This window comes from Primulina eburnea, chromosome 1, assembly GCF_022965805.1.
Source record: "Primulina eburnea isolate SZY01 chromosome 1, ASM2296580v1, whole genome shotgun sequence".
NCBI classification, from domain to species: domain Eukaryota; kingdom Viridiplantae; phylum Streptophyta; class Magnoliopsida; order Lamiales; family Gesneriaceae; genus Primulina; species Primulina eburnea.
Window position 1 is genome coordinate 1,792,710 of NC_133101.1, and position 63,241 is coordinate 1,855,950.

General features: G+C 34.6%; 8 protein-coding genes and 2 long non-coding RNA genes across 21 annotated transcripts; 6 read left to right on the forward strand and 4 right to left on the reverse strand.

Annotated features, from left to right (window-relative positions):
- The first annotated feature begins 9,199 nt into the window (after positions 1-9,199).
- Positions 9,200-10,885, forward strand: LOC140842939 (uncharacterized). Its single transcript, XM_073211171.1, is given in 3 exon segments — positions 9,200-9,466; positions 9,793-9,971; positions 9,973-10,885. Coding segments are annotated over 3 exon segments (948 nt in total). The 5' UTR covers positions 9,200-9,312; the 3' UTR covers positions 10,588-10,885.
- Positions 10,886-14,131: 3,246 nt separating this feature from the next.
- On the reverse strand, positions 14,132-16,996 carry LOC140802816 (E3 ubiquitin-protein ligase SINA-like 10). Its single transcript, XM_073158454.1, has 5 exons — positions 16,643-16,996; positions 16,368-16,511; positions 16,170-16,298; positions 15,411-15,452; positions 14,132-14,904 (listed from the first exon to the last, which is right to left on the reverse strand). The coding sequence occupies exons 1-5, from the start codon at positions 16,760-16,762 to the stop codon at positions 14,293-14,295; spliced, it is 1,047 nt and encodes a 348-aa protein (XP_073014555.1). The 5' UTR covers positions 16,763-16,996; the 3' UTR covers positions 14,132-14,292.
- Positions 16,997-21,004: 4,008 nt separating this feature from the next.
- LOC140802866 (ATP-dependent Clp protease proteolytic subunit 3, chloroplastic) lies at positions 21,005-24,614 on the forward strand. The gene is made up of 5 exons (XM_073158502.1): positions 21,005-21,435; positions 21,915-22,029; positions 22,860-23,035; positions 23,687-23,782; positions 24,133-24,614. Exons 1-5 carry the CDS (start codon positions 21,094-21,096, stop codon positions 24,421-24,423), a joined length of 1,020 nt encoding a protein of 339 aa, XP_073014603.1. The 5' UTR covers positions 21,005-21,093; the 3' UTR covers positions 24,424-24,614.
- Positions 24,615-25,293: 679 nt separating this feature from the next.
- LOC140802922 (uncharacterized) lies at positions 25,294-27,613 on the forward strand. 3 transcript variants are annotated; one of them, XM_073158631.1, is made up of 3 exons: positions 25,294-25,591; positions 26,281-26,468; positions 27,334-27,613. In XM_073158631.1, exons 1-2 carry the CDS (start codon positions 25,360-25,362, stop codon positions 26,433-26,435), a joined length of 387 nt encoding a protein of 128 aa, XP_073014732.1. In that variant the 5' UTR covers positions 25,294-25,359; the 3' UTR covers positions 26,436-26,468; positions 27,334-27,613. The 3 variants fall into 3 exon arrangements, with proteins under 3 accessions (XP_073014732.1, XP_073014809.1, XP_073014649.1); XM_073158708.1 differs by having other exon boundaries at positions 27,344-27,613; XM_073158548.1 differs by lacking the exon at positions 27,334-27,613 and having other exon boundaries at positions 25,295-25,591; positions 26,281-26,726.
- Positions 27,614-28,996: 1,383 nt separating this feature from the next.
- Positions 28,997-29,482, forward strand: LOC140814719 (uncharacterized). Its single transcript, XM_073173796.1, has one exon. It carries the CDS (start codon positions 28,997-28,999, stop codon positions 29,480-29,482), a length of 486 nt encoding a protein of 161 aa, XP_073029897.1.
- Positions 29,483-30,401: 919 nt separating this feature from the next.
- On the forward strand, positions 30,402-31,479 carry LOC140810147 (uncharacterized). The gene is made up of 2 exons (XR_012113246.1): positions 30,402-30,763; positions 31,037-31,479. It is a non-coding gene; the product is annotated as an uncharacterized lncRNA (long non-coding RNA).
- Positions 31,480-39,305: 7,826 nt separating this feature from the next.
- On the reverse strand, positions 39,306-40,131 carry LOC140810149 (uncharacterized). The gene has a single exon (XM_073167996.1). It carries the CDS (start codon positions 39,968-39,970, stop codon positions 39,419-39,421), a length of 552 nt encoding a protein of 183 aa, XP_073024097.1. The 5' UTR covers positions 39,971-40,131; the 3' UTR covers positions 39,306-39,418.
- A 1,800-nt stretch (positions 40,132-41,931) lies between these two features.
- On the reverse strand, positions 41,932-49,615 carry LOC140803079 (uncharacterized). 7 transcript variants are annotated; one of them, XM_073158808.1, is made up of 7 exons: positions 49,522-49,615; positions 48,827-49,017; positions 44,130-44,180; positions 42,859-43,099; positions 42,408-42,530; positions 42,258-42,320; positions 41,932-42,166 (listed from the first exon to the last, which is right to left on the reverse strand). In XM_073158808.1, exons 2-4 carry the CDS (start codon positions 48,999-49,001, stop codon positions 42,945-42,947), a joined length of 381 nt encoding a protein of 126 aa, XP_073014909.1. In that variant the 5' UTR covers positions 49,002-49,017; positions 49,522-49,615; the 3' UTR covers positions 41,932-42,166; positions 42,258-42,320; positions 42,408-42,530; positions 42,859-42,944. The 7 variants fall into 7 exon arrangements, with proteins under 7 accessions (XP_073014909.1, XP_073015198.1, XP_073015046.1 ...); XM_073159097.1 differs by having other exon boundaries at positions 42,258-42,323; XM_073158945.1 differs by having other exon boundaries at positions 49,484-49,551.
- Positions 49,616-51,492: 1,877 nt separating this feature from the next.
- On the forward strand, positions 51,493-54,725 carry LOC140803430 (2-hydroxyacyl-CoA lyase-like). Its single transcript, XM_073159340.1, has 2 exons — positions 51,493-53,078; positions 54,202-54,725. The coding sequence occupies exons 1-2, from the start codon at positions 51,666-51,668 to the stop codon at positions 54,514-54,516; spliced, it is 1,728 nt and encodes a 575-aa protein (XP_073015441.1). The 5' UTR covers positions 51,493-51,665; the 3' UTR covers positions 54,517-54,725.
- A 1,834-nt stretch (positions 54,726-56,559) lies between these two features.
- LOC140803597 (uncharacterized) lies at positions 56,560-59,990 on the reverse strand. 4 transcript variants are annotated; one of them, XR_012111917.1, is made up of 4 exons: positions 59,709-59,979; positions 58,813-58,975; positions 57,567-57,692; positions 56,560-57,020 (listed from the first exon to the last, which is right to left on the reverse strand). It is a non-coding gene; the product is annotated as an uncharacterized lncRNA (long non-coding RNA). The 4 variants fall into 4 exon arrangements; XR_012111912.1 differs by having other exon boundaries at positions 57,605-58,975; positions 59,709-59,990; XR_012111910.1 differs by having other exon boundaries at positions 57,567-58,975; positions 59,709-59,990.
- Positions 59,991-63,241: the final 3,251 nt, after the last annotated feature.

Below are 63,241 nucleotides of genomic sequence, written 5' to 3' on the forward strand. Positions count from 1 at the left end.
TTGTATGCAATAAAAATTAGCTAGACTCTTTACCGATTGCCAAGGAGTGCGTAGAGCCTAATAATCAGGTCTTCTTCATCTTCACCGAAGTAATTCCCTTGCTTAATACTTGTCCTTAGGTGGTTCATCCAACGCAGTCTGCAGCATTTGCCACATCGATGCAGCCCTATATATGAATCAATTGTTGTACATTTTCGTCATCATCCTACTCCGTCGTATTAAACTCATCAATTTAAAGCAACGAAGTTTATATATATGCTGTATATTTTGTTTGTATTTCGCAGTTAAAAAGATAAAAAAAATTAAAATTAATAATGTTATTTATATAATATCAAAAACTTTTTTTTTTCATTTCATTTTCCATCTAATTATTAGCCTTTCTCGAATTTAGGGTTAATTAAGAAAACATAAAATGATTATAGAAATCAAGGATTCTAAGTTCTACTTGTACTATGTCCTAAATAATGATCATATTTTATTTTCACTAACTCATTTTTTATGTTTCGGTACAATTAAAAATCAATCCAAAATTTAAAAATTAAAGTTCCCCCAATCCCATGCACTCTAGTTCTTGGCTCCATCTCCCTATGGAAGTATGAAAACAGTCGAGGTTCATAACTTTATTCATCTAAATACACCAAATGCTGCCCCAACATCAAGATTACAAGCAGCCACCATATTAATGCATGCATTTGATCTACTATAGTAAGAAAATATGGTAATGAAAATGCGTCATGACTTTTTTCCAACACACGGGTCGACTAATTAAATTACAAAACATATTGAATTTTTCTTCACTCTTGAATAATTTAAAGTCTCAGATAAAATCATAAAGAAGAAGATCGAAAAAAGGATGAGTAACAAAAACCTGCCGACTTGGGGACTTTTCCCCAACGCCCTTCGCCGTGAACGTTGATGTAATCGGTCAACTTACGATCTTCTTGCTCGCTCCACGAGGGCTCTTTCTCTTCGTTTTTCTTACTGCTACAACATCTCCTCATCCTTTGAATGGATTAGCGAAGCTGTTACGGCACAATTATGGTGAATACAAAGTTTATTATTCAAGAACCAAGAAAATTTAGAGTACTTCTAAATTTATATAAATGTGTTGGGTGGGGCAAACCCTAGTTGGATAGCATTGTATTTATATACAAAGAAGAGGGCGGTGGATATGGATAAAGTTACGAGTGGAATGGAGGCTGACTCGTTGACTGGTGGATGCCCCAGGTTTTGGTGGGTTGAAATTGGAGTGTTGATTGCCCAATAATAGTGAACCAAATCTCTTGTGCACTCACCAACCATTTCCACACATCAAGATCAAACTCATGATATTCTTGGGAAAATAAATTCGTTATATTTATCTAGTCAATTCATCTCATCTTGTTTTTGTCGTCAATCAATTCAAATATAAAAAATAACTACTTCATTAATTTGTCTTATTTTGAGTTTTAATTCACTAATTTGTCGAAATTTGGTTTAATTTTGATATACTAAATTTAATCTTCGATTATTTGATTTAATTTTTTTTACGTAAATTATGATTAAGTGCAAAAATTGCCTTTAAGTGTTTAAACATATAAAATAAGGAAAATATTATATATACAAATTGGATTATAAATTAGGCTACAAAATACATTTAACTACAAAGTATCTTTCCACTTTATTTGGAAAAAAACTTTTCAAAAATGTATTTAAGATAGTTTTATAATTTCAAAACACTTTGTAACATATATATATATAATATTGTGTAACCTAAATATAACATAATCCATAAAATAAATATGTAATACTGAGAATATAGAGTATAAATATGTAATACTGAGAATATAGAGTTCTTTTTCCTATAGTAAAAATCTCATTAAAAAATCTTGTTTTCTTGGAATAGTTTATACACTATAAAAAAAAAATATTGTGCTTTTGGAGACTTCTAAAATTTTGTCACAATTTTCTATGTTGAAAATTGAAATGGGTAGTTTGAAAATAAAATAATTTAATTTTGTAATTTTGAACGTGTATGCTTGTTTGTTGAGGATTTCTTCACATCTCTATTAGATATCTGTTTTCGAATTTCATTTAAATCCATTATTTTTGTATTTTTTCTTTATAATTTTAGTCATTTTTATATGTGACACTAACTAATATAGAGTTGATGTGTATTGCCATGTGTTATGTTACAACATGACTTTTTTCGAAACAAAGGACATACAGATTGAAAAAAAATACTAAAATTGCCATAAATTAAATGAATAAGACACTATGAGTGAATTTTTACAACATTAAGTACTAAAATAAAAAAAAACAAATGAACAAGATAAAAAAAACTATATTTTTCCATCAATTAACATTCATTAACTCATCATTTTTATTTAACTATCCAGTCGTATCTATCTCTGTGTCCACTACTGAGGTGACATTTAATGAGATTAACCAGTAGAGTAGGTCTATCCCTAGTGATCGTCTTGGTTTTTCCTTCTTATTTTCATATTCCAGAAAAGTCACAGTTTTTAACTTTAGGTCTTTGATAGAATTTTAGAATATGAAACACATATATTGCGATTACTGAAATCGAAATAGTTAGATAAATTTAATCGAGAACCGATTAGGGATCAAGAAATTAATGAGAAATAAAAACGTCATGGACCTAAACCCTCATATAACAACTACTTTTTTATCCATCAACGTGTTCCGAAAGTACTTTACCCAAATTAATTACTATAGTAGTAAATTTTAACATTTTATTAATCTATTTAAATACTCCTCATAATCCAATTTGAGATAAAATCACCACCTCTCATTCAGAACGTAACGTCCTCGTCGTAGTTTGACCACACTCAATCCACCATCCGAAATCTAGATGTGATTTCTACAAATTTAAGAAGTATGCAACACTTTGCACCCCAAGTCGGTTCATTATGGTTCTAACACAACATTTACTCTGCATAATACTTATTTTCCCAAATATTTCCCATTTCTTGCAACACCCAAAACAAAACTAATAAATATGCTCGCATACTTTTCTAGCTATATTCCACTTGATTAGATTCATTTGCCTTCTGATAACACAATCATACCCGACATCTGTCCTTATCTCGTTTGCCAAGTTGAAACCACGTACGTCGTCTTAAGAGAAGAGCGGGTGAGTACTTTTCAGCTCTTGCGTTTAATATCAGTATAATTTCGTGAGTTAATAAGATCCTAATGGGCATTGTCTTCGTTGCAGATCAAATGATCATGACTGGTTTAAATATGTAACGTTTATACTAAAAAAATTAATGTAATAATGATAATTAGATTTACCATGAAGATAATACTACAAGGATAGCTAGGTTGAACTAAACCGACTTTTCATCCACTGCAAGTAAAAATTCGGCAGTTGAGGGAATGGAAAGTAGCTAACGAGATCATACAAAGTACTTAAATTATCCGATATTTGCACAAAAAATCTAAAATGTTTAAGAAGAATAAGTTACGTACAGTATGTACTTGTTACTTCTCTGATCTCTCAAGTTTTTCGTGCATCAACTATGGATAATTCGACGCTTTTACGTATGATGCCATATCGGATATATGTGGCGTATAACCCATATGATCCTTCAAAATAATCGACCTCCTTATTATTGGAAAACATTTAGGTTTTTCCCACGCATGGTATTCATGATGGGTTGATTTGGGTTCAGAACTTGACATATTTTTAATATAATAACTAGAAAAAAAGAAGCGTGTTGCACTTGAGAGATGTTCTTTTATAAGGATAACTTGTTATATGATCAAAGTTACCTAGTGTGTTTGGTTGAGTGGATTAGATAAGGATAGATTAATAGTCAAATATTTATCGTCAAAATTTTAAGATGTTTTAATAATCATTTTGACCCGGTTTAAGATTCAATTCTATGAAAATGATACATAATTAGTTTCATATTCTTGGGAGAGACCATGCTCCAACTGCGAGAATGTATCAAGTTTCAGATATCCATGTTTATTTTCAGTTTTACTTCTATTTATTTTATTTTGATGGTGTTAGTTTATTAATGATATCTACATTTTTCTCCATATTCTTTCGCGAACTTCTCTCTATTTTATCTGGAAACTTTCATGTTTCTCTCTCTTATATATATAATTTTTACTACCTTCAAATAATTAAATTATGTGAGCACGTGAAAACCACATAGGATGGTTACCAGAAGCGGATTTACAGTAGGGCACTAAGGGCCACGGCCCCCCCAAATTTTTTAAAATTTTTTAGTGATATTAATATTTTATAACTTGAATATATAAATATAAATGGCCCACCTCAGCAAATTAAAGACCATGTATCTCCATGGCAAGTCTAAGGTTTCTATACCAAAAAACCCAAGGATCGAATCCTATGTTTGTCTTTCTTTTTTTTTATAATTGATTTACTTTTAATTTTTTAATATTATATTATTTCTAAATTTATCATCTATGAAAGAGTTTGCTGACTCTTCTAGTTTTTCTCTCGTATGTATTGATGATATTTATTTAAAGAGAAATTGCTTAAAATATTTGTATAGATGTTATTACTTGAAGAGTTTGAAAATTTTAAGGAACATCGAATTGTTTTTATTTATAATTTTTTTTAAAGGTATTATTTATATTTAGTTGAATATAACCAATGAAATTTTTATCTTTAATCTTTTAATATTTTGTCCGTATTTTATAAGCGACTCTCACAGAGTTGAAATTCTAGATCCGCCCCTGATGGTTACCAATAACTTGGATTTTGTCTTGGTTTGACCATTTTTCTCCAAAAATCTCTAAATCCAATAAATTTATTTACCTAACACTAATTCTCTCTTATTTGACTCATGAAACAATAATACAACATATATTAAAATTTACCTAAGTAAAATGAAAAGTTTTTTCCTCCTATTTTGAAATATCGGGTGTTGTTTTTGTTTATTTTTTGTTTTTCTTTTTTTGTTTAGATATATTTTAATTTGTGTAAAACGAGCTTTATTTGCATCATATGAGACACGTGAGAGTGAATCAATGTTCAATGAACAATTTTCTTTGGATATAGTGCTTTCGGAAAAAGAAAAAAAAACCAAAAAAATCCGAGTTACTAAATGAAAACCAAATTTCAATAATTTAAAAGATTAAATCCATAGCAAATCAATTTACTCAAATGACCAAAATCCTAATTTTCTCAATGTAGTATAAACTCGGGTCTAACGATATTGGGTGATTATTAATTAATTTAGCCTACCAAACCATATAACCCATATTGATGTGTGTAATATCCCTCATATTGGAAAGTACGTACTTTCCATATGCCTGTTCACGTGGTAGGGATTCAAAGGTTAAGCTCCACCGAAGTATTTTTATTTTTTCCAAATATCCAGAAGGAGAAAAAAGATATGTACAATATGTATTGGGTAAACCCTTTGACTGATGTAGTAGCCTGCAAATCACGTTATTCAGATAAACAAAACTAGGCAGTACATATGTGAAAAGTTTATACGAAAAAGTTGGCAGCGAGAATTGAACTCATACGTACAACTAAACAAACGCTCTATAGCGAGAATTGAACTCAATGAACAACTGGACAAACGCGCTCTAGAAAAAATTTACTATAGTTTTCAAATTAATATTCTGTCCGAAAAATGTTCAACTATTTCGTACGGATCATTAGATCAGTGTAATATCACAATCTCAATAACCTCGAGAGGAAAATTTTTCAAAATATTTTTGAAAAATAGTCAAAAAATTTACAAGAACTTGATCGAAACGAGAGCATACGGTCCATGATGTTAGTGCAAGTCAACATCAAGAATTGAAAACTCTAGTCGTAGAGGGGTCATACAAATTAAATTAAGGTTTTAACAGATGAATTTAACTGGCCAATTTTCCTGTTGCAGGTTGATATAATATTTTATTGAATGCCTATCCTCAACAAAATACCAAAAAAAAAAAAAGAATGGTGGTTGAACACAAGCATCGAATATATATATATTTTAAAGTTAAATGTAACAAACTACTCTCTACCAAATTTTCCTAGCATGCACGTAATTTTTAGAAGATAGTGGTGACGGAGGAGGTGGGGAAATGCGCCAAATAATTGTCAATTGTATGATGAAGGGAAGGAAAAGTAAGGATTTTGGGTTATTAGGGGTTTAAGCCCAAATGGTTAATATTAGTGATAGAGGTGTCAATCGGATCGGGTGAAATGACTCACAATCCGCCAAAATCCATTGTTTGGACGGATTGCAAATTTGCCGACCCAATTTGTCAATTTTTTTTTATTATATTTAGCGGGTTGGGGCCAGTGGTTACTAAATCAAATTCTCTCTCGATACATTCCTCAAAAAATCCGATTCGTGCGGATTCTTCCCCCAACTAACGAAGGGATCTTGACAGAATTGATGAAATATGATACGTAAATTTATCAACCCAACTAATTTATTTGGCGAGGCGGGGTACGTAGCTCAATTCGGGGTCGCAACCCGGCAATTGACGAGACGGGATGGGTTAGAAATTTGTCAATTCAACCTAACTATTTGGCGTAGGGAACCAACTCGGCAAGGAGAATTCATATAAGTCAATAATCTGATATAATTTTCATTGAACTCGATCACTATATCTATAAGAGACAATATAATAAACAAATCTTTACATATATTATCTTGTCGTATTTTTATTGATTACAAATCTATTATCATCTATACCAAAGAAATTATTTTATAAGAGTTTTATTTCAAATTGACCCGTAAATATCATCTCCTATTTTTTTATCTTCTCCAAATACAAATATATATTATATCCAGAATATAATTTTTTTAAAAATATATTTAATATTATTTCCGATATCTTTAATAGAATCATTAACTTTAATTTTTAATTGATTCAATTATTCGTGAACATTCTATAAAAATACTATATTTCTTAAATTAATATTTTGTTCTAAAATTTTAAAATAATATGTTAGTATAATAATTGTGCATGTTGCGTAAAGCAATTGAAACATGACGTCCGTTCTATTGTACAATTTAAAAATATTTGAGTTACACTATTGCCACAAGTTATAATTTTTGGTAAAACGATAGACAACTAATCCTACAATTGATATGAGGGTCAAAGTAATCAATTCGATTATCATTGATTGTAAGAAGTGCCATGATTGCGAGAGAGATTGTTGAGATGCGATAATTGTCTTCGCTGGATAAAGCAATATAAACGTGACACTTGTGTTGTTATATATATATATATATATATATATATATATATATATATATTTCCGGGCATGTCAAAATCAACCATGGACAAGTCTAGTCGTGAGTCGTCATATTCATATATCCTACTTGTGAGTACTTTAAGGCTACGTTTGGTTGGAAGGATAGGATAAACTAATGATTAGTATGTAAATGATAAAGAAAATGATTGTGGTAGGATGATAATATATGGTGTAAAATAATATTATGTTTAGTACGATTTTTAAGTGTAGGATAATTTTGAATTTTTTGATGAAAAGACAAAATTTCCCTTTCCCTTCGCCGCCGCGGCGACGACCGGCCGGCCGGCCGGAAACGGCTGACGGGGGGCGGCGGCCTGAAACGGCCGGCCGGAAAAATCGGCCGGCGCAGGCGGTCGGTCGGCGGTCGGACGGTGGTCGGACGGCGGCGGTCGGTGACGGAAAGTGATGGTGAGTTTGAATATAAGAGAAGAGTAAAATTGGAAAAATAGGACGTATTAAGAGTGTGATAAATAATCCTAGGAGGTGAGGATGTATTATTTTAACCTACCTAATATAACCTAATCATTCATATGAGGGATTGACTTGGTTTAATAAAAATCGAACCAAACGAGTGATTAGGTGGGTTTAAAAAAAATAAACCCACCTAATCAAGCAAACCAAACACTCCCTAAGAAGCTTAAATTATAATATTATCTTATCCTCAACACAATAATAATTAATAATAATAATAATAATAATGGTGGTTGAACATACACATTGTTATCTACCGACGAAGCACTTACCAGGCCAAGTAACTTTGAACATAACTTTTTCTAATTACCGATGTCATTTTATAACAATTTGATACAAATATGTTTTAAAATGGAATATAGGTGGATAGGGGTGGCATGGGTTGGGTCGGATTCGGGTGGTTATAATTTGGTATCCAACATATCGAGTAGGGAAAAAAATAAATGTGATTCATAGAATATTGGGTACCTGATAGACAATAAACTCATTATTTTAAAAAAATATTTTAATAGAATAATTTATATAAAAAAAAATTTATTAAATAGAGATATCTTCAAAATATATAGTATAGATTATCTATTAGCTACATTAGTTCAAATGATTAGTGAGAAAGTATTTGATATTAAAAAGTGTGATTATATTTAATTTTGGATCCAAAATTTGAGGACATGAGAAAGTTAAGTTGGTAGAACTTTTGAAATAATATATGAGAATTTGGATCGTTTTAAAGGCATTTCGGATGTGTTATTCGAAGATTACTTAATTTACGAGCTACTAGAGGTAACTTTACAACATTTGATCATATTTATACTAATATCCTAACATTTGGAGCCGGGAGGATACTCATATTACATTTTTTTTTTCGACATCACGTTAACACTCTAGTTTGGTTGAGCCGAGACGGCCTAAAAGAGATGGAGGGATACCGACTCCCAATCATTGTCCGCGGGACTACAACGCCGCCACGGTCATGAATATATTTTTTGAGATGGAAAACTGTTTTTATGGGATGATTTTGCCCTTCAACATACAATACTCGTGCTATGGCTCAAACTATTTATTAGACCACATATTTAGCTTGATGTTTAATTAATAATTTGATTGAATCCCTTGAGAAATTAGTTTTAAGTTGTTTTCATCAACGAGATTAATAGCCATATAGGTTGAACAACTACTCTATCACTACTTATGTCCTTTAAATAATTAAATTTCAGTTTCCATATCTTCGTTTATTGAGTGAGTCTCATGTGAGACCGTCTCACGGATCTTAATCTGTAAGACGGGTCAATCCTACCCATATTAACAATAAAAATTTATACTATTAGCATAAAAAGTAATATTTTTTCATGGATGACCCAAATAAGAGATCCGTCTCATGAATACGATCCGTGAGACCGTCTCACATAAGTTTTTGTCTTGTTTATTTGCCAACAAATTTATAATCAACAAAAAAAAAAAAAAATAGAAGTAGGAGTTCCATTTTGTGAGTTGGTTGGTGTAGGTACGAGAAACCACCTTCAAAGTATAGAAGTAAAACACATGACATCCCAAATACCATTCTTCGTCAACGGAAGTTGTTGACAAGAGAAATGGCAAGGAGGTTGTGTTCCCGCCTTCCCTCTTTCCTAGGTAACTCAAAAACCCAAATCCAAACCCCCTTTTCGACACCCAAATTTTCCTATTTTACAGATATTACCTCGAGACATTCACAATCCGTAGGGAGCTCTTGTGCGATGTATCAAGGTGGGTCACTCTTCGCTACTGTCGAATTACGCAGTTTGTGATAAATACCCGGTGAAGATATTAATGTCTTAACTATGCAGGAAATCTGTTCGTGATTAATACTCAGTGAAGATATTAATGTTTTCCTGATTACTGAGTGGTTTATGATCATAAATTGAACAGCTAATGGAAGCATGGAACATTTTTTTCTAACGTTTTGTTAGTTTACTATCATTATTTGGATTAATCAATGGAGCAAATTCTGGTATTTTCTACCATTTACTGTTCTGTGTAGTTTCGTAATGATCGTTTTTTGCGTTTATGTTATCTGTTATCTTCATTTTCAGTGTTTCGTTCATACGCTCGTGACCGGCGTTCAAGTTATGATCTTTTTGGAGGTAAAATTCCGGGAGCAAAGGAGTTCAGGAAGGAGTGGGCAAAGCAATTAGAGAACGAAGAGGATCATCTCTGGACAGGAAGTGAAAATGAAACTGATACCGAAAGGGATGGCCATAGCCGGCTCGAGGAAAGATATAAAAAAGGCCAAGAAACGGGCCAAGTTCGGCTCTGATAATATTGATGCCGATGACAGTGACGAACTGCATGGCTTGTGGCCGGAAAGTGACGAGGAGAAGACCCTTTGGACTGGGGATGAAGGAGATGACAATGATGAACCTACGGAGGCCTTCCCAAATGAGAAAAGTGATGAATATATTGATAAATTATTCGAGTTTGAGGAGAAACCAAAGTATAGAACCCTTGCAGATGCAATGAAAGATGAGGAGGAGCCAGAAGAGTTGTCCCCTGGAAAGCAAGCTCGAAATCTTGCTGTGCAGAATGCTCTGAAGAAACTTAAGAAGGGTCCTGATGGTCGGTATACTAATGTTTGGGAGGTGATGAGTGATTTGGATATTTTGATAGGAGCCTTTGAGGATATTATTTCTGGACCAGAATATGAAGAGCTTCGGCAAGGTGGTCCAAAGAAATTGAATCTTCAGTTTTTTAAGGACATTCAAGCTCGCATGAGGGATCCAAACTATAAGTTCTCACCCGAGTTGAAGTTTAAACCGAAAAACAAGCTAGTTCCCAGAAAGAAATGGCAGAAAGCAGAATCAAGAAGGAGAAAGGCACAAAAGAGATAAAACAGATGTACTGTTTCTGTCCGCTGTTATTCGTAATATCTGGTCTTTTCGTAATTGCACTTTACATGACCCAAAGGTTTTCTTGGAGTGGTTATCATATTTATCTTCTTTGAACAATGACCATGTATTGTCGCTCACTATTGTAACAGTTTTAATCAGTTCATCATATAGGTTAGATAATAAAATATATAGATTTTCTACCAATACAGAGTTATGTAGGGTGCCAATAGAGGTTCTATCTTTACAATGTGTACCCAGCTGCCAGACGGGTACATAGTCATAGACTTGTAGCTTTATTATTTTATTCCGAGTAAGACCTATGAATGTTGATGGAGTTATATAGCTTTAAATGGCAAATGCTGGCATTTCATATTTAAATGGGGACATAATAAATACCTGTACAACTATAGTTTCAAAGTTGTAATAACACCGGTTAGAGTTTTTAAGTATCATCGTCCCAATACTGGTCATGATGAAGTGAGTTGAACGCTTGCATCTTCCTCAACTAATGAACATAGTTATTCTCCATCCTGTTGCTCACGGGATGAGTAGTCTGTAAGCTATTGCACATCATGATATTGATGGCTGTGCCATGACACCAGCATCTTTCAGCATGTGCGATTGGTAATTATAACCACGAGAAAACCGTTTGGTCAAACTTTTAGGCCCAGGAAATCCTCCTGGAACACTGGATATTGTGTAATTCTCAATACTGGTATCCATGGTGCCGATGCCATTGATGTTCCAGATGAAACAACCATCATCCATATACATTTTTTCGTTGTGACTGCCGTTTAGGTACCTTTCAGATCCGCATTCAACAATATCTTCATCAGATTGAAGAGCTGGAAGAGGCTGGTGGTCTTTAGAGGTATTGAGACTATATATCAAACTCTGCATTTGGTTCAAGTACGCATCTTCTTCAAACCAATTATTTGTTTTTTGTGTATAAATAGCGGCATGCTTACCAGATTTGACCAATGATTTGATCAATGTTTCATCTATGTTTCCTAACACTGTTACCTTCTATTCTTCAGCATCTATTTTCACTTCGTACACGCCTAAAAGATCAATACCAAGTAGCTAACTACAAGTGAGATTGAAAATAATTTCTTGGACTAAAAAATCAGATGCTAGAAAACTTAACAGCTACAGATTGAAAGACAGCAGAAAATGGAAAACTAAGTCATCATACCTTCAATTTTTCGAAGTAATTTCTTCACTTTCTGCATGCAACCTTGACAATGGATATGGACCTTCAAAACATTTGCATGTAAAGTAATGATTGGAAAACATATTATACTTTGACCTTTATCCATTCAAGCTCGATGTTCTTTTCTTGATCATGAGACATTTTCTGGAGTGTGATCGGTTACTTTGTGTAAATTTAGGAATGCTATATATGCTACTGAAATTTTTTGCCTTCTTTATGCTTTCTCTGCTTCAACTGAGAAGGGGCTAAAAGTATTGTTTGCAGAACGAACTGCAGAGAATATCTCCGTGAATCTTTGTTTATACGACATAACAAACACTGCTGCTTCTTGGGACACACAAGTATAATGAGAGAGTAAATGCATTCTCGGCTCATACATACATAAGAGGAACTAATAACTAAACACACTTTGCGTGAGTCTAAATCTATCAAACAAAAAGGTTCATTGTGAAATTAAATTTGAATAATTGATAATTTAAAAGATTTGCAGACATAATATTAAAATTTACAAACTCAACTCTCAGGTGAAGATTTAGATATATTAAATTTATGCTTTAAAGTTATGTTGTGTATACAACATATAAAGTTTGAACCTAACAGAGACAAATAATGTCATGTTGAATTTTTTCAATCCCAAAATACCTTCTTTTTTTTTTCTTGCATGACAAATTAACTTTATTAAAATATTTTTAAATTTGTTTTATTAAAAATCAGAAAATTTTAAATATGATTTTTAATTTTTCAAATTTAATTTCTAGTTTTGTTAACAAGAGTATTTAATTGATTAATGGGGAACAATCCATTAGTTATGAACTTATCAATCGATTAATTAATTATTTAATTGATTAATGGGGAAATGGATGCAAGAAGATAAAGGGCGTAGGAGGACATTGTCTAATACACTAATACGTTGGTTTCGGAAGATTATATTATTGAAAGATAAGTACATAAACAATAATAAAAAAGAATGGTTGATGTAGAAATGTAAATAGTATCACGTTTAATATAATATTTTTTTGTCAATAAGATAAATAATAATTTTTCAAATAAATGATCCTTCAAATATATTAAAATTACTACCCTAATTTATTTTCCCTCGACTACTCTTTTACCAAACGAAACAGCAACTGCTCCCCAAAAAACTCAATCGGCTCCCCAAAAAGATGCAGCAGATATCCTAAACTTTAGCCCCCCTCTTCCTCTTCTTCCATCCTCCATTTCTTCTCTTCATATATCCACATTTCTTTCTTCTTTTCAAAGTCTAATCTTTCGTTTCTCTTTCTCTCTCTTGCTGCTTCTGGTGAGTAGCACTTGTACGAGGAATACTCCGGTTTCTGATGTTTTCGCACTTGTCTGATTAAAAAAGGGATTGTTAGTACAAGGGGTTGGAGATGGGTTTAGTAAATCTCACCTTGTCCTTTGGATATTGGATTATATTATTAAAAAAAAGGCGAATAAACTGGAAATAAAGAGGGGAGGATAAGAGAGGTGTGATTTGATCTTCGATTCCTTGCAGAAAGTAGCATTCTTCATGTGATTATGGCCTCCTGTCGCTTGATTCTTTGTGAAGACATCTATTTTTACAATTTCGCAGGTACTGGACTATAGCTCATTTGGTAAAAACAATATTTATCAATTTTTTTTTTTAAAAAAAAGTTGCTAGCACAAAAGGTGCGAGAATTCTATATCTAATTAGTTCTCGAGAGAAATGAGGAGATTGTTATGATATAATTTATAACGAAATCAGTTTGATCGTTTTCGATAAATAAACTTGAACGATCTCTACGGGTTTCATCTAGGGATCAAATTTTTTTATTAATCACCTTAACTAATTGCACCACAATATTTTTTACCATCATTAAAAATAACAATAATAAATCACTATGGTGCTTAAACCACTTGTCATATTATTTGACTTAAGATTCTAATAATTTATAAACAATATAATCAATTAAATAAATTGGTATTTACTATTTCTCAATTATCGTTCAAACTATATATGACAATTTGGTTTGATTTTTTTTTTTTAATAAAAAAAGACGCAAAACCTCACTTAGATCACCCAAAACCTCACTTAGATCACCCCTTCAATCTAAGTAGAATCTCGCTTGCTCAAATCTCACCTCGTCGGCCAATAAGTGCAGTTAGCATCCCAGGCCAATAGTTCAAATGCTGGTACAAGTACAATGCAAAAACTAGTCTCTGTAAAACAGCATTCATCCATATGTGAGCCCTAGAGAAGATGTAATTGTTCTACTTTCAATTCCAGTAACAATATGTGCCCGGAATTGAACTTTAAAGATAACCAAGCAGAAAGAAAAGAAAGCAATCTGAAGAAAATCCCCTACTTTGCATGATTTGATTCAGCATGCTTCGTTTTAACTGGATGGATGTACAGAAAACCATGCTAAAACAATGCCTAATCCAAAGCCGCTACATACATTTTTGGAGGGGCAGATGAATAAAAGATTACTATTTTACATCAACGAATATCAACCAGCTCCAATATCCATCGAGTTCCATATACACATCTCTAGCTCTAATGCCCCATTTGGATTTAGAAAGCCAAATGGAACTAGCAAGAAATCTGTGGGGGGAGATCCTTCAATTCTACCCGGAAAATTGTTTGTGTATGACTTTAGTCTGAGACAGCTATTCCCTCTTTCTGCCACAATATCGTATAAATATTGTTCCCTTGATGAGCTTGGGCTTATGCAAGTAATTAAAACTGTATGACCGATGCTTTCGATTCCCTTTTTGAGAAGAAAGAGGATACCGTCTTTTTCTGCTTGTAGAACAATGAATGCTTCGTTCTTGTTTAGGGTGACTGGTAGAGGGCTGTTATACTGGAAACGTCTTCCTGAATCCCAGTGCTTGCTGCTGAAATGTCCTGATAACTGATTGGACGAGCCAATGTAATGGCATTTTTGAATAGGGCAAGCACAAGGAGAGCAAACACAGAAATCTTCATGCTCTTTTCTCTTTGTATAATCCACGATTTCTACACAACCATATTGGGCATTTCGGCAGGGTGCTTTGACTGGATCGGTAATTTCAATATCCATACAGATAGTGTTACCCTCGTCATTGATGGGCATATATTCCTGAAGAAACATGGCAACTAACTCTTCATTCCACGAGGAACACATCATAAAACAATTCACCAATATAATTATGCTAGTTTTTAAAGTTTGCACAAATCAGTCAAAATAAAGCTTTTAAAATCGACGAGTCATCAACACATCCTTCAGGGAGATTGTATTTTTCACAACTTTTACGATAAAAACTCAAGTACTTTGAGTTCACAGTAGCTGGGAGGTTACAGAGCTAATCTTTCATAAATGACATTAGACGAGAATGGGAAGTAAAAGGGGTATGGAAATGGCATAAGTAAACTTTCGCCATTTTCAACAGGTTTATATTTGGCATCTAGCCTTTCATGGCTAAAACCAATATTGCTTTATAAATTACATCACTGATACGAACAAGGGAACAACAATTTTATAGTTCCATCAAGAAATCACAATCATCAACTACAAAAGAAACTGTTATTGACAAGGGAAATATGAATTTACAATAATTTATGAACATAATGGAAATCATTAATTACCTCTGCTGTAATCATTCCCCCGTTAACATGATCTTCCCCATCCTGCATAGTGAAAAAAATCAACCAACAGGGTTTAATTAAAAATAGAGATAAATAAAAGCAATTGCCAATGGAAATTTGATGCTTTACAACAATGTCCAACAGCACAAAATAAAGCCACAGCCCACAAGCAACTTGAAGAAAATTGAAGGGTAATGCATACAAATGGATTTTGGGACATTTGGCAATTCAGATATATCCCTTATTTGAAGCAAGATTACTGTCCACCAATTATCTGAGCAGAAAATTTAGAAAATGATTTGCAGCAAATACAAGTCCAATGATATTAATGAGATCAAATCAGTCAAATAATTGTGTAAAGGCCATATCCAAAAAGCATATCATGAGAAGTGCGTGCATAGAAAAGGGGATATGGACTAGTAGTAAGCCACTAAAAAGATTGCAAGGGACATCTCGTAGCAGTCAATATTGTATGGGAATGGTACAACATATTCCAAAATATAGTAAAGGACGAAATCTAATTAAAATATCAGACAATGGAAAAGGAAAAGAGATCTTGTAGTGACCGGAACTGGACATGGTAACAGGAACATATTTTTGTCCTTTTGATACTCGGGCACAAACAATACTAGCCTTTTAGTACATTCCGAAATCAAACATAAAGAAGACAAAAATCCAGACTTCTATGATCCTTGTGAATAATCAACTAAGAAACCTATGGAATACCAGGGAAAGAAACAAACTTCTGGCATAATTTACCTGATATTCATCCTGTTCAAGTAGAGGGAAATGCTCGACCTCTTGTGACATCATAGCCAATGGAATGCTGTCATCTTGGTTCCTATACCCAAGAATTCCCGTTCCAAGACCTCTTTCCTTGCAAACAACCTGCAAGAATTGGATGAAGTTGGTTATCCAATTGAATGCCAAGTGCATCATACCATATATATAATATACCTCTCCAAAGCCATAACCACCAAGCTCTCGCTCATGCTTCTCCCTCTCGCTAATTTCTTCCTCGCCCCAGGAGGCTAAGCATGGAAAGATTGCAGGGGACAGTTCAGATGGTTCCCCAACAGCAATGCTCTCATAGTAAAAGAGCTGTAAACAAAAAAAAGATCATACAAGCACATAATCGTTATGATTAGTTATAATATATTATTATTGTACTTGATACTGTCTAATGCAAGATCACTAGGGGATGACTTAGCCAAACATTTGTTAGGTCTCACCTGAAGAAATAAAAGACAACCACCAACAGCACGCTGCTTCCCTTGCCGATAACGTGCTACCTCTCGGACTAGCCGATCAAGTAAGAATTTACCCCAGTTATATTGATGGATGGCATCCATGTTCGTCAAAAAGTGGAGAAATGACGGGCTAACATCCTAGCCTCGCTGTGGGGCACAGAAGAGTGCCTAATACATAAAGGAGAAAAGATCTCTTAAAATCCTCTCCAGCTTCTGGAGCTGCCAAACGCTCCTCTAAGAGTCGAACAGAAATTCCACGATTTGTGGCATTGTATTTCTTGCGTAACTCAGCAATTAAGTCATCTGGTCCAGAGTTAACCACATCTTTCCCACTTGATGCCAACCCCATCACAAGCTCAACATCCCGAGGAGTTAATGGAATGCGCTCACCGCAAATCTCCAAGCTGCGTCGGACAGTGTTGAACCGCTCCAATAACCAAAGACAGAGACTGCGGCGCAAAGTTCGGCATCTGAGATTAAGGATACTACCAAACCGCATTCCATTTACAGCAGCCTTCTGTTCAGGAGTGAGCCGCTGCAACACATTTAACAATCGACCAGGAGAACACCTAGTGACAAGTTTGGTCTGCATGATACAGATCATAAATTCTATCACATAGAGGATTCCAGGGCGAGGATACGATAAATTTTTGCATATACAAATGCCTGAAAAAATAAAAGATGTAAATACTTGTCTTCTAGGCTTGGGAACACGGGCAGGTGTCGTGTTCAGGTATTTATCCCAAACTTCACGAGCACGGCTAGTGTATTTTGCTTTTTCTTCAGGAGTCATCAATTTCCATGCATCTGATGCAGCTTTTGTGGCCTGAAACAATCGTCAGTTACCACAACAATTTCAAACATTCTTCCTATATAATAAAGAAAAAGATTAAAAAATATAAGATTAATAAATATGATTACTGCTTTCAACCCTGAAGATTCGGGATGGGAAGCGGTGTACTCCTTAATAAATTCACGGCTGAAAGATGACATTGGATTATTAGTTTGACTGGGAAAAAATAAAATGAAAATAACTGGACACAAGATACCAGCTCAACTAAATTGAGTGCAATAATACCTAAAATGAACCCAAGAGCATGCTGGCCGAGGTGTTCCATCTTGCTTTTTCTTCCTTTTCCTACCCACGTCTGACTCCGTATTCCCTTTTTCCTTTCTCATTACCGACATCATATCATCTTCACTAGGTACCTTAATTTCAAAAGGCAGGTCATCATACGAGCACTTTTCAGAGAAGCATGAAACAGTAAGAATATGAAACCCACATGATCAACAGTTTATAGAACCTTAGTTGTCAAAAACGAAAAAAACACAGTGAAGCGCACAGTTTGCGCTTCAGTGCACTTCAAAGAGCACGGCTTCCATGAAGCGTGGACGCATCATAGAAAAAACAGTTTTTTATTTAAAAAATCCGACAGATGAGAAATCGGCCACTAAAAATATGATTTCTCTATTTATTAAAAAAATAGAGCAAGGAATACCCAAATATCTTGTTGTCTATGCCCCATGTCACCTCTGCCCTACGTCGCCTTTGCCTTTTGTCCTCACGTTTTAATATTTGATGCTCGAAAGATAAAAATGATGATGATTTAATATTTGATATCTCATGTTTCATATTTTTTAAAATAAATTGATTTTTTTATCTTTTTAGAATATTTTATTTATTGCGTTTTAAATTCCGTGAAGCTTGCGCTTCACTTTGCACTTTAAGCTCGAGGACATCTGAGCGCTTTAACACGCCTTGCACTTTTGACAAATATGTATAGAACAAAACAGATAAAAAACAATCTGAAACAAAAAAAAAAAAATTAAATGCACATCATTCAAGTAAGGAACTTAGAGTCCCCATATGGACTAAGAACACCTTAATCTGTCCATATCTTTCGTTGAGTTGATGGAAGTTTTCAATTATGCAAAAGAAGTAATGAGTTAGGGGAGAATCCAGTATTCAAGAAAACATAAACCCATGAGACACTAAAAATTGATTTCCGATAACCAACTAACAGAAGCCAAGATATATTGGTTGCAATTTCCAACTTCTCTAGTTTCTATTTCAAAATTCATGAAATTACATTGTTCCTCAAGGATCAGAAAGAGGAAGTGAAAAGGCTTAATCCCATCACAACATAGCATGCACTTATCGATGACCATGTTTTCCTGCCCTGGAACGACTGATTTTTTTTTTTTTTTTTTTTGGGGGGGGGGGGGGTGGGGGGTGTGTGTGTGTGTTTGGGGGAACACAAGCAAGTTTGTATACAATTGACTCCACTATCAATAGTTTCACATCAATTATGTTTTTGCAAAAATGATTCACTGTTAGAAAAACCCATTATAAATAACTCCATTCAAAATTTTATATTCCCCCCCCCCCCACAACATTCCCATACGGCATAGGGTACTACAATGTTTATAATGCAAACTGATGATGATTCTTCACATGAAAGCAACCGACTCTTGCTACACATAGTGGATAACAGCTTTGATCGAGTGCAATTCAATCTCCGCCAATATAATTTCATTTCAAAAATAGCACGAATGTACAAGAGCAGGCCTTAGAAACTTAATGACAGGGGCGGCTTAGGTTATGAGAAAGCCGAAACTTACAATCTTCCCTCTACGAGCAGCCGCACCTGAGTCCGCCACATCGAATTCTAAGTTTCTAACGCATGCAACCACCAAGTAGTAATTAAATCATAAAACGAATATTAATAACAGCAAATTTATCAATGTCCAAGCCGCTTACCTGTTGTATGTCATATACATAACAAAAATTAGCCATAAAACAATCAACTTGCCAAAATCAAACAAAACTTCACTCCAGTAAATTAAGTGCAAGTGGTATCAGGTATGAAAATGAAAAAAAAAAAACACGAAGGTTTGAAAAAGAGTTACCATAGTAGTCATCGGATTTTGAGGATGAGATCAACGTCCAGATAAAAGACGGCAAATCCCCGACCTCAGAGGTTTTCTCCTAGGAATTCCAACATTAATCGGAAAAATTTTCCGCGCTCTTTGGTATTCACGGCTGGGCTTTTGATTTTGTGCATTCTAGGGTTGTACCTTTGGGATTTTGTTCTTTCGCCTCGGGAAGCGGTTCCAATCCACTGGTTTAGCCGGTTGCCACCCTTTTTCACGTGATCATCTGACACGTGTCAAATCTCAGTAATTTTTTGTGAAAATACAAATTGGAGTTTTGGGAAAAATAAAATAGGGTAAGTTACTAAATTGTCCAGGAGGTAATTTTCGAGTCCGATGCCAAAGGGGTTACTGAAGCACTGAAATCAGATAGAGACGACGACTCAGAGTTCGGAGCGATTATATTAGAGTGTCGTGAATTATTTCGTCAAAGACCATCATTCAGGGTCTGTTTCACTCGTAGACAAGCAAACAAGGTTGCCCACAGTCTTGCTAGGGAATCTTGCTTTCATGCTCGTCCTTCTATCTGGAACTCCCTTCCAGATTTTTTTTTAGAAGCGTTGAATGAAGATTGTAATTTGACTTATTCCTAATAATATATTTTCTCTTAAAAAAAAATAAAGACATTTTTAAAAATGGCCTCCATGCAAATCATATTATCAAATTTTGAATTTGATTTAATTTATTTTTTCTAATTAGACTCTTGTCTTTTTCACTTGCTCAGCGTTAAATATACGATGAGAAAAAAAAGAGAAGGGATTAGAAATAATAAGGTTTTGAGTTTGGATGAATATTGAAATATGTTTTTGTTTTTAGTAGATCAGAAGTCGAAGCCGAAAATTGGAAAATTTTAACTTCTAAAATGTAATTTTAAATATTTTAAAAAAACAACTTTTATAACAAAACCATAATTTTTTTTTTAAAAGAAAATCAATTTTTTGGGAAAAAAATGATTTTATTATGTTGGTTTCTCCAATCCAACTCATTCTAAATGAGTGTAGATAAACTCAAAATTTGAGCTTAAAACATTAGCCTTCTACAAAAATTTTAAAAGCGGTTTGGTTTATTAAGTTATTCTATGACTTAGTCATTATCATTATTTTGTCTCATACCAAAGATATTATTATCAAATAGATACTTAAAATATATTTTTCAGTTTAAAAAATTACTAAAAATTTAACATTTACAGTGAATTAATTATCTATAAAAGACATGTATGTCTCAAATAAAATACCAAACTGTTTTGGATTTTTTTATTTCGCGAGACTTTTATATAGAAATTGCCAAATAGCCAACTTATTACTTATATAAGAGATGCCAAAATAATAATATCTCACAACTACAAGGGGTTTTCCATTATTTTTTATTCCAATAAATAATTTTGAACTTTTTTAGGACAAAAACGACGTAGTTTAAGAAACTCTTTCCGGCTAACACCCCAATCTTGTTTCTGATCAATATTGAATTTCAGACGAACAAGAAACGTTGGTAGAGGAGAAATGGAGGTGGGATTTTTAACGTTCACCGCAGCCGCATCGGCTCTTCCGAGACCCGCCGCGTTGGCTGTCTCCCACTGCCGCGGTGCATCCACTATTTGTCAATCCAATCACCAGCTATCCCCGATTAGAACTGCTACCAGCTACAGTGATACTAGTCAAATTACAAGCAGTACTACTAGTAGAAGCAGAGGAAACATGATTGTGAATGCGACAAATCAGAGGTTTTCCACTAGGAATTGGGATGTGTCGAACTATGCAGCTCCTTCTTGGTTGCCGAGATTCGAAGAGCTTGACACCACGAATATGCTTCTTCGCCAGAGGATTATCTTCTTGGGCACCCAGGTTTACTCTTTTCTTTTTCCTGGTAGAATTTAGTGTTTAAATGTGTTTAAACTGTATTAATTTTGCGAGATGTGCATAGTTCTTCATGTTTTGATTTATCCCTTTTCTTGTTATAATGATTTGACTATGAAGTAATCGAATTAATCATTTCCATTTGCTAGCTGTTGTTATATTCTGGTTACTTGGAATCTGAAATCAGCAGTTGCGTACAGATTCGTGTGTCTGCTCAAAATTGATTCTTCCAGTCGGTTATTATGTGTCTGCATCCAATAATAATGTCAAAATGCCTACATTAAGCATATGATTGCTAAAGTCCTGTTATCTGTGACAGGTTTTGTCTTAGCCAGACCTGTGCTTGGGGGGATTTATTTTATTTAGATTAATGTGTTGCATTAAGTGATTAATTCAATTCCTTTACAAGAAATGGTTGAAGTGGGTCATAACTTCTTCTGTCTGGAAACTTATTTGGTGATGAACAGATAGACGACATGACCGCCGATTTCGTCATTAGTCAGCTACTATTGCTTGATGCAGAAGACCAGCAAAAAGACATCAAATTGTTCATCAATTCACCTGGTGGCTCTGTCACTGCTGGTGAGTCCATAGTGTTGAGCTGAAATGCTAACCTAATGTGGTTTGTCTCGAAGGTTTTGTTTTATGAAATTAATTTTTCAAGTGTCTTGTGATGTATTACTCCCTACAGAGAACTGGTTTTAGATATGATAGTACCTATTTATTTTTCACATTCCTATTTAGGGATGTCACAAACATTGGGCATCACAACCCCTTGAAAGGATGAATATGATAACGAACTCCGTTGATAAATTACTCAATACTGTGTAGATGTCGGTATCTTTCTTCTTGGGTCTAGGGATCTTGAATGCCAAATCTTAAAAACCACATTCTTAGGCATTTGTAAACAGCCATCTAAGTTCTAACAACTGTTATTTCTTCCAATTGCGACAATATTATTTTTTAATGACATTCTTTTAGTTTATCATTCCTATCGGTGTTATTCTTTTAGTTTATGTGCTTACTCTATAATTGTCAGCAACCTCATCTCCTCATAGCAACCACAGTACTTTACACGAACACTGTGACATCATAATTGATTATCTGCATTCATCAATTAATAATATTGTATAATGTGTGAGGTTGTTATCTTCTCTTCTGTATGGAAAACCCAAATCAATCTTTAACATACAGGCTTTTCATTTTGTTTGCATTGCAGCAAAGTTAATTTTATAGGATCTTTATAATCCTTTTCGAATTCTTTTATCCACAGTTAAGTTGTACTCATTTGCACTTCAAAATTTAGTTATGATTTAAAACTTATATTATTTATTTTATTTTAGTAATTTAATCTCCATTCTCTGGCATTAGTGTCCAAATTTTTAATCTATCCTTTAAATTGAATCAAGTAGGGATGGGTATATATGATGCCATGAAATTGTGCAAGGCCGATGTATCTACCATCAATATGGGGCTTGCGGCATCCATGGGTGCCTTTCTCCTTGCCTCTGGTACAAAAGGGAAGAGGTTTTGCATGCCAAATGCAAGGGTAATGATCCATCAGCCACTAGGAACAGCTGGAGGCAAAGTATGTTCTTATTTCATCCTGTATGAGGCTTATAAAACCTTTCCTATTTTACTTTGTTTTAGTCATGGTTTCTTCACAAATGTGAACTGAAGTTTTCTACTCAGTTCCGATTTCTCGATTATCAGTATCCCTATGTCACCGAGTCTTTCATGATCACTGGCTTCATTATCGTATATAGAAGTTAATTTTTAACTTTACTCTTTCTATGTTTGACTTATATGAACTACACACCCCTACTGGTTTTGAAAGTTCTATATGTTTTTCAAGTTTGCTTTGCGTATTTGTGACTGAATCACGATTGGTGATTATAATTTTATATTTCCATTCCATCTTATTTGTATGTGTTTCAAGTCCCATGAAGGATTTCTGCTCAAAAAAAATTATGATTGGTGTGTAATGGCTAAACTCGATTAAAAATTTCATGAGTCTATGACTGTACATGAGCTTTGAAAAGTTTTAAGAATTTCTATCATGAACTTCCCGAATGAGCGTCTTGTCTCACTATGTAATATTTCTATTTGTACTAGGAGTAGAGCTATGTAGCGTCTTATAACTAGGTGTCACATCGGGGCGTTGAGCTTTCTTGTAATATCAGTTACTTTTTCACGAAGAACCATGAAGGCGATTTTTTTTACTTTTTTATTAATCTAGGCGACGGAGATGAGCATACGCATCAGAGAGATGGCGTACCACAAAATTAAGCTGAACAAGATACTATCAAGAGCAACAGGGAAGCCTGAACAACAGGTTGGCTTATTCATATTACACCATCCTCTCTTTCTTTTTGTTTCTTGGTCAAATTTTTGTCTGGTTGTCCATGGATTGATGGATTTGATTTGGAAGATTTGGGGATCTATTTGAATGGTGTATTTCAAATTACACACTACCACAGTTACTATTGAAATTGCATATCTTGAAATTGAATAGATTTTAAATTCAATTCAATTTTGTCCTTCCAAGAAATGAAGGAATTTGAACTCAATGGATTTGAAATACATCATCTCAACTTCATCAATCCAAGCACAACCTCATGGAAACTTCGTCAGATTCTTTTCTATGAGGCTTACCCTTTTTATCCTCCCTTTTCTGGGCTTTAGATTGAACTAGATACAGATCGTGACAATTTTATGAATGCCTGGGAAGCAAAAGATTATGGGTTGATTGATGAAGTGATCGATGATGGCAAGCCTGGACTAATTGCCCCCATTGCTGATGCTTCACCTCCTCCAAAAACCCGGGTGTGGGGTCCTTGGAAAATTGAAGGTAGCAGGAAAGGCAAGAAGAATTTACCCTCGGAGGAAAATCTTTTCAAAAATGGATACGTGGGTAGACAAAGCAATGAAGATGGAGGCACAGAACAGAAAAAGGAAGAACCTACACCTATATGATGCATGCTGCAAATAATCTATTGCTTGTATACGCCTAGACTCGTGCAATTTTCTTGGTGTTGTAATCTGATCTTTGTCGGTTTTTTAGCAATATATGAAAGCTAACCATCTATGGTTATTTTTGGAGTACCAGAAATTTTTCTTCTAAATTTAATTAGATGGAATGAATGGAAAATCTTTTCATCTATCAAGTAATTTGGTCGATAGGCTTGAGGCACTGTCTTCTTCTTGCTGGCACAATTTGCTGATTATGTAATCGCAGTAAAGGAAAAGGAAATAGAAACGAATGAAAGATATTTAATCATCGTTAGTATTGCTGATGCACGCCATTTTTACTGTACATTTACACTACTAAACCCTCAACAACCTGGAACTCGTATTCACGCTTTATAATTATCGTTTACATTCTGTTGATTTTAATAACTGCATATTTCTTTATTCTATATAAAATAATAATGTGTCAAATTGTATATAAATTTAAATTAACATAAATAAAATTTTAACAGAATTAAAATTATTGTACAAGTACGTAAATATGTATATCGAACCACCTTATTATTATTAATTACACTACTATATGTATATTTTCCGATAACAAGTTATGTTAAGTTGTTTTGCAAACACATTTTATTTCTATAAATAAAAATATTAGTTCGAATGTTATTTTCAGTAATTTTTAAGTTTAAAATTTGTGTGAGATGGTCTCACAGGTCATATTTTGTGATACGGATTTCTCCTCATCTATAAAAAATATTATTTTTATGATAAAAATATTACTTTTTATTGTGAATATCGGTAAGGTTGACCAAGAGACTTCCAAGAGATCTACTCAAATTTTAATATGATTTTGAATAGTTGGGAAAATTAACGATACTATGGGATAAATGGTACATTTTATAGAATTTCTACCTTCCCAAATTGGGAGGAAGAGCCCTAATGGCACAAATGCTAAGTCCAAATTCATATATCTCAACCTTACAATTCTCTCTTTTCTGCCCACCGCCCCCGGTAAATTTGGTGGTAAAGCTTCTTCCGCTGAGGAAATCGTCTCTCCGGTGTTCGGGAAGCCAAATTCAGAGGCTAAGAACTTGCAAGAATTGCAAAACCCAGTTCGATCCATTGCTTAATCACCACCGGGCATGCCGTTATCATTCTGCTCATTTTGGCGGTACCAATTTTCAACTTTGATTTTTTCCCATTTCGGATGAGCTTCCATTCTCTCGCTATCTGTTGTTAATTAGAGTGTACGCTGATTTTTTTTCTCTGTAATGATATAGCTTTAAAAAAAAATTGATGAACTGTTACGATTGACTTCATTCCATTGATGTAGCAAATGCTCTCATTTTCGGAAAATTCAATGCTGGTTCGCATACTGAGATTCCATTGAATCTTTATTAGTGATTTGGAGATCATCGAGTCTTTAATTTCGAATAGATTATCGAAATTATTAATCTGTTTCTTCCCTCAATATGTGCTGTCATTTATATGTATGTCCCAGATCAGATTGAAGTAATAAAATTTTGTAGTTTAACTTGACTAGCCCACTGATAATGATAAACCCTGGTATAGACCTCGGCTTTAAGAATTTTGCCGTTTTTGGTCTTCTAGTTTTCTCAATCCACCCCCACATCCGAAAAACAAACGGCTCAATCAATAAGCTGTTTCGTTTACTTGTTCTTTTATGAAATTTTCCTTGTAGTCGATGCGAACTAATCGATTCCTTTTATTGGTGCAAAGTTTTCATTTGTTTATGTGGAGAGAGGGTTTCACCACCTTATGCTGAAAAATCCGTTAGTTGCTTACTTTTGCCCCCTAAATCAAAATCCTGACTCCTCTCCACATTCCGCTACTTCGCAGGAGAAACAAAAAGAAAGTTTGAGAGTGTGTATACTGGCGGGACAATGGACAGCCCCGAATCTGGTAAAATCTTCCAATACTGGCATTGCTGTGGATCTGAAGATCCCTTTGATCCTGGATGTACAGCAGCACCTCATGCTTCTTACGATGATTGATGCGACCAGAAAACATTGAATCCTATATATTTGGTGATTCCTTGTTTCCCCTGCTGCAACTAAAACTACTTGCATATGTTACTGTAAACTGTGTAACTCTGCAAAGTGGAAAGTATAAAAGCATTTTTAAGCTACCTTCACACTGTTTGGGGTTTTCTCCATTTTTCGTTCTGGAATCCAGAGCGAGCACGGTTTGGTAGATTATTTACCAACGGTGAGTTTCACTGTTGATATAAAAAAATCTGAAATTTCTACTTGGTTAATATTATATGGGAAAAGTGCATTTTTGGTTTTGTAATTTTGTCGTTTTGCAATTTTGGTCATCTATGTTATCAAATTTATGTTATGCTCTTATATTTTTTGAGTTTTGGCAATTTTAGCGTCTTTTTTTATTGAAAATGTTGATGTGACACTATACATGTCAGCGCCACATTAGCAGTCTTTGTGTCATGTTATTGTCAAGTCCGGAAAAGAACTGAAATTACCAAAAAAACAAATATAGCGAACTAAAATTGAAAGTTGAAAACATAAAGAAATAAAATTGTAAATACGAGAACAAAAAACAATATTCCCCTATTATATTTTTTGTTGCTAGAAGCTCATAACAAAGGTGCCAATGAGTTTCCAAGACATTAGATTCATGGTGATTGGTGAAGAGTCTTATTAAAAAAAAATCATGGTGAAGAGTTGATCATTTAGAAGAAAATGCTCGGCAGCAGAAATGTGAAATGCAACATGGGTTTGTGCGTAAGAACGATGAAAATCTTGAACAGACACTTGATGCTTCAGTAGTATTTTTCGATACCCATTCATTGGAACAAAAAATAGTAATAATAACAAAGGTTGTCAGTCTCAAAGGTATTTTTTCGATACTCATTCTTTATGGCCTCTCCACGAGCTATTCTCAGGGCATTTTGCAATCATTATGGAGGAAACTATGAGGATTACTGCAATTGCTACAAGAGTATATCAGATATGGAACATGCGTAACAGAGTCGTGTTTGAGGATGCTAAGCCGATGGTGGATGATATAATTATGAAGATTCAGATTCACGTCTTCCGATCCATACCGATTTCAAACGATATGGTGCATGTCTTGTTACAGCACATGTATTGTTGTAATTCTAATTAAGTTCTTGTTTTTGATTTGTTTTGTTATTTGTCAGTCTCCTGGAGATGTCCAGTGTAATTATAACGTATACTTTTTATTTTTTTTTTTAATGAAAGTAATTTTTGTAAAAAAAAAAAAGAATGAACACTGTTACAAATAAAGGAAAAGCGTAATTCGTGTCACAGATGACAACATTCAGAGTACTATGAAACGCCTCTGCCAGCCTACCGGGGCGAGGTTAATGAGAAGATATTTTTCAGTATTATCAGATGTATATTTAGATTGGCAAATAAGATGTTATTTTTCTTTTACATGAGTAATAGAAAATAAAAATAAAAGGATATAATTGGATTCAATAACATTTTTGTAATTTTATCATGCAAAATATAAATCTACCTATAATTTTAAATGTACATCCAACATTTTTCTTATTTTAATATTGCATCCATCCATATTCATTTTTATGCGTGGAGCCACAGAAAAATTTACTGAGCTCGCATGTTAGAATAAATTTGGACCGTTGGATGTAGCATTAATGTATTATCTTAGTGTTGTATCAAGGAATAATAGCCAAAATGATTATGTAAGTTTGTCTATTTTGTATTTTAGTTATGTAAATATTAAATTTTGGGTTTTAGTTTTATAACTAATGCTATGTTTTGGTTTTTAATTTTTTTTATTGAATGTTGATGTGACATTGAACATGTCAGTATTTTTAGATGTCACATCAACATTCATCGATATCATATCAACACTCCATGAAAAAATATTAAAAATCAAAACATAACATGACTTAAATAACCAAAACCCAAAATTGGATATTTAAATTATCAAAACACAAAATGATGATTTACATAATGTCAAAGCAGTTTTTACACGTGGTTTCACATGTTGTGGCCCTTATGGAAAAAAATATTTGGCTCGTCATGGATTCTTGGATCAACAATTAGGGTAGTACTCCCACTCTAGGATGAAATAAATCACATCCAATGGACCTTTTCATAATTCTTACAAGCCAATTATCTAAATGCTTCACGCAAATTCCTTGCTGATGCTTAGGGTTTGATCCTACCTTTTTCCTCTCTTGTTACATATGCAAAACTTGCTTCAAAGCAACTTCACTCGAAGCCCCATACTTTCTATAACGTAATAAAAAATATTAAATACCTCGATAAAATAAAATAAAATAAAAATCCAATTATCCGAGTATAAAATTCAGTAATTCACTTATGATGTACAATAAAAAAAATTAGAAAAAAAATAATAAGTTTTTTTCCGTCCAAGAACGAAACTCAGAACACACACTTGCTTTATGCCTACGTATTTAATATGCAAAATTATTATATAAATAAGTACATACACCTCTCTTTATCATGAAGAAAACATAGCCAAAGAAAACAAATTAAATCTCTAAATTCCATAGAATTCAAGGTGGAAAATTATCGTGAAAATGGAGTCTACTTTCATATCATCTTCCCTAAAATTACCCCACAAATTGCAATCCCTTTTCTTTTATCCCTCCAACCAAAGAACAAAAAGACTCGTCCCAAAAAAATGTGTCAGTGCAAAGCAATATGAAAACGAGGATAACGATGCGGGGAAATCATCCGTAGATGAAAATATGATCGTTCTCCGAATGCGGATCAAGAAAATGAAGGCCTTGGAGGTCGCTAGTAAAGAAAGTGTGACACCATCTTCAGAGGATTCAAAAGAATGGGAGAAGAAATTGTTCGCGCTTTGCCATGAAAACGTTTATGAAACAACAGAAAATTTGCAGTCATATTTGATGAAAACCAATCCAAGTGTAGCTTTGGGAATGCTAGCCCTGTTTGTGATGTGTGTTCCTCTGTCGAGCCCGGTTGCCGTGGATAATGTGTTGAAGGTTGTAAAAGGGTTGCTTGCCGGCTGTCATGTGTGTATAGATATTCATTTTTAGAGTATTTGATCGATGTGCTTAACTGAATTTTAGGCTATATTATGTATGACTAAGGGGACCTTAAATTCGGTGGGATTATAGGTTTTGTAAAGAAGATAAAGGGTTATCTATGCACCTCGAAACATGGTGAAAACCAAAGAAGGTATTATTTGATCAAGTGAAATACAAAAGGATTGGCATAGGGAATGTGAAGAGAAGTTTTATTATTTCATGAAAAGGGCTAATGATTATGTGATTATGTATTTGAAAGTCATCCATCCAAATGCGACGTAAATGTACCAAGAGTAGGTCTCTTGTGAGATGGTCCCACGAATCTTCATCTGTGAGCTGGGTCAACCATACCGATATTCACAATAAAAAGTAATACTCTTAGCAAAAAAAATAATATTTTTCATGGATGACCCAAATAAGAGATCATTCTCACAAAATACGACTCGTGAGACCGTCTCACACAAGTTTTTATCATGTACCAATACAATTACAAATACAAAAGAAGGAAATAATAAAAAAAAATTATATGGCAAAAACTTGTGTGAGACAGTCTCACGAGTCGTATTTTGTTGACGTGCTTCACAGATAAAGATTCATGAGACCATCTTGACCTACTCCATTTATATTGGACCATCCAATTCTCGTGTACTTCTTTACCCAGTCAACAAAAAATTAATAAATCCTCATAATTTTCACATAGTTTTGCTTGCCTAATTCGATATAATAAGGGTCAAATTTATCATGTAGTAATTCACGGAATAACGCGGTTGTCGCTATTTAAAATGCGAAAATCAAGAAATTTAAAAGCATATAATGAGTGGGGCCGGCACTATCGTCGATAAATCCAATAACTAAAAATCAAAAACATTTTTTAGACTAAAAAACATTTTAAATTTTCTTAACAAACGTGTGTTACCCTTTTATTTAATCCGTCCATATGCATGCTGCCGTCGCACCTCAAGCACCGCTCCAATTCGACTCACGTCTATAAAAAACATTACATTTTCAAAACAAAGTTTCCAAACAGAAATAAAGAGCCATTGATTTTTCACCCGAATTGTTCAGAAAACTTTGTTATAGGAAACCCCTTTTGATCAACCATTTAAAGCGGTTAAATTGTTTATTAAAGAATCCAAGATTTGATTTGTAAACTTACGATATCGATATATAGCTAGCTAAAAATGGCTTCTTCTTCTTCACAAGCTTTTCTTTGTTCCACGATTCTGCCCTGTAAGAAGTCAAGATCTTGCCAATCCTTTCAAGTGAGAGCCCAAAGCTATAGAGATGAAGGTATGTTATGCATTCCACACCCACACATATGTAAACCAGGTTCTAGCTATGGAATCTACTAAAAATTTCGATTTATTCGTGATATTTTTTTACAATAAATTATATATCAACACAACGATGATATTCATACTCATGTCCATTACTCGAATTTTAATAGAAGTTGCCGTTCAAACTCCTCTAAATTCGATAAACGGAAAAACCTCGGCTTTCACATATATTTGTCATATTTCAACGCTTGTTTATTCATGTATTGTTGTTGTTGTCTCTGGGCAGGCAGATCGAGCAGCATCGTGGATGCGAATTTACGCATATTAAGAGAAAGAATACAAGAAGTTAATCTGAAAGAGAGGATTGAAAGGTGCTATGTTGCTGAAATGGGATGGAATTATGCACCAGCCAGCAACTTCAAATCCAAAAGAGAGCAAGAAATGCTGAAGTTTCTCGAGTTCATGGGCATGATTGGTGGCACTTTTGGGTTCACAATTCTCAGTTGCACCTTTTGCCTCTACTTCATTTCCCTGTTAGTCCGACTGAATCAATAAAAGCTAGCTACTCTCACCATTGATGGAGACGTATCCCAGAATAAATTTGAATATTCATTCTTTTTTATTAATTATTTCACATTCTATTATATATTCTTGTATTTGTTGATTTTAAGAGATTTATTCTTTTGACAGATGTTATTAACAGCCGAATGAATTATATTATTTGGTATTTGTTGATTTATTGTATCCTAGTCAGTATTATTATTTAGTTTCGTAGGCCATTCATTTGTTCTATTTTGGTGGGTTGTTTAGAGTAGTACTAGTTTATAGGAATAGTTGTTATTGTTCCTAGGTTTTAGCTCTTTCTGTTTCTCAGCTATCTTTATATATTCTTTGTAATCTGCATTTAAAATTAATGAGAATATTGATATTTGTTCTCAAATTCTTCATGGTATCAGAGCCTCCTCTGACCTAAAATTAATCAATCAAGTTTATTCATCTTCAACCACGTCGCAATGGTGAAATACGGTGGCATGGCAGCTGATAAGACTGACTCTGCATCGTCGACCATCATCTCATCAGAAGGGACTTCTCTCGTGGTTACTGGTCATAAACTGAATGGCCGTAACTTTCTCCAGTGGTCTCAATCGGTGATGATGTTTATCTGCGGCAAAGGAAAAGATGAATACCTCACGGGCTCCATCACACAGCCCAAGTCTGATGATCCGAAATTCAAGGCTTGGAAGACAGAAAATAACATGGTTATGTCTTGGTTAATCAACTCAATGACTAATGAAATTGGGGAGAACTTTCTGTTATATGGCACAGCTCAGGAAATTTGGGAAGCTGCTAAGGAGACATACTCAAACAATGAGAATACCTCAGAATTGTTTGAGATTGAAACTATCCTCCATGATCTGCGACAAGACGACCTGAATGTCACTCAGTACTACAACACCCTCAATCGTCACTGGCAACATCTGGATCTATTCGAGGCTAATGAGTGGAAGTGTGCAGAAGACGAAGCCCGATACAAGGACATCTCATCAGCAAGAAGAGAGTCTTTAAGTTCCTGCTTGGGCTGAATAAGAACCTCGATGAGGTAAGAGGACGTATGCTAGCTATAAAACCATTGCCAACCATTCGAGAAGTTTTTTCTGAGGTGCGACGAGAGGAGAGTAGGAGGAAAGTCATGCTGGGATCAACTACCAGTAGCCTCACAACTGAAATATCAGCTATGGTATCGCACGGAAGTCAAAACAACTCGAGCGATGGCCAATATCGGAAAGCTAGACCGTGGTGTGATCATTGCAAGAGAACGGGACATACCAGAGAATCGTGTTGGAAGATTCATGGGAAACCAGCTGATTGGAAGCCAAAAAGTCATGCTAACACATCGTCCACAACCGATGACAATAACTCAACAGTCAATATGAGTCCATTTACTAAAGACCAGTTGGAGGCACTAAAACTGATGATGATTCAGGTCTCAAACCCGAAGAACACCAGCACTCAAATGGCAACTAGCTCCCTAGCTCAGTCAGGTAACATGTCTAGTGCCCTCACATCTAATAAGAAATCGTCCGGGGAATGGATCATTGACTCTGGCGCTTCCGACCACATGACTGGTAATCTCTCACTACTCCAAAAGTATATCCCATGTACTCAAGACAGCAAACATTGGGTAACAATTGCAGATGGCTCACGATCATGTGTGGCAGGGACAGGCATAGTCACTGTGACAAAGAATTTGTGTTTAAATTCTGTACTATATGTTCCTACCTTGGATTGTAATCTAGTTTCTATTAGTAAATTGTCTCAGGATGCTAATTGTGTTGCCAAATTCTTTCCATCTGTGTGTGAATTTCAGGACTTGGACTCGGGGAAGGTGATTGGCAGTGCTAGGATGGGTTCAGGGCTGTATCTCCTCAACACCACTCCCGAAGAAATAACTCAGCCACAATGCTACAGTTCATCCATAAGTCAGTCAGTTGACGAGCCTTTGAATTTTATTAATAGTGATGGTGAAATTATGCGTTTACATTATCGTCTTGGTCATCCCAATTTCTTGTATTTGGAAAAACTTTTCCCTCATTTATTTATCAATAAAAACGCGAAGTTTTTTCATTGTGAAATATGTCAATTGGCCAAACACACTCGCACTATCTTTCCCAGTGTCACTTATAAGCCTTCAAAACCATTTTCACTTGTACATAGCGATATTTGGGGACCCTCTCGGGTGGAAAATATAACTGGTACTAGATGGTTTATTTCTTTCATTGATGACCATACAAGACTCACGTGGATATTCCTTATGAAGTCAAAATCTTAAACCGGAAAAATTTTCAAGCAATTCAATACCATGGTTCAAACTCAATTTGATACAAAAATTCAAGTTGTTAGGACCGACAATGGTAGAGAATACTTTGAATTCATTCTGGGAAGTTACCTGCTAGAACAAGGTATTATACACCATAGCTCTTGTGTTATCACACCTCAACAAAATGGGGTTGTGGAACGCAAGAATCGTCACATATTAGAGGTTGCTCGTGCCCTTATGTTTTCCACAAATGTACCAAAATATTTATGGGGGGAAGCCGTTCTTACAGCCACGTATCTCATTAACAGAATGCCATCTAGGCCTCTCAAATTCAAGACACCATGTCAAACTCTTCAAAATTGGTACCCTTGCACCCGGGTTATTAGTTCTATTCCTATGAAGATTTTTGGTTGTTCAGTTTTTGTGCATAACCATCACAGTGGTAAACTCGACCCAAAGGCAATCAAGTGTGTGTTTGTCGGGTATTCAAATGTCCAGAAAGGTTATAAATGTTTTTCACCATCGAATAGAAAATTTTACATATCTGCTGATGTAACCTTCTTCGAGCATCAATCATATTTCCCCAAATCTGATATTCAGGGGGAGAGTTCTAATGAATATCAGTTCTGGGACACAGAAACTGAACCCACCACCATACCTGATACTCCATCAGAGCCGATTCTATACACTGATGATCAAGGAGAATCTGTCACGACAAGTCCTGCTCAACAAACAACTGAACCCACACCTATGCCTGCTTATGAGATCGAACCAACTCCTGAACCAAGTCCTCACACGAGTTCACCAGGTAATATTACTCCTGAGATAATTACCACTAATGATCTAGACTTACCCATTGCTTCCAGGAAACCAGTCAGATCGTGTACCTTACATCCCTGGCACAAGTACATGTCATACTCGGTGTTATCTCCACAGTACCGATGCTTTGTAACTACTCTCGACAAGGTTCAGATTCCCAACTCGGTCTATGAAGCACTGAATACTCCTGAATGGAAAGCTGCAGTAAATGAAGAGATTCAAGCCTTGGTAAAGAATCGAACATGGGAGATATCTGAATTACCAGAAGGGAAAAATGATGTCGGATGCAGGTGGCTATTTACGATCAAACATAAGGCAGATGGAAGTGTTGATCGGTTTAAAGCAAGACTTGTTGCAAGAGGCTTTACTCAATCATACGGCATCGACTACCAAGAGACATTTGCTCCTGTAGCGAAGTTGAACACAATTCGAGTACTTCTGTCCTTTGCTGCAAATCTGAATTGGCCACTTCATCAACTAGATATTAAAAACGCTTTCCTCAATGGAGATCTAGCGGAAGAGGTATACATGATGGTTCCACCGGGAATAGAATCCCGTGACAACACAAACAAAGTCCTTCGGTTAAAAAAGGCGCTTTATGGCCTCAAGCAGTCTCCGAGAGCTTGGTTTGATCGTTTTACCAAGTCTGTTGTCAAGCTAGAGTACAAACAATCTCAGGCAGACCACACTATGTTCGTCAAACACTCATCGGATGGTAAAATAGCCATACTGATTGTCTATGTTGATGATATCATCTTAACAGGTGATTATGAAGAAGAGCTGGTTCGGTTGAAGAAACAATTGGCTGTGGAGTTTGAAGTCAAGGATTTGGGGCAATTAAAATATTTTCTTGGAATGGAAATTGCTAGGTCCAACCAAGGAATTTTTATTTACCAGCGTAAATACATTTTTGATTTGCTTCAAGAAACAGGCATGACAGGATGTAGACCTGCAAAGACTCCAATGGACTCGACTAAAAAGCTTGATAAGGCTGAAAGTGATACACCAGTGGACAGGGGGAGATACCAACGGCTTGTAGGGAAACTTATCTACCTATCACATACTCGTCCGGATATTGGGTTCTCTGTAAGTGTAGTAAGTCAGTTCATGAATGACCCTCGTGAAGAACACATGGAAGCAGTGAATCGGATTCTCAGGTATTTGAAGCTATCCTCCGGAAAGGGCATTCTCTTCAAACAGTCCACCAACCGAAGTATTGAAGTATATACTGATGCAGACTGGGCTGGAGATATAATGGATCGAAGATCAACATCAGGTTATAGTACTTTCGTTTGGGGGAACCTTGTTACTTGGAGAAGTAAAAAACAATCTGTAGTTGCGCGTAGTAGTGCAGAAGCAGAATTCAGATCTCTAGCTCTTGGAATCTACGAAGGGATATGGCTCAAACGAGTGATGCACGATCTCAACATGAAGACAGATGGTTCAATCTCGATGTACTGTGATAATCAAGCAGCTTTGTGTATTGCGAAAAATCCTGTCCATCATGACCGAACAAAGCACATTGAGATAGACAAGCATTTTATATCAGAGAAGATTGAGAGTGGAATCATCAAGCTGAAATGTGTCTCAACAAGCTCACAAGTTGCTGATATGTTCACTAAAGCTCTTCCTAGAATCATATTTGATAACTTAAGTAGCAAGCTTGGTATGCAGAATATCTACAACCAAGCTTGAGGGGGAGTGTTGATTTATTGTATCCTAGTCAGTATTATTATTTAGTTTCGTAGGCCATTCATTTGTTCTATTTTGGTGGGTTGTTTAGAGTAGTACTGGTTTATAGGAATAGTTGTTATTGTTCCTAGGTTTTAGCTCCTTCTGTTTCTCAGCTATCTTTATATATTCTTTGTAATCTGCATTTAAAATTAATGAGAATATTGATATTTGTTCTCAAATTCTTCAGTATTATATGCGTACGTGCCCGGTTTGTACCTAATTAGTATCCGTTGGTGGGTGCAAACCGTGTTAGCAAAGCCGTTCTTTTGGTCGACATAGTGTCAGCAATATCTGGCATTATGCCAAGTACTTAAAAAAGAATTGAATAAAATGTACAAAAAATTAAACTTAAATTTTGCCAAGATCAAACGAGATGATATTTTTACCAAATATGGTTAAAAGAGGATACTAAAAAAATTTCAATTAAGTACAAAAATTTAATTCAAGATCAGACGAGATGATATTTTTTACCAAATAGTGTCAGCAATATCCGTTTCATATCGTTTTTTATATGCCACTACTCTCGATTTTTTTTAATATTATTGGAAAAAAAAGTACAAAAAAGTGGAGTTATTGCACTAACATATAATTTTATCCAATTGGAAAATCAAAAGTCTATACATGAGATTTTTATTTTAACTAAATATGGGTAATAAAGGATGTTAAAGATAATTTTGATTCAAAGAAAAATCATATCGTGTATTCGTGTCTGGATTATTTTCATATCGCATTACCATTCTAATCGATTTTTAGGGTATTCTAATCGAAAATTTTGAGTATGAGAGTTTATGCATTTATATTTATTATTATAGTATTATTATTATAATATGAGATTAGATTTTTTTTAGACATACGATAACTTAATAAATAATGTAAAGAAGGATGAAAACAAAAAAAATATGTTTTTTTCATTTCTCTTTCTTTGGGTTGGAATGCAAGAAGAGCAAAGTAATGTGTCTGAATACATGGAAGTTTTGAATTGTAGGTGGGTAAAAAAAACCAGCGATGTAAGCCCGTGAGTTCAATATAAAAGTTTTTTTTTAGTTGGAGGAAAGATTTATTACAATTAGGTTTTGAAAAGAAATCACATCCTAAATTTGGAACTTTAATGACGAATGAATCATAAGTCTATCAGCAGCCGAATGTAAAAGTTTTGAATTGTAGGTTATTTAACAAATGTGTCTACGTCATGAAAATATTGTGACTTGGATAAACCATATAAAGTCACAAATATTAGTTGTCGCCTTTGACCAATTGCTTGGTAGCCGAATCAAGCTGTAAAATATTAATAATTGAAACTACTACGAAATTGATTGAGGTATATTGTAGTGTTTACAAAAGTTTATTTTCAAGTGATTATTGCCTTCTACGTACAATTTTCAAACATTTTATTTGCTAGAAGTTTAGGAATACTTAACATAAGCTCTTACATATAAACATCAGCTGAATCAGATCGATATTTATACCAAACTCAAATTACTCGAATCGGTTTTTCTCATACCCTGATCTAACTGACCGAAGTTACATATAATTCAATTAACTTATCGAGTTTACACAAAATAAAACCAAGCAAGTGGTATCAATAACTAGATAAACCCTAACAAGTGACTTTTTAAAATAATAAAAAAAAAAACCCTAGCAAATGAAACAAAACAACAGATGAATTTTTTTAAAAAAACGACCATAATCCCTCGTATGTTTGGAGGAGTCTGTTGTGAGGACGAGAACTATTGTCTAAAGCGTTAGAAGGAAGGTGAGAGTAGGAAGTGTGTTACTTATATTTCAAGAACCATGGCTACCGACCTCATTGTTTCTAACCTATTACAAGGCCTATGGTACAGCATATGGATCTGAGAGTTGAGGGGGTTGTTGAACAATGATGGAAGCTGGAATTGGAATAAAGTTGAGTGTTTATGGCCCATTGGCCATTCTAGTTTGCACCGATTAATACCTATTGGCAGAGCAGATGATAAGAAGGTTTTGGTGTGTCATTATGATCGTAAGGGAGAATATTCTGTTCGCTCAGGGTATAAGCTGGCCATGACTTTTGATATTGCGGAAGGAAGTGGCTCTCAATGTCAGAATTCAAAATATTTTCGGGCATTGTGGAAAACACATGTTCCTAACAAAGTTAATTCATGCGTGGCGTACTTTGAATGATGCATTAGGGCTGTCGAGGTTTGGCAAAAGTCTGCTGTTTGGAGGATGCTTGAAAAATTCAGAAATGGGGGGGTTGTTTGATCTTTTTTACTGGATTGTGGATCATTGAAAGGGTGAGGATGTGGACTGTTTCGCAATGGTCCTTTCGAGTATTTGGCAAGCTCGCAAGCGACGGGGGAAATTTTAGTAAATGCGCGCAAACAACTTTTGGGGCAATTTTTCACACTGTAATCCTATTACCCCTCGGTGTTGCTCGATAATTGTTGGAGACCTCCTCCAAGTGGTATTATCAAAGCCAATGTTGATGTTGCGGTCGGCAAAGACGTACCTTTCTTAGAGTATCTTAACATTGACATGAGTCGATCCTGAACTTGAAATTAATTACTCGATCAAGTTTCTCGTGTAAATAGAATTTAAATCGAGTCAAACTCAAATATTATTGTACTCAACCCCTAATAGTACAAAACTTCTATGAAACCATTTCACGGATAAATTTTATTGGATGAATCTCTGACCTGATCAATGAAAAAATATCACTTTTCACTGTAGGTATGGACAAGATCGATCAGTCTCGTGATATAAAATAGACAGTTCTGCACATTAATTGGAGATTGATTGAAATGCCTAATCAAATTAGTAATTTATTGAATGGAATTTCTGAATACATTTAATTATGCTTACCGTCAGAATAGATCTAATAAATGTAATATCCTTTGAATTCCTTGTTCGCTCATTTCTTTTCGGATTTTAAATTAGACTTGATTGCCTTTGAACTTCATGTTTGGTTGATGAAAGTTTGAATCGGTAACGAATTTACAAGATGATGTTTATGTGAATCGGTAACGAATTTACAAGATGATGTTTATGATGATCGCCTATATAACAAATAATATATATATATATAAATATATATATATATATATTATTTGTTATATAGGCGATCATCATAAACACCATCTTGTAAATTCGTTACCGATATATATATATATATATATATATATATATATATATATATATATATATATATATATATATATATATATATTCAATATTTTGTAAAAATTTACATCAAACGCTAAATATGTATCAGAATAAATTAAGTAAAACTAACTTCCACGACTTGGAAAAAAAAATTAATTAATTTTCCATCATCATCACAAATCTCAAAGAAAAATGTTCTTCCACTATAGTCTCCAGCATCGGCTTCTTCGACCTGCACATAGACATTTTATGCCTAAACTCCGGCATGTACTCTTCTATATTTTCCAATTCCAACTTCGGCACCGAACGATTCTCGTTATTCTCCACCACTTGAAAATTCTGATCGCACTCCGGCGACACCTTCACGCTTCCGAATGGAACCCTTTTGTTCTCTTTGCTCGCCGTCAAGAGAAGCACCCCCATATCCATAGTCTTAACGACCGAGTTCAGCCGCTTCATAGGGAAGAACACGTACACATTTCTCATCTCCAGGTCTTCATCCGCGTTCAGCGCGGTTAATCTCTGTCCGATCTGCAGAGATTTCGCGTTGACGAGGAAAAAGCTGGGCATGTCAAACATGAGCTCCGCAGCTTTCGTGGGCTCGTGGAAACGCCGGATGTCGCAGCCAGGGAAGATAACTGTTATAGTATCCTCGCCGGGAGTCTTCTCCCCCGGCCCAGCTAGAGTGCAAGATATGTAATTCCCCATAGCGATCAAAGTTAGAAATGCAAGTGATCAGATTCAGAGGAACTGGGTTTGATTTTGGTTGAGAGCTGGAGTCTGGGGGATTATATTGAAGAGGGTTGGGGGGAAGAAAGTCAGAATTTTCGAAAAAAGAAAATAGAAAATTGAGTGGAAAAACATGGGAAGCCAGTTGTAATGATGTGTATGAAAGGATCAAATACGGGAAATGTAACGTGTTGAAACCAGTTGTGTTTTGTCCGCGTCCCAGACCAAACCTCATTTGATTATCAGTTTGTTCTTGCCTATGTCGTTCCATCATTGAATCTGGTTGGTAAAATACTTCGAGTTTAGATTTTGTGATTATTTGATTTACAATCATATATATATTAGCTTCCACGAGAACTAGGGGAGCACGTTAGCCGAGTCGAGCTCGAGTATCGTGTCACTCAGACTGATCAACTTGATTTAAATTTTGTAGGTACGAGCTCAACTCGAACTTGATCGAGTTTTCTATTTCAATATCGAGATCAACTCGTGAAAACATCGATTTACTCGAACTTCTCGACAAACATCGAATTAAGCTTGTGTATCCATATAATATAATCGGGGGTGGACCAGATATATATGATTTCTACTCTCGGAAGTTATTTGCTGTTATTTGCGCGTGGAGCCCATCTCCTCCACAGCTAGTCAGCTACAACATCCGGGGCAACTAATTTTTAACATTCTTTTATTCTGAATTTACAGGACAACTGATTTTGAAATTTTTAAACTTAAAAATTTTATTCGACTGTACTAATCCAGATTTTATATCGGATGGGCTGAACAAAATACAAATTGTAAACTGTTAGTGAAAATAAATTCTTATAATTTAATGTATGAAGATTAATATTAATAATAAATCAAATATATCTCAAATATATCATGAGATATATATTTAATTAAATGCACAAAATTAGGTAAATAATAATAATAAATTTTTTTGAGGGATTTTTAATACGTTTTTAGTAATGGTGTAATACATATTCATAGTTGGATTAATATTTGAACCAAAATTATTATTAAAAAGACGTCGAGTCAATTAATATTTATATATTATTTTAGAAAATATAATCATGTATTCATAAATAAGTAATAAGTTCACTATCATTTTTATATATTTCAAGTCCAACCACATATATTCAAATTAACTCCAACTCAACATATATACATAACTATGTAATATATAACAAAACCCCTCCTCCAACTAAAAAAAAAAAAAAAAAAAATATTGGAGACGTCCTAAATTTAATTTTTGCCGGTGAATATAATAAAGTATCGAATTGGTCAGATTTTTCTTTCTTTTTTAAAGAACAATTGGCCAGATTTCTGAATCGTGAAGATCAACTTAATCATGTGATCTCCTCTTGTTTTCAAAACCTAAATAAATTAGTGTTTGAATGGGTACATTCTTTGTATAGTCTTGATAATTAAATAATGCAATCAATAATGAACAGAAGCTGTACCAAGTTCACATAGTATTTCATATAATCAACGTAGCAGTACAGTAAGGTACAATTAGTTATTAATTAATTTGATAATATATTAATTAATTTTTACATATTGTTAGCTTTATAATCTTGTAGTTGACCAAGTGCCAAGACGATACACGATTAAAAAAGAATTACGTTAAAAAGAATAACTCGATTTATTTTGTAAAATAAGAGTACGTCGAAATCCATTCTCAAATACTTGGCAATTTTGGGTGAATGCTTCATATAAATCATGATTTTTCAGCGCTTGACTTGAGTCAATTTTCATGTAAATTTGCATGTTTTTGCTATTATTTTCCTTCAATTTTTTCATGCAAATTTATGTGTTTCTTTCTTTTATTTTGCCTGCATTTTCCATTTGTTACTTCTAAGATGCCACATAACACATATACCAAGATGTCATTTGATTCCTCGGATGGGACAACAAAGGATGATGATAGATATGTAATTACAAAATAATGAATTATGATTCTATTCATTTATAGAACTTGAATCAAATATTGAATAAAACAAAGATGTGTAACTATTTAATCCAAATTATGTTTGTAAATTAACACTTTAGTTTCTAACTATTCAAAATCTTGCCGGAAAAATTTGACGACTTATTTAATGTTCTTCAACTATTGTTTTTCCGTCTCTTACCTCGAGAATCATCTGGCCGCTTTACTCTCCGGGACCCTTTTTCCTCCTGTTATCTTGTAGGAATAAGTCGTTCACTCGAACTTATGAATCCAAAACTAAACAAAATTGAATCAAGAAGCTTGTAGAATTTGTTTTACCTGTCTGATTCTCTTCTTCGGCTTGAATCTTCCTTTCACTTTCTTTTTAGGCTTGGCTGACACCTGCTACGGTCATCAACTCCAACTAGTTGAATGAAGTAGAGAAGGATAATTGAAGATCACCCAAAATTGCAGGAAAAAGTAAAATACCTGTCCGGAAACCGTATTTGTAGCATGTTTCTCAAGTTCAGTCTCTCCCTCAATTTTCCCATCATTTTCCAGCATAAGCTTAAGCCTTCCTTCTCTCTGTAATTTCATAGAGCGAGCATGTCTCTGTTGTGGACATGAAGTATGTTATCAGCACCAACAGCATGTGTACAACATCACAAGTGTGTTAACAAGAAAGACACATTCACGATGCTGCATTATGCTTTGAATAAATAAAGTAATTCAAGTAGTGAAGATGGCAGTCATCTAGGAGAAGCAAAAAGAATTTTATTCGGAAAATGTAATCCTCTTGAAGATATGGAGTTCTAGAACACAACATCTAACATTTTCTCAACTTGATATGGTTATTTAACTTGAAAGATTTAACAGAAACATTAAGACATTCATTTAGCTATATGAGTTTGAATCTTGACAGAGTTGAACGTATACTTGCCTTGGAGTTGAGATGGGCCTTTAGACTCTCCTCTGACAAGCATACTATCCTAGGGCATAGTCTGCACTTGAACACTGATTTACATTTCAAGACACAATCTGCCATATCAAATTCAGTGTCGTTCTTTTCAGGTTTATCCCGGTTATCAACGAGATTAGTACTGCCCTCGTGTCTTGAAAGACTCCAACAATATCCTGTCCGCCATTTTCCGTAGTCATGTCATCGTCGCTTGTAGGTAAACCTTCATAGAGCAACAATCCAATAAATATTAACAAGTGGCATTACGCGTTTTGATGTTTTGTCTATAATAAAACAAATTCATATAAGTTTCTGACAGAGCAAAAATGTCTTTGGATAGAATCTGCAAAGGAGAGATGGAAACTAATTTAAGGAGAACTTATTCTCGTCATAAACATATAATAAGGTTGAACTCTTACTTAGTTTTCATAATCCAAGTTAAACTTGGAATCAACTTCACATTTCTATGCTACCTAATCAGCTCCAGATGGTCAAATATTTTCCTTCAGGTGATCAAATTATGATTGACAAAGATCTTGAAGTTATAGAAAAACGGATTAACAAACTACCGTTCACAATCACAAGTTTTTTCCTGTGATATATGATGAAAGCAAACAGCGAAGGAACAAGAAATTTATCAACTTAATTCATCACAGGTAAAGAGCCACTCAAAATGCATCCAACTTTAACTGGAATTATAATGTATGAGTGCGTGTCGTCACAATTTTTTGAAGCAAAATCGCATTTGGGGAAAATTAATTTTTTGCTAAAAGACTTCAAAAAAGCACTGAAAAATAACAGATTTTGGGGACGAAAATGCTATGCTTCTGTTTCTCTTTAAAAGTTAATGATAAAAGCTCATTTCACTACTCTATCCATACACTAACAGCTTCGTTCTTTTTTAAAAAAACAAGCACTTCTTAAGCTAAGTATTTCTTTATCCAAACTTGCCCTAAGAATGGTAGCATAAATCATAAATGGCAACAGCCCTCATGCGGTAGTTCTACACATACAGAGACAAACAAATAAACAAGGAATTTCAGAGCCAATGGTCTGAGTATCATTGAAAGCAACACAGGTGAGACAAGAAAATGAAAATTGCACAAGCACAACAAAAATGGAACATAAAAACTTAACCAAACACCTGCTGAACCTAAATAAAGTTAATTCTGAAATTGAATACATTAGGGAATTGATCCAAGAGACGAAGATAATAAAACTAGACAAAAAATTGAAAAACACTTGTACCCAACCTGATGAGTCAAGATTAATTTCATTCACCGAGCTGTCCTCACTTTCATATCCTGGAAAGGATCAAGCAAAATTAATAAATTCAACAATACACATGATTCACAACTTTTAGATAATTTAAAAAATTGTCAAGAAACACCGTATACAATTTGAACGCTCAAGTACTAGTAAATGCTGATGGGTTATTTAGGGAAAAAAATTCCATAACAGTAAGTGATAGGCTCGTAATAGTTAATATTTTTATTTTCATATTTCCCATTATTCCAACCACCGATATGTTTAATTGATACATTTTTGTGTAACTTTATCGTAGGAGGAACTTTTACGGTCTTGGAGCAAATTTGAGTTAAAAAGGTGATGCTTATCACATTTGAAGTTTCCAAGATAGAGGTTTGAAAGAGATTGGCCAAACCAGAAGAGGTCCTGGAACAAGGTGTGGCCACGCCTTGTGATTATGTTTCAGCTGCCTAAAATTGCAAGAAGTGAAAAATCGGATTTTGTGAAGATTATTCAAGATTTGAAAGAATTAATTATGGTGTCTAGTTTAGTAGAAATTCTTGGAGGGAATCTCTAGATAAGATATTATCTATTATTTTATATTTTAAGATTTAGGGTTAATTAAGAAATTAGTGGGCTTTTTAGCTTAATTCTAGACCCAAATCATACTACTCCACGAAAGAAAAGGGGCGCAGCCTTAGATAAAGCAATTCACCATCCTCATGTACGTAGCTAAAGGCGTAAGACCTTGATTTTCTCCCAACAAAATAGTTTGCATTTCTTTATGTTTTCTTATTTAATTTTTATGGATATTGTAAATCAAACAATGTTAGGGTAATTTTCTTAGACTGATTCAAGGGATATATACTATTTTAATTATATCATTGTGAGTTTTTGCATCTTAATTTAAAAAAATAAATCAAAAATCCCACGGTCAAGTCAAACTACTCACAATCAAACCAAAAACTCTCACACCTAAACATGACATTGTCCTCAATGACAAAAAATAGATGCTCAACTAAAACGATAAAATAGTAGGAAAAGTTAGAGAACTCCCCTGAAAACTGTTGAGCATCGTAAAGAAACATCATCTACTGCTGCGGTGGGGGAAACGGTGGATCGAATTCCATGTGTCTGTAAAATGCCAACTGATTTTGTTCCATTCTGGTCAACCGCTGCTTGATCTCATCTATTTCTACGTCGATACGCCTGGAGTAGCAAATGTGTGTGGAGGCGCACGTGAGTCCAAAGGTTCGTCTGGACCTTCAGATTCAGAATTGTGGTGGCTGGATCGTGCAGTCACTGGACCTGGCTGACAAAAAGAAAAAACTCCCTGCACATGTTCTATCAATCTCATAGTCTCTAAACAACGCAAATCAAGAGGAAGCATAGGACAAGCAACATGAAGATCATTATTATCAAGATCAATCAACTTCAGGTTGACAACTAATGCAGTGATCAATGAACCAAGAAGCAAACGGCGTTTATGAGCAACGACACCAGCAAATTGAGAAGCCAACCAAAAACCCAAATTAACTCTTATTCTATTTTGCATGCACCACAAGAAAAACAATTCTGCTATTGTTAACACACCCGCAGAATCTTTTCAACCCAAAAAAAGTAAAAGCAAAGAATTTGTTAATGTATTTCCACTCTGGGCTGTGCAAGTAATAATATTTGGATTTACTCGGGTCGTAATCGTTCTGTGTGGACATAGCTCGATAAAGGTCAATGAGATTAAATTGATCATGAAAATCACACGCATTATTCAAATATTCATTAGTTTTTGCAAAATCATTGTCGATAAAACCAAAAACAATGTTAAATTCAGTGATTGAAAATTTGAAAGTGCGTCCCATTAACCTAAAACGAACTACCCTTGGACTGGAGAGTGTGCAACTTCCAGGCTTGACCAATTCAAAAGTAGCATAAAATTCACGCACAAGTTCTATATAAGTAGGACATAAGACAGAAAAATATGATTCTCACCCAATGATGCGAATCAAATCAAGCACTCCAGTTTTAATATTCAACAATTCTATGGTGGGGTGGTGAATATACTTGCATTGGATGATTCTTTTGTTATACAATGCCTTATATCTATCTTTTTCCACTTTTTTGGTGAAGGTCAAATGACCATTCAAATCTGATTCAGATGGTGGCAACGAATTCATCCCTTTCCCCATCAGCATCTCTTTCTCCAACTCTCAGCCAACAGCAGCGTCCACCAGCTTCACTTCACCCTCTCCTCCACCTGCAACCCTATCACCCACCTGCACACATCCAGCGTTGTCGAAGAACCACCGTGCACTCTCACTTCTCCGCCACAAACAGCGTCTCCCATCTCGCACCACCTTTCTGCACCAGCCACTCGCGCCTCCTACAACAGCCGAGACCCATCAGCCGTTCGGGTTTGCCAGCTCATCAAGATTATTATCGGTGACATCTCTCAATTTCGCACTTTTAATTTCAGTTAGTTGATTTGCCATTGTTGTCTGAATTCGTGGACAATTATCTATTTGTTGGACTTGATTGTGATTTGTTGCTGTGTTGGAGCGTATTGGGAAGTATTGGTGGGAGAAAATTCTGTTAATTGATACAATTTTTTGAATTCAATGGATAAATGCACGAGTGTGTCACGTTTATATAAAAGGGCTCGGATGGGTAAAGGGATGAATTCGTTATCACCATCTGAATCAGATTTGAATGGTCATTTGACCTTCATCAAAAAAGTGGAAAAAGATAGATATAAGGCCATGCAAGTATATTCACCACCCCACCATAGAATTGTTGAATATTAAAACTAGAGTGCTTGATTTGATTCGCAACATTGGGTGAGAATCATATTTTTCTGTCTTATGTCCTGCTTATAGAACTTGTGCGTGAATTTTATGCTACTTTTCAATTGGTCAAGCCTGGAAGTTTTACTCTCTCTAGTCCAAGGGTAGTTCGTTTTAGGTTAATGAGAGGCATTTTCAAATTTTCAATCACTCAATTTAACATTGCTTTTGGTTTTATTGACAATGATTTTGCAAAAACTGATTAATATTTGAATAGCGCGTGTGATTTTCATGATCAATTTAATCTCATTGCCCTTTATTGAACTATGTCCACACAGAACGATTACGACCCGAGTAAATCCAAAGATTATTACTTGCACAACCCATAGTGGAAATACATTCACAGATTCTCTGCTTTTATTTTTTCGGGTCGAAAAGATTCTGCGGGTGTGTTAACAGCAGCATAATTGTTTTTCTTGTGGTGCATGCAAAATAGAATAAGAGTTAATTTGGGTTTTTGGTTGGCTTCTTAATTTGTTGGTGTCGTTGCTCATAAACGCCGTTTGATTCTTGGTTCATTGATCACTGCATTAGCTGTCAACCTGAAGTTGATTGATCTTGATAATAATGATCTTCATGTTGCTTGTCCTATGGTTCCTCTTGATTTGCGTTGTTTAGAGACTATGGAATTGAGAGAACATGTGCAGGGAGTTGTTTCTTTTTGTCCACAAGGTGCAGTGTTTGCACGACCCGGCCACCACAATTCTGAATCTGAAGGTCCGGACGAACCTTTAGACTCACGTGTGCCTCCACACACATTTGCTACTCCATCACGAACGCGTATCGACGTAGAAATAGATGAGATCAAGCAGCGGTTGACCAGAGTGGAACAGAATCAGTTGGCATTCTACAGACACATGGGATTCGAACCACCGTTTCCCCCACCGCAGCAGTAGATGATGTTTCTTTACGATGCTCAACAGTTTTCAGGGGAGTTCTCTAACTTTTCCTACTATTTTATCCTTTTAGTTGAGCATCTATTTTTTGTCATTGAGGACAATGTCAAGTTTAGGTATGGGAGTTTTTGGTTTGATTGTGAGAAGTTTGACTTGACTGTGGGATTTTTTATTTTTTTATTTTATTTTATTTGATTTTTAGTATTTTGATTTAATTTTTGTGAATTTTAATTGCAAAAGAAAAATAGTGATGTTAGTTCCAAGCACCTAGATCATTTGTTATCTCTTTCTTCTGAATCCCGATTGCCTCCGATGCGAATAAAAAAAAGATGTTATCTTTGCGTGCAAATGTTTTTGCATTCTCACTTTTGCATTATGAATAAGTTGCTCTTGATGATAGTTAGAGAGGACAAGTGTGAGATTTAACACAATTGCTATAATTTTTTTGGTGAGCTTTGTGCCTATGAACAATCATGATACCATGCTCCATTTCCTTTGATTGTGTGTTGTCATTGCATTGTTAATTTTTCTAGACTTGCATTGTTATACATGTCTTTATCAACACTTTGTGGTGGATTAGTTGCATAGACAAAATGATAAGGGCATTAGGTTCAAACCATTTTCTTTCGCATTATCTGAGCCGTTCTTTGAGCTTACCCTAATTCATTTACCCTTAGTGAGCCAAGTTCGAGCCTGAGCCTATTCATTTTAATTCATTCATTTAGTGGAAGGATGTGATATATTTGCAAGCCTATGGTAAAAAATTTCAATGCATTTGACATGAGAGTTTGTTGATATATATCCTAGACACTAATGAGCGGAATGAGCGAATCTTGTGAAGAGTATCCACTCCTCAAAACCATGGCACTTGTTATAAATCTCACAACATGTCATCACAATCTTGCTTTTGAAGATTTCAAAACACAGACAATGCCCATAAAAATTTGACAACCAGGCTGCGTATACCTGAAGAAGATGACATGATTTCCTTCTCTCCAATTTCTCCAAACTCATTGTCTTCTTCATCTTCAACTTCTGTTCCGTCATTGGTCTCAGCCTCCACTTCAGAGTCGGAAGAAGAAGAGTCAGAAGGGGCATCCCTATCACCGTGTTCGAATCTGTAAAATTGCCTTTTAATCATTTTATTCCTGCCTCAACTGAAAAAGTTAAGAGATGAACCAGAAGCCATAAGATATGATTCTCTAACACATCAGTAAGTAGCTGAAGCTTAAAAAATTCAATCTTTAGCAGAAATTTCAGAATTTCAACCCAGATGTATCACAGAACGAATGGAATCTGCAACACTGAAAATACTACAGCGCTCCCAGTTCCCCATCTCGCCACTGATTTCCAACATTTTTTCTCCTCTTGTTCACGAAGTAATAAATCACATAATACCGCAATAGCTCCTCGGAAATTAATAAAAATTGGGGAAAAAGAACCCAATCCCTACAGTATCAATCTATATAGTGACTGGCACGCGGTCACTGAACTACAAACACAATTACGCGATTGCAAACTATATGAATGTAAAAATCTCACTAATTTCAGAACAATGCAAGTGTTTCTTGGGGAAAAGAACGAGCTGATGTTGTACAATTTTGAATAAAAAAAAAAGCTAACCCTAAAATGTTTGGAAGAAATCTCTATAGAGGAATAACCTGAAAATCAAACGGCTGAATGGATGTCTTTCGAAGTGGAGGAAGGGTTTGGGTCAGCAGAGTTACAGAAACGTGGAAGTTTTCCATTAGTTGTACTTAAATTAGTATGTAATATTTATTTTTTAAAAACTAATTCTTTTATATATAATATATATATATATATATTCCAAATATAAATAAATAAATAAAGTTTCTCATGACACACACAATAAGGGGATTTTTTCAAGCGGAAGTTATTGAAAAATTTCCAATCAAAAAATTTCTTTGGCTTCACTCCCTATCCCACAAAATTATGGTACTATATTATACAAAATGTGGTACACTTCATGTGGAAATGTGGTACACTCATGTGAATGTGGTAAAAAAGTACCTAGGGACTGAACACAAAAAAAAATGACGGCTGGAGACTGAACCCAAATTTCCCGTTTTTTCAAACGTCTCCACCGGATTTCCGTCTCATGACACACACTCAATTTATTAATGATTATTTATTTGTTGAGCTGATATATATTAATGACACGTCTTGATGATGCTTCCAAATGAGAAAAAAAGTTGTTTTTACACATAGGATTTGCAAAATCATCCTGATTAAATATTTTAAATGGCTACAGTAAAAAGAAAAGATTTATCAGTGCTTCAGAAATCTGAGTTTTTTTAATTGAAAGAGAAACTATACTTCAAACATGTTTTATTTGGCTTCACAATTTTTTAAAGTTTTTTACCTATAAAAAATTCTTATCCAAACAGTAAACTTGATTTTTAATGTTGTTTGTTAAACTTTAATATATTTCCTATTTTTCAAGAAAAATATTTTATTCTATATTTGCGTGATACGGAAATGTTGGAAGAGAGGAGTGGAAGAACAAGCTCATATTTATTAAATAGTTAATTACCTTTATACACCCTTTATATTGGTGCGATAGCACGTTCTACATTGTTTTGTAATTTGAATAAATATGTTAATTTTATTAATGATTGAAACATTCTAAAATAAGTTATACTTTTTAAAAAAATATATATGAAACTAAAACACATAGATATAATGTAGTCGCATGTTCAATATTAAGAGAAATTCACCATGTCTGCATATTCAGAATAAGAGAAAAATATATTGTACACTGTGAATAGGGGTGCAAACGAACCGAATCGAGTAGAATATGAGTAAAAATTTATGGTTCGAATTCGCCTCGAATTAAGTATTTTCGAGTTCAAGCTTGATTCGAAGTTCAAATTTTTTTGGTTGTTCCTGCTCGAAATCTTCCAACCTTATTCATGAGCTATTCGAATTACTGTTTTGATAGTTAAGTTCGAGAATGAAAGTTCGAAAGTTTGAAAAGTCTTAAAGCTTGAAATGTATACATTTAATATTATATTAATAAAATATCAATATTCGTGAGCTGCTCACGATTATCGAACAAAATAATTTGGGTTCGAGTTTGTTCAAAAAAAGTTTAAACATGTTCGAGTTCAGGCTCGAGTTTAATAAATCTGAATACAAATAAAATATTTATCGAATCGACTCGAAAATTTCTCCAATTGACTCGATTCATTTACAACCCTAACTGCAAGAACATAGGATAGAAATGGCTGATAGAATGAGAAACGTGAAAGATCATTTTTGCTGATATTTTTTTTAAAATATTTGACTATGGTTTCACATTCCAAAGTTATATTATTATTATTTTCTAATTTTTTTAGTAACTCTATATTTTTATGTGTTTATTTTTTTTATTTACAATATGGTATAACTAATGTATGCAAATATTTTTAATTGGTGAACTTTCTAAAATTTCGATGTATTTACTCAATCTCAATTTTCTTATTTTTACAATGACAAATTATCCTAATGGAACAACGAATAGATAACTTTGTCGAATCCAGTCTTCGTGAAAAAATTTAATGGTATGGAAACACGATATTCTGATAAATCAGGGACCAAATTGATATTTACTGTTCACTCATCTCATCTGGGGTAGGCGCTGGCACCATCTGCTGCATCGTTTCACTCGCTAGCTCTGCTATAAATTACCAATTTCATTCCCATCTTACATTGATCAAATTCGTTGCTTTTGGTTAATTTTCCTCTTTTACCTCAATTGGTCTGTTGTGGTATTGATTTTGGCTGAAAAATCACAGCCATTGAAATGGCCGGCTCTGATCACGAAAGCCCATCAACTATGGTGGATGGAAATACTCTTGCGGCCATGTGTCTGGCACGCGCCGGTATCGATATGATGTTTGGAGTCGTGGGTATACCGGTTACCACTCTTGCTAATCGTGCCGTAGCTCAGGGTGTCCGATTCATCGCCTTCCACAACGAGCAGTCGGCGGGATACGCTGCCTCTGCCTACGGCTACCTCAGCGGACGTCCAGGTGTACTCCTGACGGTTTCTGGCCCTGGTTGTGTTCATGGACTGGCTGGATTATCAAATGCCCAGATAAACACCTGGCCTATGGTTATGATCTCCGGCTCCTCTGAACAGAGTTGTATCGGAAGAGGAGACTTTCAGGAGCTAGATCAAATTGCTGCCGTGAAACCCTTTTCCAAATTCTCCGCAAAGGCTACTGATATAAGAAAAATTCCGATTTCTGTTTTCAGTGTGATTGATTGGGCTGTAGCGGGTCGGCCCGGTGGGACTTACTTGGATATCCCGTCCGATGTTCTCCATCAGACGGTTGAGGAATCCGAGGCTGAAAGGTTGATTGCTGAATCCCTGAATTCAAGAGACAAATATTTGGTCGAGAAGCCAAAGGTTAATCATTCAGAAATTCAGAAGGCAGCGGAGTTGTTGAGGAAAGCGGAGAGACCCTTGATCGTTTTTGGAAAGGGGGCAGCTTATGCTAAAGCTGAAAATGAGCTGACGATGTTGGTGGAAAGTACAGGAATTCCATTTTTGCCGACTCCCATGGGGAAGGGGTTGCTGCCGGATTCGCATGAGCTGGCGGCTACTGCTGCAAGGTCTCTTGCTATTGGGAAATGTGACGTGGCATTGGTGGTTGGCGCGAGGCTTAACTGGCTGCTGCACTTTGGAGAGCCGCCGAGGTGGTCTAAGGATGTGAAGTTTATACTTGTTGATGTTTGTAAAGAGGAGATTGAATTGAGGAACCCAACGTTGGGTGTTGTGGGGGATGCAAAAGATGTGGTGGAGATGATTCATAAGGAGATTAAGGATAATCCCTTTGTTCTGGGAAAGAATCATCCTTGGGTTGGGGACATTAAGCGCAAGGCTAAGGATAATGTGGCGAAAATGGAGGCCCAGTTGGTGAAAGACGTGGTGCCATTTAATTTTATGACACCGATGAGGATTATTCGGGATGTGATTTCGGGCATGGGCAGTCCCGCACCAATATTGGTGTCTGAAGGAGCCAACACAATGGATGTCGGCCGAGCGGTTCTGGTGCAAACAGAGCCAAGAACTAGGTTGGATGCTGGGACTTGGGGGACAATGGGGGTCGGCCTTGGATATTGCATTGCTGCTGCAGTGGCAGCACCTGATCGGCTAGTGGTGGCGGTGGAGGGGGACTCTGGATTTGGATTCAGTGCGATGGAAGTCGAGGTAATTTATTTTCACTGAACTTTGAAATTTGCTGCAACGTTTCTTTGGATTCTTTTGATCAGTGACAGAAGAGCATACATATCTTATCACACTTCATTAGTTCATTCCTAAGTATTTTTCTGTGGCAATGCTTTACTGAGTTCACTTGACCTGCGTTCTGATTTTTTTATGAGTAACAGGCATGGCATGTTGAGCTAATAATATTTTATCTTGAAATGCTGTTACATGAGTTTTTAAAAAAAAAAATCGAAAGCCAAATGTGAACTTATATGCCCTGTATATAAAAATTTTGCTTCCCAATCTAAAAAATTATTGCTCAAAGGTTAAAAAGACTAGAGCGAGAGTGTGTAGCTTAGTCGTGTGAACATTTCTTCTCATACTTATTTAGGATGTGACTATCTTATGCTGCTAATGTTTAATTCTCCATCGTTTCCTTTATGTTTGAGTCAAATGATCACTGGGAAAAATTCTCATTTGTCCTCCATGGTTTCTGCAACCTATTGGGTAATCACATACTCTGTTGACAGTGGGGGTGGACAGGGGAGGGTGGGAGTCTCCCACTTTAAACAAAAAATTTCCACGGATATGCCCGTTAATGACATGGGTATCAATACTTGTTCAAGGGGATAAAAGTGTTCCCGTTTGGCATTAAGACCCAGTTTTAGAAGGCTTTGTTGAACACCTTAAATTACTGAGTTCATCAATGAAGCTTGATGAGACAAAACCTTGAAAAGTTACAAGTCAACATATATCTTGATTGTTGGCTTACACTTTAGCTTCCCCTCATTGGTTTGTCAGTGTTGATGTTAAGTGTATAAACTTGGAATTTTCAGTTCAGTATGATCAGAAGCACAAAACATTCCAGTTGTATGAATGTTGGAATCTGCTCGTTATCTTAACCATGTTAGCTCAATGAAGTTTAAACAAAATAACATTTGCTATTTTTGTTTAGCAGATTCTAATAACTCGATATCCCCTAGGTTTCAGGTCATATGTTCTACACAAAAACCCGAAAAAGTCTCCCTTTGTTTTTTCATTTATTATACCATTTTATGAAATCGATTTCATGCATCTTAAGCATAAAATTAACTTATGTGGTGTGTGCTTCTATGTACGTGTTCAGACATTGGTTCGTTATCAATTGCCTGTGGTGGTCATAGTTTTCAACAATGGTGGAGTTTATGGAGGAGACCGGAGAAACCCGGATGAAATCACAGGACCACACAAGGATGATCCGGCCCCCACCTCTTTTGTTCCTGGTGCAGCATATCACATTCTCCTTGAAGCCTTTGGAGGAAAAGGCTATCTTGTAGGTACACCTGATGAACTAAAATCAGCACTTGACGAATCCTTTTCTGCAAGGAAACCTACTGTCATAAATGTTACCATCGATCCCTATGCTGGTGCTGAGAGTGGGAGAATGCAACATAGAAACTGATCGATGAAGCCAGGCATGTGCAATGTCACAGATTCAAGTTCATGTATGCATTTGTAATTTCTATCAATTTGTCTTCCGGCATACCAAGAAATCTAAAAGAACTTGGAAGGGTGGTTTAGGATTTTATATTGATAATACTGTAGATGGTGAGATATGTATGCGAGATTCTACACCAACTTAATTGGCGTTATTTGGTTCCGTTCAAAGTCGATTGATGGGTATGCGAGAAAAGGAGTGCATATATTGGATAAATAAGCATGTTTACGAAGTGTTTTTGTTCATTAAAACATAGACGAATCTTTAAAAAATTGGACTTAATAAATCGGATAATATTTTCGCATGACTTAAAAGTTAAAACATAGCTAGTTGATTTTGGAATCTCTGACTGTCAAAATTATGTGCTTGAAGCTTTAATGTCTGGAAAGATTTTAGTTCTGACACTGTTATCTTCTTTGTTTCATCTGTTTTTTTTTTCATTCTATCATCCCATCTGACTTGATGGCAAAAGATTTCTCAATTCTCTATCTGAACTTGAACGCCAGATTCAATGCTTGCATCCAAACACATCATTAGACCTCTTCATTACATAGGGCTTGAGTTTTCAAAAAGTGTAAAGATTGAGAAAACCTGGAGAAAATTAGAGAACTGGATTGGAGGATCATTATATTGATTCTCATTTGGTTGGAAGAAAAATAACACCAAAAATTTTTAAAATGAAAGATAATAAAAGTAAATACTTGGTATTATATTACAGTCCATACTATTAAGTGAAGTCGAATTCCTTGGTGTAAAAGTAAATACTTGGTATTATATTACAGTCCATACTATTAAGCAAAGTTGAATTCCTTGGTGTATTGGTGAAACATTTTTAAAATTCAATAAATATCAAGCTTTCATACTACTTTTTAATTCTCACTCTTCAACATTCTTATATTCTTCTTTCTAGAAAATTATTATACTGTTTCTCTTCTCGAACAGATCCTTCATTGTTTTTTATTTTATTTTTATAAATATTATGATAAATGCTTCTTGCATACATAAAATTCATAATATTTATATATTACATTACGCATACACGACTCATGTTCATCAACCACTAGCATCCTTCAAAGTATGGTTAAAACTAAAAAAACTAATCTAACTGAAAATTTTGGTTTTTATGGTTCGTTTATCCGAATTTGAAATTTAAAAAATGGGAATAACCAGAATTTTTAAAACTTTTAGTGATGCTCTCGTATCGACGGTGTGATATATGGTGGTGCGTAACAGATATGAAATGGACCTGATGATTCCCAACCGTGAACTCCGACAGGGATGCTGAACTCGTTTTGGTGGGGTAAAAATGGAAGCAATGGAGGGGGAATAAAATGGAATAGGTGGAAAAAAGCTTTGTGTAATTCGTTTTCAAACTTATTGAACTCGAGCCGAATAACTTGCGAATATGTTCGAACATTTCGAGTCAAACTCGAACTGGTACATCATTTCGAGCCGTAATTGAGCAAAATTAAAATAAAATTATCGAGTTTCGAATCGAGCTCGAACTCGAATATACTTAATTTGAGACGAATTCGAACATTAAATTATTATTAATATTTGGCTCGATTCAATTTAAATAGTTTAGGATGGCGGATTTATTTATAAATAGAAGGCTATAAATATTTTCTTGATAACGTTTGATCCCATATCTTTTTAAACAATAAATTTATTTTCTTAATAGCAGTACATTGGCCCAAATGCATTATAAAATTATTAAAATTTATAAACAGCATACATATCTTAAGAACAATTTAAATAGACAATATAAAGTATAAACAATGGACCCCTCAAGTAAAAACTCAATAAGACTAAAATTATAGTATAAATTTTTATGATTTATCGTTAAAACTATTGTGGTTAAAAGTGCTCTTGTAGTTAAAATCGTTATCTTTGAACGTGTTTTTAACAACAGGAGTTTAAACTGTCAACAATAGTTTAAACGGCTCATGACAACAATAAAAAACCACAGTCATTAGCTTTTTTCTCGAATGTGAACCGAACGAGAGAGAGTAAGATAAAAATTTATCCTTCTTAAATCCGTTGTACCAAAATATGCCTATAGACTATAGTATAATTTTTCTGATTTCTCCATGCAGTTTGGAATGGCCAGTGCATTGGAAACTCTGTGTGGGCAGGCATATGGAGCTGAGCAATACGCCAAGTTGGAACCTACACCTACGCGGCCGTTTTAGGCGGAAAGTTCGCGCTTGGCTAATCCTATCTCTCTTCCCATACGCGATCCTCAAGTCTCTGACTCGATAACTGCAGACTCAGAGCTTGATCATTCCGATGCTTCTGAGCTCGGTCGCGACCCTGTTGATAAATTTTCCTCTTTATTGGGTTTTTGTTTTCAAGTTAAAGCTAGGCAACAATGAAGCTGCGGTTTCGATCGGGTTATCACATTAGATAAACGAATTCATCTGTTTGTACGTAGCCAGACTGGGAGTTCTTTCACTACGCTGTACCTTCTGCTACCATGGTTTGGTAATCATCATTAACTAATTTAAACTTAATTAGCAGCTCAATATTTTTGTCTAAAATAAAAATATATATTTTTAATATATATAGTAGTTAGTTTTTATTTATTCAATTTTTTTCATCATATTAGAACTATTTTGTTATATAATACTATATTAGCTACTCCGCTAACTAGGTACAAACAGTAATGTATATATGGTACAAACATTAATGTATATATATAATTAATAATTTTTTAAAAAAATATTAACTTTAAATATATATATAATTAAATATATATATGGTACAAACATTAATGTATATATATAATTAATAATTTTTAAAAAAATATTAACTTTAAATATATACATCATATAAGATGGAACATGAAATATAAACGAGCTTAGGTTTATCCAGGTTGTCTCCCTTAGTCCCTTGACATGAACTTAGGTTTTCCCAATTTCACATAAAATTTCAGCAAACAAAATCATGAATTTATCCCAAAAACCAACATGCATGACTTCATGGTTTGATAGAAATCGAGTTTTTGTATTCACCTGCCCTCCCTGTATATATTAATGTATTTTGCACTTACAACTAGCACGGGCGGACATGGCAGCAGCTGATCAAGAAGTGGCGGTGGTGCCGATGCAGATGTAGCCGGAGGTGATAGTGGAGGATCCCTGCAGTGTGTCATAATTATTACATACACCAGGATTTCAGGAGAGAAACATCAAAATTACGGGATCTCTTTATATTACAAAATAATTAATGGAAATTGTTAGTTGCAACAATATTTCGTACATGGACTTGTAGTTGCACTTACCAACCGTGTATCACAATCAAAATTTCATGTTGCTTATATGATTATATTCTAGTGTGTGTGTTGTATGGATTTAGGTACTACATTCATCAACTTTTTCGTAAGTAAATTTTTTTTAATAAGATTTTTCATTCGTCGATAATCATGGAACATGACATAAAAGAACAAAGAATGCGAAATGTTGCTTGTAAATATTCAGGCTTCTACATTAATATTGATATATATGTAAGAAATAAACACCAGCAGACTCTGTCACTAAATAGATCAATCATACCAAGTTATTTGTGTAAGCAACTTCTTCAAATGTAATGTTTATCTTAAAATCTACTATAAGAAAATGGAATTATAGCATCAATATCTTCAAAGAGGATCCAATAAGTAGAAGATTATTCATTTATAAAATTACGCAAATAGCATTTAACACCCATTGAGAAAGACAAAAAACACACATATAACTCCTTAATTATATGAAGATAATGATCTTTAAAATCCTGTGAATTTGAAAATCAGATTTAAAACGTCCTTCAAATGCTGCAGATATGCTTGATTTTTGAAAACACGATGTTGTAAAGGATATCAGATTTAACCGGCACTATAAAATTAAAACAAATTAAACCCATGTCAGATTAAAGAGAACTGAATCCGGATCAAATCATCACCATATAGTGAATACAATATTTTTACAAAATCAAACACAATTTTCAAAAATATTAAGCAAAAATATTTTTAAAAAAGGCATTTAAGGTACTAGCTAGCACTTATATGTCCGGCCAATAATCCAGAACATTTTTTTAAAATTAGTTTTAATTTTTTAATATCCGGGGTTTTAAAAAATCACGGTCAAGAACATTTTGTAGACATTGTTTAAAGTCATCGGGAACTGCTTATTGAAGTATAAAGAAACACTACAGCGTAAGAACTCCAGTGTTCAAGATTTAAATGACAGAATCAAATGGCACTCAAGACTAAGTAGTACTCACGAAATTTCTGTATCAAACATGGGAACAGGAAGATGGAAACAGTGCCTATAAATTCATCAAGTTTGCATCTCCACAGAACCTTGTTTTAGGGCAGAAATACGTAGCCCTAGCCGTCTCCGCATTTCTTCGCTAGCTGTGTACTCGTTACTAAACAATTCAGAACCTGAAAACAGAAGTGCTTTTCACATATATTAGTTTTCAGATCATATCACTGAGTTAAAAGGCTAAAAAAACACAGGAAATGAAGAGTTTGAGTATGGTATTATTGTGCAAAAAGAGTAATAATTATATGTTTCATATGGAAACACAAAAAGGGGCTTCGAGGGTGATGACAGAAGACTAGAGAGCACAAAGGAAAAGATGCAGACTGCCTTGCAAATTCGTCATCGGTGCTCTCTATCTTCTGTCAACAACACTCTCCCCGCCACCACTTTAACATACATAAATCGATCCACACTAATTTTCCATATAAAAAATCACTCCTCCGATGAAAATTAATAATAAACAGTGAAATCTCAGGCCAAAATAAGCGCAATGTCATGGATGGAGCTTATGAAATTAAGAAGAAAATTTTATAGAGAGCAGAATTAAAGAATAAACGTAGTATGTTTGTATGATTTAGGAGAAACCCCAGAAAGCAGTATTTATAGTGAAAAAACTGTCTTACTTCTTTGATTTGGATAAGAAATCTCGGCATTTGGCTTTTTATTAGCATTATTAAACTCAGGATAAACAGGCTTTGACAACCAAGAAACTGAGAAAGATCCAGCCTTTAAGAGCATTAGATTTGTGGGCACGATCTGCATATCCATAAATGAATATTATAATTTAAAATGGACTTTCATATTGCTGCAAGAAAAATCAAAAATCGGGACAGTAGAATTGAGAATAAGAACCTTTCAAATATTTTTGGTTGCGGGAAAGCATCACTCTCTCTCTCTGCGCAGCTGGAAGCTTATCCTTAATTGAGCACAATTCTAAATATTATTTGTGTATGGTCTTATCCGTATACGGCTGGAAAACAAAGAGCATGATTGGATATGGAGTCAATAAATTCTGCTTGATGATAAAGGGATAAAGTAGTTGAGGGTTTTGCTTCCATGCATCCTCTAGGAGACTTGAAAAGATCTCAACTTATATTATGTATGGATTTTTATTGAAGATATAAGTTTTATCGGTCTCTCGAAACAAAATAACTCGGAGTTGAAGAGTAAAATTCATCTATTAATCGTGTGAGTTGCGGATTAGTGAATGGATAACATGAATTATGTCTCAAGCATGGATTGATGGCTAAAAATCAACTTGAGATCTAACGTTTCATATTTAAATGTAAAGATTATCCTATTGTGATATTTTTGTGACCAACTCTAGGACCACAGTCATATATATGTCTATTATACTTATCACTCATTAATTTAAAGAATATTCACGTTTTCAATTTAATGAGATTTATGGGCCGTTGGATTTTGGTGGTACTCGACATGATCGAAAAATTACTTGAAATAGACCACTTGAACTCAATATATATATAATTGTAGTCGCCCGTGGGCCCGGGGTTTTGCCAGACAAGATTCATGTATTTTTAGACCATTTAACCCTAGTTTTTCTTGCCAAATTTATTCTCGAAAAAAATACTAAAAATTAATTGTGGAAGTTTATTATCATCGAGTGGAGAAAAAGCACCTTTGTGGTCTGTGGATCAAGAATTTTGATTTCCTTCCAGTCCTTATTAACTTTATCTAATTACATCAAATAAAAGCAAGACATATATGTTTACTCACTCAGAAATATGTTCAAAATTACCAGAAAATATCCTCAAAAAGTCATTCAAACTTGAAATTTATAAGTGATGAATCTTTATTTGAAACTTTATACCCTTTTCCGAAAGAAAAAAGACGGAGGTAATTACTGTTCAAGAAAACTTGTGCAGAAAAAGGAAAACACAAAGGAAGGGAAACTCTGGAAGTAGCACTTGATTTGGCTTGATTTTCTTGACCTTGATGACTCATGACAAATAGAAATAGTGGGGGGACATGCAGAATTTGGAGCAGGGACAAACAAACAATAGAGAAAAATAAATTGGAATCGAGCATATTTGTGCAACGGGTCAGATTCAAGCATTGGTCCTACGAGATGGACAAGAAGAATCCCTCATCACAAATTCCTTATCATCTCATCAACATGGTCTTTCTTTGGGTTCTTTCCCCCCAAACACACCACACGATACTGGTGCGACAAGTCTTTTTCTACCATGTCTAATAGTGTATGGACGTTGGGTATTAGGGTTTTCTTACCATATAATTGACGTTGGAGGACATTATATAATCTGTTAAAAAATTTAAATTTAATTTAATCTTTTATTTGTCACAATATTTCATGTGAGGTGGGTCTATTATTTTCTACTAGTCGCCTTTCTCCCACTAACTAGTTCCATCCATGTATCCATCTTTCGATAATCAAGATTCTTGTATACTATACAATTTATTCAAACATTCTTTCTATACATGACGGGGTTGGGGGTTTTGATGTTTCATCTTCCTCCAAAGAATAAAGGGCCCTGTCATTCTTTTCAATAGGTGTATACAAATATACTACGGTTGCGAACAAAACAAAGAAAATTGCAATTTTCATCTTGTATGTTTGCTTCTTGTCATTTTGATCACCTGTGTTGTCAAATTGGATCTTAGTCACATACATATGTTAAAATTTTACAAATTTTATGGAGTGTGACAAGGTGGTATTGTACTGGTGAGCACCTATACTAGTGAGCACCTCGTCGGCATCAGATAGCGCCAAGTCGGAAAAAGGAGAGATTAAAAAAAAACATAGTGTATTTAGATGGTATATCCTCACATTTAGTTACTAACTTTTTATTAAAAATTATATAGAAAAAACCGATTGCACATGCATATACACACAAGATTTACTGGAGTGGTAGGATATCCTCTTAATAGAACAGTTGATAGTAGGGGTGAGCAGAAACCAAACTAAATCAAGTTGCTTGTTTGTATTGGTTTTAAAATTAATCAAATCAAAAAATTTGATTTGGTTCAAAGTTTTAATTTAAAATACCTAAGCAAATTGAACCAAACCGATTTTATAAATTATATAATACTTTTAAGTATATATATTATTTGATTTTTAGTTTATATATATCATGTCATTAGTATCATGAAAAATTGATAATAAATTTTTAGCTATCCCATTATTATTTAAACTGATGTTCAATGGACATAGACGATAAATATCTCGCCGATCAGAATTCGAACAATTCAACTAAATTTTTCACATAAACATTCATAATGGATTTGCGACATCTATTTAAAATTTTTGAATTTGACATAAATTTGTGCAGCACTCCTTCTGAGTGTTTGTGTGTGGTACTTTCCACCGTTGATTTCGATTAATATTGGAATATTTAATTTGCAAAAGTAATATCTGCTGCTTTTTTTTTTTCCAGGTACGGCCACTACAAAATTGACTGTCCATGTAAAAGTTAGGCAACTTGCCATAAAAGGATGATATTTATTCGGAACTTGTCGTGGATATACACTGCCAAAATGTTCGAGGGTTAGTTTATGTTATATTACAACTGTTTTTTTTAAGTATGTCTCTTATGAGACGATGTCAAGAATCTTTATCTGTGAGACGGATCAGCCTTAACGATATTCATAATAAAAATTAATACTCTTAGAATAAAAAATAATATTTTTTAATGGATGACCCAAATAAGATATCTGTCTCACAAAATACGATCCGTGAGATCGTCTCACACAATTTTGTCTTCTTTTTTTTCAATACTATTAAATTATAAAAGTTTTTCATATATTTACGAAAGTTGACATATATGTTTATGATTCAAGAATTAACATTTAATCATATATAAATAGAGAAATAATTCATGTATAATATAAAATAATCTATGTTCAGCCGTGCGGCCGTGCCTTGACTTGGAAAGCAGTCATGGTGTTCCATCGTTAATTAATTGTGCTTCTCTATAATTGGCCATGCCTTGATTAATACGAGTATATGTCCTAAAATCTAACGCCATGATATGCACTAGATCGTTTTCATTTTCAGATCCGTAAACATTTGGGTTATATTTGGTGTGTAAGATAGGATAACTAAATGATTAGTAATTAGAGTAATTGAAAAAGGCAAAAACTTGTGTGAGACGGTCTTACGGGTCGTATTTGTGAGACGAATATCTTATTTGGGTCACCCATGAAAAAGTATGACTTTTTATTGTGAATATGGGTAGGATTGACCCGTCTCACAGATTGTGATCCGTGAGACGGTCTTACATGAGACTCACTCATTGAAAAATTAGAGATTATGATAAATAATATAGTGAAATAAAATATATGATTTTTGGTATGATTTTAAAATTATGGATTAATTTTGTGTATTATCTTGAAATGACCAAAAT

Coding starts and splice junctions, on each gene's coding strand:
- LOC140802816 (XM_073158454.1), bottom strand. CDS start 16,762: ATGGATGCCATCCATCAATATAACTGGGGTAAATTCTTACTTGATCGG. Junction 16,512..16,642: donor GTTGTCTTTTATTTCTTCAG/GTGAGACCTAAC, acceptor TTTTGTTTACAG/CTCTTTTACTATGAGAGCAT. Junction 16,299..16,367: donor GTGGTTATGGCTTTGGAGAG/GTATATTATATA, acceptor CAATTCTTGCAG/GTTGTTTGCAAGGAAAGAGG.
- LOC140802866 (XM_073158502.1), top strand. CDS start 21,094: ATGGAGGTGGGATTTTTAACGTTCACCGCAGCCGCATCGGCTCTTCCG. Junction 23,036..23,686: donor TAGGAACAGCTGGAGGCAAA/GTATGTTCTTAT, acceptor TTATTAATCTAG/GCGACGGAGATGAGCATACG. Junction 23,783..24,132: donor CAGGGAAGCCTGAACAACAG/GTTGGCTTATTC, acceptor TCTGGGCTTTAG/ATTGAACTAGATACAGATCG.
- LOC140802922 (XM_073158631.1), top strand. CDS start 25,360: ATGGCACAAATGCTAAGTCCAAATTCATATATCTCAACCTTACAATTC. Junction 25,592..26,280: donor TCATTCTGCTCATTTTGGCG/GTACCAATTTTC, acceptor GCTACTTCGCAG/GAGAAACAAAAAGAAAGTTT.
- LOC140814719 (XM_073173796.1), top strand. CDS start 28,997: ATGGAGTCTACTTTCATATCATCTTCCCTAAAATTACCCCACAAATTG.
- LOC140810149 (XM_073167996.1), bottom strand. CDS start 39,970: ATGGGGAATTACATATCTTGCACTCTAGCTGGGCCGGGGGAGAAGACT.
- LOC140803079 (XM_073158808.1), bottom strand. CDS start 49,001: ATGATTAAAAGGCAATTTTACAGATTCGAACACGGTGATAGGGATGCC. Junction 44,181..48,826: donor AATCATGTCATCTTCTTCAG/GTATACGCAGCC, acceptor GATCCTTTCCAG/GATATGAAAGTGAGGACAGC. Junction 43,100..44,129: donor AATTAATCTTGACTCATCAG/GTTGGGTACAAG, acceptor TGCTCTATGAAG/GTTTACCTACAAGCGACGAT.
- LOC140803430 (XM_073159340.1), top strand. CDS start 51,666: ATGGCCGGCTCTGATCACGAAAGCCCATCAACTATGGTGGATGGAAAT. Junction 53,079..54,201: donor TCAGTGCGATGGAAGTCGAG/GTAATTTATTTT, acceptor GTACGTGTTCAG/ACATTGGTTCGTTATCAATT.